This window comes from Carassius gibelio, chromosome A4, assembly GCF_023724105.1.
Source record: "Carassius gibelio isolate Cgi1373 ecotype wild population from Czech Republic chromosome A4, carGib1.2-hapl.c, whole genome shotgun sequence".
NCBI lineage: Eukaryota > Metazoa > Chordata > Actinopteri > Cypriniformes > Cyprinidae > Carassius > Carassius gibelio.
Window position 1 is genome coordinate 2,498,837 of NC_068374.1, and position 72,089 is coordinate 2,570,925.

A 72,089-nucleotide genomic window follows, 5' to 3' on the forward strand; every position below is an offset into this window, starting at 1 on the left:
AGGCATCTCAGAGTCACATCTCTCTTCTTCACCCCAGAGGTACTTGGATCCTATAGTTGGTAAGTGAATAATGAAAAATTAAATCTTGCAGGTGATATAACTACAAATATACAATGCCATTATCAGTGTGGGTATGTACTGCTACCTGTTCAACAGAGCTTATATTTACTTATATATATATATATATATATATATATATATACAGTACAGACCAAAAGTTTGGACACACCTTCTCATTCAAAGTTTTCTTTATTTTCACGACTATGAAAATTGTAGATTCACACTGAAGGCATCAAAACTATGAATTAACACATGTGGAATTATATATGGAATTATATACATAACAAAAAAGTGTGAAACAACTGAAAATCTGTCATATTGTAGGTTCTTCAAAGTAGCCACCTTTTGCTTTGATTACTGCTTTGCACACTCTTGGCATTCTCTTGATGAGCTTCAAGAGGTAGTCACCTGAAATGGTCTTCCAACACTCTTGAAGGAGTTCCCCGAGAGATGCTTAGCACTTGTTGACCCTTTTGCCTTCTGTCTGCGGTCCAGCTCACCCCTAAACCATCTTTATTGGGTTCAGGTCCGACGACCTTGGAGGCCAGGTCATCTGGCGCAGCACCCCATCAATCTCCTTCTTGGTCAAATAGCCCTTGATGCCTTCAGTGTGACTCTACAATTTTCATAGTCATGAAAATAAAGAAAGCTCTTTGAATGAGAAGGTGTCCAAACTTTTTGTCTGTACTATATATATATATATATATATATATATATATATATATATATATATATATATATATATATATATATATATATATATATATACTATTACAGCTGTCGAGATTAACAAATTGTGGAAGTGTTGATTATATAATAATTTTTTTAATCTTTTCACATCATATGAAAGGCTACAGTGATGAGCATTGAGTAAACAGAGTCTGTTTATCGTGTGCATGCAGTGATATAATGCTCGTCATTATTGCAACACTTTTTCTCTCACAAAATGCTTTCACCACAACTAACAGCAAAAACATGAATAGACCACATGAATACAGTAAGAGCTTTGTTGTGCAGCATAACAGCATCATTTACTGTAACGGCAGTTTACGCAAGTGTTCAGATATACACGCGATGTGTGACAGCTCCGAAAAAATAAAGGGAACGTTTTTTTAATAGCTTCCTGTAGTTAAATCACAATTTAAATAACAGATTTGTTTCATGCTACTAAGAGAAACAATGTGAAGTTGATAGTTTAGTCACTGGCTTGATTCACTGATGCATAAATTGTATTAAACGATTTAGAAAGAAAGCCTGTGTGAACTTGAATAATTAGCTACACATCAAAAATCAGTGATAACAGATCAGGCATTAATGAACACTCTTACTCAATGTTTGTGGCAGTGCTGTCGAATCCATAACATTAAAGTCTGTTTGTAACGCCTGTGCTGACATTGCGACAGAATTATATGTAAATATTTTGGTGGGCAAAGCAGAGAAAGGGGAGGTTTTAGCTTAAATGCTAAAAGTACTTGCGCTGTAAAATCTATTAAGACCGTGTCTGTTCCCTGAATAGTGAGGTCAAAATATAAATATAAATATAATGTAGGATCTAGAAAAAATCTTATCGTAATTAAACCAGAAAAATGTAAAGTAAATAAACAAAAACAATTTTTAAAGTTTGGGCTCATAAATATTAGATCACTCACACCAAAAGCAGTTATTGTAAATGAAATGATCACAGATAATATTTTTGATGTACTCTGCTTGACTGAAACCTGCCTAAAACCCAATGATTATTTTGGTCTAAATGAGTCTACTCCACCAAACTACTGCTATAAGCATGAGCCCCGTCAGACTGGTCGTGGCGGGGGTGTTGCAACAATATATAGTGATATTCTCAATGTTACCCAGAAAACAGGATACAGGTTTAACTCTTTTGAAATACTTCTGCTAAATGTTACTCTGTCAGACATGCAAAAGAAATCTAATGTATCTCTTGCTCTGGCTACTGTGTACAGACCACCAGGGCCGTATACAGAATTCCTAAAAGAATTTGCAGCTTTCCTCTCAGACCTTCTAGTTACAGTTGATAAGGCGATAATCATGGGAGATTTTAATATTCACGTTGATAATGCAAATGATGCATTAGGACTTGTGTTTACTGACCTAATAAACTCTTTTGGAGTCAAGCAAAATGTCACCGGGCCCACTCATCGTTTTAATCATACACTAGATTTAATTTTATCGCATGGAATCGATCTTATTGCTATAGATATTGTACCTCAAAGTGATGATATTACAGACCATTTCCTTGTATCGTGCATGCTGCGTATAACTGATATTAACTATATGTCTCAGCGATACCGTCTGGGCAGAACTATTGTTCCAGCCACCAAAGAAAGATTCGCAAATAACCTGCCTGATCTATCTCAACTGCTATTTGTACCCAAAAAGACACGTGAATTAGACGAAATTACTGACAACATGGGCACTATTTTCTCTAATACATTAGAAGCTGTTGCCCCCATCAAATTGAAAAAGGTTAGAGAAAAACGTACTGTACCATGGTATAACAGTAACACTCACTCTCTCAAGAAAGTAACTCGTAGTCTTGAACGCAAATGGAGAAAAACTAACTTAGAACTTTTTAGAATTGCATGGAAAAACAGTATGTCCAGCTATAGACAGGCTCTAAAAACTGCTAGGGCAGAGCATATACAAAAACTCATTGAAAATAACCAAAACAATCCAAGGTTTTTATTTAGCACAGTGGCTAAGTTAACAAATTACGAGATGCCATCTGATTCAAATATTCCACCAACGTTAAACAGTAATGACTTCATGAATTTCTTCACTGATAAAATAGATAACATTAGAAATACAATAGCGAATGTAGATTCTACAGTGTCTATCACTTCAGTTTCATCCATCGCACCCAAAGATAAACTGCAGTGCTTTACAAATATAGGACAGGAAGAGCTAAATAAACTTATCACTGTATCTAAACCAACAACATGTTTATTAGATCCTGTACCCACTAAATTATTGAAAGAGCTGTTACCTTTAGCCGAGGAACCGCTTTTCAATATCATTAACTCATCGTTATCTTTAGGTCACGTCCCAAAACCATTCAAGCTGGCGGTTATCAAGCCTCTTATTAAGAAACCAAAACTAGATCTTAGTATACTGGCAAATTATAGGCCTATTTCAAATCTTCCATTTATGTCTAAATTTTTTGAAAAAGTTGTGTCTGCTCAATTGAGCACCTTCCTGTATAAAAATGATCTGTATGAAGAATTTCAGTCAGGTTTCAGGCCCCACCATAGCACAGAAACTGCACTTGTTAAAATTACAAATGACCTGCTCCTTGCGTCAGATCAAGGCTGAATCTCATTTCTAGTCTTACTTCATCTTAGTGCTGCGTTCGGCACCATAGATCATGACATACTCATAGATCGATTACAAAACTGTACAGGTATTCAAGGGCAGGCTCTAAGATGGTTTAGATCCTACCTGTCCGATCGCTACCATTTTGTTTACTTAAATGGGGTGTCATCTCATTTATCATCAGTAAAATATGGAGTGCCACAAGGATCCGTCCTAGGTCACCTTCTATTTTCAATACACATGTTGCCCCTTGGTAATATTATTAGAAAATACAGAATTAGCTTCCACTGTTATGCTGATGATACTCAGCTATATATCTCAAAGAGACCAGATGAAACTTCTCAATTGTCTAAGCTAACAGAGTGTGTTAAAAATGTAAAAGATTGGATGACAAATAATTTTCTCCAATTAAATTCGGATAAGACAGAGATATTAATTATTGGACCAAAAAAACAGTACATAGAATCTTGTAGATTACAATCTGCAACTAGACGGATGTACTGTTACTTCCTCTACAGTCAGAAATCTGGGTGTTATATTAGACAGCAATTTGTCTTTTGAAAATCATACTTGCAATGTTACAAAAACTGCATTCTTCCATCTTAGAAACATTGCCAAGCTACGAAACATGTTATCTGTTTCTGATGCAGAAAAGCTAGTTCATGCATTTATGACCTCTAGACTGGACTATTGTAATGCACTTCTAGGTGGTTGTCCTGCTTCGTCAATACACAAGCTCAAGTCTGGATCCAGAACACCTGAGAAGAGATGATGCTGACCCTCAGAGGACCCCAGATGATGCTAACCCTGAATCAACAAACAGAACTAACAATTATTGCTAAATGTGTGACTGCATCATATAATAACTATTAATTACTAATATTGATAATTCATCATCTAGCTGATTACGTCTTGTATTATTATTATTATTTTTGTTTTTTTGTTTTTATAAAATCCTGTCAAACGTGCACAAACTACTAGCTACTACTAAATATTGTAGAAACATAGCATTTCACCCCCCCTTTAAACTGAATGGAAGCCAGAGAGCTCCATGCATGATAGGTCAATTCATTTCATTGAAAATGAGGTTACTAGAAAACTAACGTTAAACGTCTAATGTAGGACAAACTAGAAGAACCAAACAAAGTTGATTGATGAATCTCATAAAAATATTCATTTATATGTTATCCACACATTTGACTATTCAATTCATTTAAAGTTTATTTGTATAGCGCTTTTTACAATACAAATCGTTACAAAGCAACTTTACAGAAAATTATGTTTCTACAATATTTAGTAGTAACTTATGGTGGTGACTGTCAGTTTGTGCACGTTTGACAGGATTTTTAGAAATAATTAATACAAGACGTAGTCAGCTAGACGATGAACATTATTAATATTATTAATGGGTGGTGGTGTTAGCGCAGTGGATAAGATGCATGCCTTTGGTGTGAGAGACCCGGGTTCGAATCCACTGTGAGACACCAATGTGTCCCTGAGCAAGACACTTAACCCCTAGTTGCTCCAGAGGCGTGTGACCTCTGCCATATATAGCAATTGTAAGTCGCTTTGGATAAAAGTGTCAGCTAAATGAATAAATGTAAATGTAAAAATTATTATATGATGCAGTCACACATGTAGCAATAATTGTTTGTTGATTAAGGGTTAGCATTATCTGAGGTCCTTTGAGGGTCAGCATCATCTCTTCTCAGGTGTTCTGGATCCAGACTGGAGCTTGTGTAAATCCCAGTTACATCCCTTGGCAAAACATATAAACAAAATAGAGAAATCATTAGCATAGCTGCTGATCCAACAAAGTAAGATTAGTTTAACCCAAGCTAATTAATAAAAATGCACATTTGATCAGATGCAACTACACTCACAATTTAAAAGATACATTATTCGTATGCTTGGCGAAAGAGATGCGTTTTTAATCTAGATTTAAACAGAGAGAGTATGTCTGAACCCCGAACATTATCAGGAAGGCTATTCCAGAGTTTGGGAGCCAAATGTGAGAAAGCTCTACCTCCTTTAGTGGACTTTGCTATCCTAGGAACTACCAAAAGTCCATTGATTTGTGACCTTAGGGTGCGTGATGGGTTGTAGCGTGGTAGAAGGCTAGTTAGGTACGCAGGAGCTAAACCATTTAGGGCCTTATAGGTAAGTAATGATAATTTGTAACTGATACAGAACTTAATTGGTAGCCAGTGCAGAGACTGTAAAATTGGGCTTATATGATCATATTTTCTTGACCTCGTAAGGACTCTAGCTGCTGCATTTTGGACTACCTGTAGCTTGTTTATTGAAGAAGCAGGACAACCACCTAGAAGTGCATTACAATAGTCCAGTCTAGAGGTCATGAATGCATGAACTAGCTTTTCTGCATCAGAAACAGATAATATGTTTCGTAGCTTGGCAATGTTTCTAAGATGGGAGTTTTTGTAACATTTTAAATATGATTTTCAAAAGACAAATTTTCTGACTGTAGAGGAAATAACAGTACATCCGTCTAGTTGCAGATTGTAATCTACAAGATTCTGTGTAGTGTTTTTTAGTGGTCCGATAATTAATATCTCTGTCTTATCCAAATTTAATTGGAGAAAATTATTTGTCATCCAATCTTTTATATTTTTAACACACTGTAATGATGGTTCAATCAGGGTAGAGGAAGGAGACCAGAGTCGGCGTACGGGGCTCGTGAGAGACTTTATTCTTCTTACACAAAAAGGCAACAAAATAAACAAGCGCGGCAGGTGCGCGTACTCTCTAAATGCACTTCGGCTTCGCTACTGCGTCTGTCTGGCTCGACCGCTCTCCAGTTTCCCACGCTCACGAGTCCCCTTCTCTCTCACACTTCGCCGGCTGTCATGCTCCTTAAATGCTGGTTCCCTACGCCAATCACTAAAACGAGATCCAGTTGTTACTTGTTTCTCACCTGAACTTATCGCTGCTCGTCTCTTCACTCGGTCTCCTGTTACAGACTTCGCTAAACCACGTCTCCCCCGCCACATACCCCCACCGCCCGACTCAGGCCGGGGAGCCATCCGGCCTGCAGCCCCCCCCCCCCCCCATTCCTGGAGAGGAAATCGGCCACAGCCATCTGCACCCCCGGCCTGTGAATCACCTTGAACTTAAATGGCTGTAAAGCTAGATACCAACAGGTGATTCGCGAGTTGGTATCCCTCATGCGGTGGAGCCACTGGAGGGGCACGTGGTCCGAGCAGAGGGTGAATTCCCGTCCCAGGAGGTAGTAACGAAGGGTGAGAACCGCCCACCTGATGGCCAAACACTCCTTCTCTATGGTGCTGTACTTAGTCTCTCACTTGGAGAGCTTCCGACTAATGTACAGCACCGGGCGGTCTTCCCCCCCCACCACCTGGGACAGGACCGCGCCCAGCCCCCTGTCCGACGCGACGGTCTGCAAAAAAAAAGGGAGAGCAAAGTTAGGAAATGCAAAAGCGGCCCGCCACACAGGGCCGCCTTAACTCGGGTAAAGGCCCGTTGGCACAGCTCCGTCCACTGGACCGTATCTGGTACCTCCTTTTTAGTGAGGTCAGTCAACGGGCTGGTGAGGTCCGAATAATGAGGAATAAACCTCCTGTAATATCCCGCCAGCCCCAAGAACTGCCTCACCTCTTTTTTGGTCTTGGGCCTGAGACAGGTTGCAATTGCTGCCGTCTTATCAATTTGGGGACGCACCTGCCCGAGGCCCAAGTGGAAGCACAGATACTTTACCTCCACCCGCCCAACTGCGCACTTCTTACGGACCATGGCCACGGGCAGGTGCGTCCCCAAATTGATAAGACGATGTCAGTGAGCTGCGAGGGCGAGAGGTGGTCCCCTCCTAGAGCCAGTGCGAGGGGTTTTCCTTTAATAATCGCCTCTGGCCCAAGATCCTCCTCCCCACTCACTGCCGTTGCTAGCAACACTGACTCCTCCCCGCTCCATTTTTTAAGGAGGTTGAGGTGGTAGATTTGCCATGAGTCGCCTCTATCTGTCCGTACTACCTCATAATTGAGATCTCCTATCCGCCGTGTGACCTCAAAGGGTCCTTGCCACTTGGCTAACAATTTGGAGCTAGAGGTTGGCAGTAAAACGAGCACTTTATCTCCCGGTGCAAATTCTCGCAGCTTAGTTCCCCGGTTATATAGCTGGCTTTGTCTGCCCTGGGCCTGAAGCAAATTCTCCATAGAGAGCGGCCCCAGTGTATGGAGTTTTGCGCGCAGGTCCAGGACATATTGAATTTCATTTTTGCTATCTGAGTGTCCGTCCTCCCAAGTTTCTCTCAGGACCCCCCTGGGCTGACATCCATAGAGAAGCTCGAAGGGGGAAAACCCCTTGGAGTCTTGGGGGACCTCGCGCACAGCAAATAAGAGGGGTTCTAGCCAAAGGTCCCAATTTTTCGTGTCTTCTTGTACGAATTTACGGATCATGGTTTTTAATGTGCAATTAAACCGTTCGACCAGACCGTCCGTTTGTGGGTGATAGATGCTGGTAGGCACCGCTTTAATGCCCAATAATCCATACAATTCGTTTAACGTGCGCAACATAAACACGGTGCCCTGGTCCGTGAGAATCTCTTTTGGGATTCCCACGTGGGAGATTAAACGAAACAAGGCATCCGCCACACTCTTGGCTGAGATGTTGCTGAGCGCCACTGCTTCAGGATACCGTGTCGTGTAATCCACTAAGACTAACGCGAAACGGTGTCCCCGTGCGGATCGCTCTAACGGCCCAATCAGGTCCATACCAATTCGCTCGAAGGGGACCTGCACTAGAGGAATAGGGCGCAAAGGCGCTTTTGGAACGGCCGGTGGGTTTACCAGCTGACATTCCCGACAAGACGCGCACCACTTGCACACGTTCTCGTGAATGCCCGGCCAAAAGAATCGGGTCGTTAGACGATTTAGTGTTGCTGCTACTCCTAAGTGCCTTGCCATATGATTACAATGCGCCGTCTGGAAAAGCATCGGCTCCGCGGTACTAACAGCTGGGTTGTATCTTCATTTTTCTGAGCGTCGTGGGTCACTCGATACAACCTGTCTTTCATAACGGCAAAATACGGGTGGGATAGCGGACGCTCAGGGTGGAGGACCTGCCCATCAATCGAGCGGACCTGCTCGAAGGCATGCTTCAGTGTCTCGTCCTGGGATTGTTCCAGGGGAAAGTCATCGCGGCCGGCAAGGTTTAGCCTGGCCCGGGTCTCCCAGTTGCCCTAGTGGCGGGAAGTGGCTCAGGGGATTGACGTGGGGAAGCAGCCGGAGGATCTTCACTCCCCCATCGCTGGGGAGCGGCCATCCCTCGTGCGGGAACTTGGGCCCCGGCCACAGGCTCCATCGCCACCCTCCAGTGGGGCGCAGCCCTCGGTGGCCCCACCTAACGGGACCTAGGGAGAGGGAGAGACGCCTGCCAGCTGATCCTCCGCCAGTTGGATGGCCAGATCCAGCAACGCCGGGCGGTGGCACTGGACCCACTGGGCGGTATTCTTTGGAAGGCGGGAGATGAACTGCTCCAGTACCACCGTGTTGATGATGGATTCGGCATCGCTGTCCCCAGCCAACAGCCATTTGCGGCACGAGTCCTGGAGCTGCTGCGCCAATACAAAGGGTCAGCCCGCCTCGGCTATCTCCAGCGACCGGAAGCACTGGCGATGTTGTTCTGGGCTGAGGCCCACCCTCTGGAGGATGGCTCGTCTGAGGTCGGCGTAGACCACTAGGTTCGGGACGGGTAGTTGTTGGGCCACCTTCTGGGCCTTCCCGACAGCAGAGGGATCACCCGTACGGGCCAGCTGTCCACTGGCCACCCACATGCCTCCGCCGTCCGCTCGAACAAGTCGAGGAAAGCCTCCGGGTCGTCAGCGGGACCCATCTTGGTGAGCGGGCGGGGCGCTGGGGGAGGCCGTCCCAGCTCGCGGTCCTCCTGCTGGACCCGAATCATCGCCTGGAACCGGTGGTCTTGGTCGGCCCGCAGGTCCAGCAGGGCCGAGTGGTGTTCTTGGTGCAGGCCCGCGAGCGATGAAATGATGTCCGCAAATGGCGAGGCTGATGTAGCTGACGGAGTCTGCATGGCGAACGCTCTCCTTCCTCCCGGTTTTCGGCACCAGTTTAATGATGGTTCGATCAGGGTAGAGGAAGGAGACCAGAGTCGGCGTACGGGGCTCGTGAGAGACTTTATTCTTCTTACACAAAAAGGCAACAAAATAAACAAGCGCGGCAGGTGCGCGTACTCTCTAAATGCACTTCGGCTTCGCTACTGCGTCTGTCTGGCTTGACCGCTCTCCAGTTTCCCACGCTCACGAGTCCCCGTCTCTCTCACACTTCGCCGGCTGTCGTGCTCCTTAAATGCTGGTTCCCCACGCCAATCACTGAAACGAGATCCAGGTGTTACTTGTTTCTCACCTGAACCACTTATCGCCGCTCGTCTCTTCACTCGCTCTCCCGTTGCAGACTTCGCTAAACCACATCTAGCCCGCCACACACACTCTGTTAGCTTAGATAATTGAGAAGTTTCATCTGGTCTCGTTGAGATATATAGCTGAGTATCATCAGCATAACAGTGGAAGCTAATTCCGTATTTTCTAATAATATTACCAAGGGGCAACATGGGACGGATTCTTGTGGCACTCCATATTTTACTGATGATAAATGAGATGACACCCCATTTAAGTAAACAAAATGGTAGCGATCGGACAGGTAGGATCTAAACCATCATAGAGCCTGCCCTTGAATACCTGTATAGCTTTGTAATCTATCTATGAGTATGTCATGATCTATGGTGTCGAACGCAGCACTAAGATGAAGTAAGACTAGAAATGAGATGCAGCCTTGATCTGACGCAAGGAGCAGGTCATTTGTAAATTTAACAAGTGCAGTTTCTGTGCTATGGTGGGGCCTGAAACCTGACTGAAATTCTTCATACAGATCATTTTTATGCAGGAAGGTGCTCAATTGAGCAGACACAACTTTTTCTAAAATTTTAGACAAAAATGGAAGATTTGAAATAGGCCTATAATTTGCCAGTACACTGGGATATAGTTTTGGTTTCTTAATAAGAGGCTTGATAACCACCAGCTTGAATGGTTTTGGGACGTGACCTAAAGAGAACGACGAGTTAATGATATTGAGAAGCATTCTTCGGCTACAGGTAACAACTCTTTCAGTAGTTTAGTGGGTACAGGATCTAATAAACATGTTGTTGGTTTAGATACAGTGATAAGTTTATTTAGCTCTTCCTGTCTTATAGTTGTAAAGCACTGCAGTTTATCTTTGGGTGCGATGGATGAAACTGAAGTGTTAGACGCTGTAGAATCTACATTCGCTATTGTATTTCTAATGTTATCTATTTTATCAGTGAAGAAATTCATTACTTTTTAATGTTGGTGGAATATTTGAATCAGGTGGCGTCTGGTAATTTGTTAATTTAGCCACTTAATGTGCTAAATAAAAACCTTGGATTGTTTTGGTTATTTTCTATGAGTTTGTGTATATGCTCTGCCCTAGCAGTTTTTAGAGCCTGTCTATAGCTGGACATACTGTTTTTCCATGCAATTCTAAAAACTTCCAAGTTAGTTTTTCTCCATTTGCGTTCAAGACTACGAGTTTCTTTCTTGAGAGAGTGAGTATTACTGTTATACCATGGCACAGTATGTTTTTCTCTAACCTTTTTCAATTTGATCAGGCAGGTTATTTGCAAATCTTTCTTTGGTGGCTGGAACAATAGTTCTGCCCAGACGGTAACACTGAGACATATAGTTAATATCACTTATATGCCCTGGTGGTCTATAAGTCAAAGTCACCTTTATTTATATAGCACTTTAAACAAAATACATCGCGTCAAAGCAACTGAACAACAATCATTTGGAAAACAGTGTGTCAATAATGCAAAATGATAGTTAAAGGCAGTTCATCATTGAATTCAGTTATGTCATCTCTGTTCAGTTTAAATAGTGTCTTTGCATTCATTTGCAATCAAGTCAATGATATCGCTGTAGATGAAGTGATCCCAACTAAGGCGACAGCGGCAAAGAACCGAAACTCCATCGGTGACAGAATGGAGAAAAAAACCTTGGGACCTACTATACACAGTAGCCAGAGCAAGAGACACATTAGATTTCTTTCGCATGTCTGACAGCAGGGCCGTGCACAGACCTTTTGAGGGGCATGTGCTGAAACTGAAAAAGGGCACCCCCCTCCCTTTTTTTATATCAAGATTATTTAGTAAGCCTGCATAACAGGAAGAAATGATCACATCTTCATGACAAATTCATTAACACAAAATAATAGTCTCAAAAGCTTTAGATTTATTCACGATTAATAACAACCATAATAATAATAGTAGATAATTAGATAATATAGATAAACTTCTTTAAACCTAATTACAACAGCTCTTGTGTACTCCCTCTTTTTTTAAATAGCATTTATAGCGAAAAAAAATACTTGACTCATACATAAACATGTTAAACAAATAATACAAATTAGCTTATAACACCAAACAGAAACCAAAATCTTTTTTTATTGAACTTTATGCACTTTTTTATGAACTTTGCAAAGAAAAAAAAAAAAAAAAAAAAAAAAAAAAAAAAAATATATATATATATATATATATATATATATATATATATATATATATATATATATATATATATATATATATATTCTCTTTTTTAGCTATTCTGTTTGGTTTTATAAGCTAATTTGTATTATTTGGTTTACATGATTATGAATGACATTGAGAAGAGGGGAAGGTGAGCAATGAGTCAAGTATTTTTGACAAACTTTTTTGAAATATAATTTAATTATGTCCAACTCAATTCCAGATTATAAGAAACTATAGCCATACCGTAACTATAACATATCCAACATGTATCCGCCTACCATGTTTTACTACATTTTATACATGTGAGGACAAACGGAGAGTATACCAAAACATGATTAGCCTAAATGTTAATAAATTAAGTGTATCAGCAATCATAAATCAAAGAAGAAATTTCTTAGAAATATATTTTATAAATGTTATCTAGGTGACGAGGATCACTCGTCGCTTTGTGTAAGTTCCAGTACGGAACAGCGCGGGGGCGCACCTGTTATGATTTTCCGATGGTAAAAACAAATTATATGTTGTTGTATTACTTATCAATATATAGTTTTTGACCAGCGAATGTGTGCAAATGTGAATTTTTTTTTGTCCGTCATTGAAACGGCGACGGTGCCTGCCGCTGCCGGCATCACATTACACTTTAATCTACAGGTTACAAACTAGTTTTTGTAGCTATATAGACGGAGCGCTCGATTTTTCCTGTGGTAAAATGCATTTGGCCAAAATCGCATTTTATAAAAGATTAAATGCTACTCTATGCACAGGCCATTTAAGTGTTGGCTATGTATTGGCTATGACTAGATGGCAAATGCTAGCCCCCTCTCTCAGGCGACACCCCACATGTCTCAGTCAGTCAGTCAGACATCAAATAAATAAAATATGAGCCTTTATAGACATAGTGTTTAGTAGTACTTATTCAAACAACAAGATATTTATTTACCCTTCGCAAAACTTTGTTCAGCTCAGCTGTTGTCTACAGTGCGGCTGATGTGGAACTTCAGTTGATTCAATGCATATAGAGGGGGCGGAGTTATCAGCTTACTGACAGCTTGAGGATCGAATAAGATTTACACAAGCTCGTTTTAAGAACTTTAATTTGCTAAATATTTGTAAAACAGACAGACAGATGTAAAGGGTGACAAAATAGCATTGATACAATTTTTTTTAAAAACACCACCAAAAAAAGGGCACTTCGGAGTGTAAGGGCAAAAAGGGCATGTGCTCTGCACAGGTTGAGCCCTACCTGTGCACGTGCCTGTCTGACAGTGTAAGATTTAGCAGAAGTATTTCAAAAGAGTTAAACCTGTATCCTGTTTTCTGGGTAACATTGAGAATATCACTATATATTGTTGCAACACCTCCTGACGTGGCTCATGCGTATAGCAGTAGTTTGGTGGAGTCGACTCATTTAGACCAAAATAATCATTTGGTTTTAGCCAGGTTTCAGTCAAGCAGAGTACATCAAAACTATTATCTGTGATCATTTCATTTACAATGACTGCTTTGGGTGTGAGTGATCTAATATTTATGAGCCCAAACTTTAAAATTAGTTTTTGTTCATTTACTTTACATGTTCCTGGTTTAATCACGATTAGATTTTTTCTAGATCCTACATTATATTTATATTTTGACTTCACTATTCAGGGAACAGACACAGTCTTAATAGTTTTTACAGTGCAAGTAGTTTTATCATTTAAGCGGGTGGAACAAAACTCATCATAATAGTTATTTGAGAATTGTCTTACTAGTCACATGGAGCAAAGTGTTCTGTAGATGTTGTCAGAAAGCAGCTCCGCTCCGACTCTGCTGGGGTGCAATCCATCAGCGCGAAAAGGCCTAGGACGCTCCCAGAAAAGATTCCAGTTCTTAACAAATAGCAATTTCTGTTCTTTACACCATGACAACAACCATTAATTTAAAGCAAAAAGTCTACTGAACCTTTCGTGTCCTCGTCGATACGTGTGCAGTGGTCCTGACACGATGATTGTCGCCGCGGGCATCGTGCTGCGAACCGTCTCGATCAGGCTGCTGAAGTCCCTCTTCAGCGTCTCCGTCTGCTGCAGCGTGGTGTCGTTAACCCCGGCGTGAAGCACGACCGCTCTGGGGCTCTCGTCGGCCTTCAGGATCACGGGTATCTGCGCAGAAACATCGAGAACACGAGCACCAGGGAAACAATGAGTGTGCACTTTTACCTTTGGCTAACGTAGCACGGACGTGTCGGACGATGGAGTCTCCGATGATCACAGTGTCGTGTCCTGTCTCGCGGAGGGGAGCGAAGTGGTTCCGGATGGAGATCTCGAAGGCAGGAGGGGGAGAGGTCGTCGCCCAGGGCCCGGCTCGCGTCCTCCGCTGTGGAAGCACCCAGGGTCCGTGGTCTCCCGGCGTCGGAGTGAAGGACATCTGGCAAGATCGCGTCCAGGGTGCACCGGGCCTGTGCAGAGAAACACACGGAGTAGACGTGGTGGGACTGTTAACAGCACAATGTATACGCTGTGTCCCCACCTGCAATCGAAGGTAGACATTCATCCACCATTAAAGCAAGTAACAGTGAGTACAGCAGTGGTAATGTGTATGAATAGAGTATTAGGAATGTAAGCGCAGTTCGCTGCAACCATGCCGCTGATGCTAACGGGCTATAAGCTAATAGCGGACCCGTGAGATCAAAATAAAACTAGTGATAGCGGGACGCTCTGATTGTTTTTGTCGTAGAATACAATAGAGGATATATTCACACGTTATAGAAACAGAAACGATGGTGTATAAAATAGATTTTTTAGTTAAAAAATAGTCGATAAAAATATAGTGACGGAGCTCAAACCCAGTACAGACGCCAACAACAAATAGGAGTTTATCATGTTTATAATCACTTATTGTGTATGCTTGAAACAGTCCTGGCCATCAGTTATTTATCAAATGTATCTTATTCTTGTTATAGGAATCATGTCCAAAATTATATCCTGCAAGAGCGGGAAAATTCGTAAAGTAAAAGAAATTTTGTTCTTTTACTTTAGTTTATTTTATTTTCCGTTGAGAGTTTCGTGTTCTGAGTTCAGTTCTGTAACGCCCGTGTCTCTGAGTCTGACCTCGAATGCCCGTTCAACTTCAACCAGCCTACAACTCTGCATCGTCAGCCAACGCCCAACCACGAGCTTCCCAAGACGTCACTTCAGCGATTACTAAACTTCCAGCCAATCAGCGACATCAGGAAACCCCCTTTCAATGTCAACAAAGGGAACCCGTTTACACAGGAAACTCAAGTAACTCCTCCAAACATTTCTTCTGGTGTATCTAATATAATTTTAACCTCATTGAGGAGCTCAATGCGAGGGCTAATTAAGTGATTAATGGCTGTTCATGTCTATGCAGTTTCACGTATTGCTGTAAACTTGGGATTCCACATTTTTGTTCTCTCAAACTCATTCTTCCCCAACTTTCTATCTTCCTGCAACTTGTATGAAGTTGTTAGTGCATGTACTTGTGTATTAGATTAGTTTATATGTCTTAGATTTATCTAATAAAGCCTTATTCATATTGAAAAGAGAAGTATCTTGTATTTTGTGCTTACAAGTTAATGTCTTAAACTGCCGATCTTGTTACTGTGCTAATTGATAGTGTTTTCACTATAGTTTGGATATTAACATCTAGCGCAGATTTGATGTTAAACGGCTCGTTCAGTGAATCGCAGGGCGTCTCAGTGATCAGCCGTGAAACAGTGATTCTGTTCAAATTCCCTTTAAAATCTTAAATGATTCCCTTTGAGCTAAATTGACCTGTTTCCCTTACAACATTTAGCTTTTTATCCGTGTGTATATATACATATATATATATATATATATATATATATAGGGCCTCATATTTATTTACCATTCAATAACAATAGCATGTATATGATCCTTTGTGTAAAGGTCTTCTTTTAATTTTTGATGAGTAGACTGGAGCCTAAGACTAAACTTCATTTTGAAATTAACTCACTTTTATTTTAAAAAAAAGATGTTACAATGTTATATCATAATGTTATTGATGTTTTACTTCCTCCTTTTATCTAATTTTACAATTACATTAATTTCGCAATCAGTCCATTTGCTGTCACAGTGTCTGGTCTGTGTATCCCTGGGTGTCCACTAGAAGTCTGACTTCCCCTTATCGTCACCCCACTTCAGAACTACTATTCCTACAAGTCTTGTTGGTACTCGTCACTGTTCATTGTATTCAGCTGTTCCCACTTACATCGTTTGCACTATAAATACCTGGTTTGTTTCTGTCTGTTACGGAGTCATTGTTTAATGTTAAGGTTATTTCATGTCAGTCATTCTTGCATTGCCTTGCCTTGCGTTCGTGTCTTGTTTATGTTTTGTTTTGGATCTTCTGGTTTTGACCCGGCCTGGATTGTTTACCCGTTTGGATTACCCTTAATAAACGTCATACGTATGTCTGCCCATGTCTCATCCCCAGCCACAGAGCGGGAGAGAGGCGGTTTTGAGGGAACTCGTCTGGGGGGACCAGGGGAGGTCGCCGAGGAGGGAGTGGTCGAGAGGAGACTCAGCATCGCTCTCAACCATGGCCTCCCTTTGACCCGGGGCTCCTGTGGAATGGGTAAGAGCCACCGTCTCACCATGGCGGACGGAGAGGTGAGAAGAAGCGCACGCCCGCCATGGTGGCGCCACTGCCCATGATGGCCACTAGATCTGCGCCAAGAGGCAGGATGGACACCAGCACAGCGCCACAACACAAGATGGCCGCCAGCCCCGCGCCACAGCACAAGATGGCCGCCAATCAGGCACGTGCACAGGTAGGGCTCAACCTGTGCAGAGCACATGCCCATTTTGCCCTTACACTCCGAAGTGCCCTTTTTTTGGTGGTGTTTTTAAAAAAAATTGTATCAATGCTATTTTGTCACCCTTTACATCTGTCTGTCTGTTTTACAAATATTTAGCAAATTAAAGTTCTTAAAACGAGCTTGTGTAAATCTTATTCGATCCTCAAGCTGTCAGTAAGCTGATAACTCCGCCCCCTCTATATGCATTGAATCAACTGAAGTTCCACATCAGCCGCACTGTAGACAACAGCTGAGCTGAACAAAGTTTTGCGAAGGGTAAATAAATATCTTGTTGTTTGAATAAGTACTACTAAACACTATGTCTATAAAGGCTCATATTTTATTTATTTGATGTCTGACTGACTGACTGAGACATGTGGGGTGTCGCCTGAGAGAGGGGGCTAGCATTTGCCATCTAGTCATAGCCAATACATAGCCAACACTTAAATGGCCTGTGCATAGAGTAGCATTTAATCTTTTATAAAATGCGATTTTGGCCAAATGCATTTTACCACAGGAAAAATCGAGCGCTCCGTCTATATAGCTACAAAAACTAGTTTGTAACCTGTAGATTAAAGTGTAATGTGCTGCCGGCAGCGGCAGGCACCGTCGCCGTTTCAATGACGGACAAAAAAAAATTCACATTTGCACACATTCGCTGGTCAAAAACTATATATTGATAAGTAATACAACAACATATAATTTGTTTTTACCATCGGAAAATCATAACAGGTGCGCCCCCGCGCTGTTTCGTACTGGAACTTACACAAAGCGACGAGTGATCCTCGTCACCTAGATAACATTTATAAAATATATTTCTAAGAAATTTCTTCTTTGATTTATGATTGCTGATACACTTAATTTATTAACATTTAGGCTAATCATGTTTTGGTATACTCTCCGTTTGTCCTCACATGTATAAAATGTAGTAAAACATGGTAGGCGGATACATGTTGGATATGTTATAGTTACGGTATGGCTATAGTTTCTTATAATCTGGAACTGAGTTGGACATAATTAAATTATATTTCAAAAAAGTTTGTCAAAAATACTTGACTCATTGCTCACCTTCCCCTCTTCTCAATGTCATTCATAATCATGTAAACCAAATAATACAAATTAGCTTATAAAACCAAACAGAATAGCTAAAAAAGAGAATATATATATATATATATATATATATATTTTTTTTTTTTTCTTTGCAAAGTTCATAAAAAAGTGCATAAAGTTCAATAAAAAAAGATTTTGGTTTCTGTTTGGTGTTATAAGCTAATTTGTATTATTTGTTTAACATGTTTATGTATGAGTCAAGTATTTTTTTTCGCTATGAATGCTATTTAAAAAAAGAGGGAGTACACAAGAGCTGTTGTAATTAGGTTTAAAGAAGCCCTTAAAACCCTGTTTATCTATATTATCTAATTATCTACTATTATTATTATGGTTGTTATTAATCGTGAATAAATCTAAAGCTTTTGAGACTATTATTTTGTGTTAATGAATTTGTCATGAAGATGTGATCATTTCTTCCTGTTATGCAGGCTTACTAAATAATCTTGATATAAAAAAAGGGAGGGGGGTGCCCTTTTTCAGTTTCAGCACATGCCCCTCAAAAGGTCTGTGCACGGCCCTGCCGCCAATCCAGCGCCGCTGCGGTGCATGGCCACCAACCCCGCACCACGAGGCAAGATGGAAGCCAGCCTCACACCACAGTACCAGATGGCCACCAGCTCAGCGCTGACGCCCAAGATGGCCGCTGACTCATTCTTAGAGTATTTCTCCATGCTGTCACAGATCCCAGAATTTCCCAAGACTGTTCACATCAAAGCTGCTGAGCCAGCGCCACAACCCAAGATGGCCACCAATCCAGCACCACAGCACAAGATAACTGTCAGCCCAGTGCCACAGCACAAGATGGCCGCTAACCCAGCGCCACAGTACAAGATGGCCACCAGTCCAGCGCCACAGTACAAGATTGCTGACAGTCCAGCGCCACAGTACAAGATGGCCGCCAGTCAAGCGCCACAACCCAAGATGGCCGCCAGCCTAGCGCCACAGCCCAAGATGGTCGCCAGCCTAGCACCACAGCACAAGATGGTCGCCAGCTTAGAGCCACAGCACAAGATGGCCGCCAACCCAGTGCCACAGCACAAGATGGCCGACTCAACGCCTGAGTCGCCAGTCAAGGTGCCACCGACTTGCCATCATAGAGGGCGGAGAACGAGGAGACAGGCGTCTACCGTTCCTCAAAGCCTGGAGAACGTTCCCGAGCAGGCCGCTGCCCTCCAGGAGGACGTTCCCGAGTGGGCCGCTGCCGTCCCCGATGCAGTGACCAAGGCGGTGCCCGAGGCTGTTCCGGAGGCCGAGGTGGTGGTGGTGGCCGAGGCGGTGCCCGATGCTGTTCCGGAGGTCGAGGCAGTGCCCGATGCTGTTCTGGAGTCCGAGGCGGTGCCCGAGGCTGTTCCAGAGGCCGAGGTGGTGGCCGAGGCGGTGCCCGATGCTGTTCCGGAGGTTGAGGCGGTGTCGAATGCTGTTCCGGAGGTTGAGGTGGCGCCCGATGCTGTTCCAGAGACCGAGACAGTGCCCGATGCTGTTCCGGAGGCAGAGGCGGTGCCTGAGGCTGTTCCGGAGGCCGAGGCGGTGCCCAAGGCCGTTCCCGATGCAGTGCCCGAGGCTGCTCCTGATGCCGTGACCGAGGCGGTGCCCGAGTCCATTCCAGAGGCAGTGCGCGAAGCCGAGGCGCCTCAGGTCTCCACAGGCAGTCCAGAGTCTAGTCAGGTTCCCGTGAACTCTCCAAGTCTAGTCATGTTCCCTTGAACTCCCCGGAGTCGAGTCAGATTCCTGTGGACTCTCCGGAGTCGAGTCAGGTACCGGTGGACTCCCCGGAGTCGAGTCAGGTACCGGTGGACTCCCCGGAGTCGAGTCAGGTTCCGGTGGACTCTCTGGAGTCGACTCAGGTTCCGGTGGACTCTCCAGAGCCGTCCAGGAGGACATTCCCGAGCGGGCCGCTGCCGTCCCCGAGGCGGTGCCCGAGGCCGTTCCCGATGCAGTGACCAAGGCGGTGCCCGAGGCTGTTCCGGAGGTCGAGGCGGTGCCCGATGCCGTTCCGGAGACCGAGACGGTGCCCGATGCTGTTCCGGAGGCCGAGGCGGTGCCCGAGGCCATTCCCGATGCAGTGCCCGAGGCCGCTCCCGATGCCATGACCGAGGCGGTGCCAGAGGCCATTCCAGAGGCCATTCCAGAGGCAGTGCCCGAAGCCGAGGCGCCTCAGGTCTCCACAGGCAGTCCAGAGTCTAGTCAGGTTCCCGTGAACTCTCCGGAGTCGAGTCAGGTTCCGGTGGACTCTCCGGAGTCAAGTCATGTTCCCATGAACTCTCCGGAGTCGAGTCAGATTCCCGTGGACTCTCCGGAGTCGAGTCAGGTTCCGGTGGACTCCCTGGAGTCGAGTCAGGTTCCAGCGGACCCTCCGAAGTCGAGTCAGGTGCCATGTGTTTGTGGACCCTTCAGAGCCAGGGCCAGTCACCGATGACCCTCCAGAGCCAGGGCCAGTCACCGATGACCCTCCAGAGCCAAGTCAAGTAACTGGGTGGTCTGCTGCTCCGTCCTAGGGGGCTTCGGCCTCAATCACGGGGGCGTGTTGGTCATCTGCTCCGCCCTGGGGGACTCCGACGTCGACCACGAGGACGTGGTGGTCATCCGCTCTGCCCTGGGGGACTCTGGCGGCGACCACGAGGACGTGGTGGTCATCCGCTCCGCCCTGGGGGACTCTGGCGGCGACCACGAGGACGTGGTGGTCTTTAGAAAACAACTAAAGTGTTTCAGGTAAGTGATACATGAGTTAACCTTTCTATGACGTACAGTAAGTGTCTTAAAATTATTAATAAAATAATTAATAGCAAAAATGGTTTGGTATGACATTTCATTAATTTAACTAACGTTGACATTAAATGAGAGAGAGAGAAACAAGAATTAGTTGTTTCCTTTACAGTCCTCTTTGTTGTCTGAGGATGCGCTGCAATGCGCTGTAACTCTACTCTCTCAACTGTCACCCAGAGTTCAGAAAATGCAGCTGAACTAAACAGTGCAAACTTATCATATATTTAAGTAGTTAAAATAAAACTTATATATATATATATATATATATATATATATACATGTAAATATAAGGGAAAGTGTAAAAAAAAAAAAATGGCGGCGACCACGAGGACGTGGTGGTCTTCTGCTCCGCCCTGACCACACAGTTGTGGTGGTCTTCCGCTCCACCCTGGAGGGCTCTGGCTTTGACCACATGGCTGTGGTGGTCTTCTGCTCCGCCCTGGGGGGCTTCCGCCCTGACCACACGGCTGTGGTGGTCCTCTGCTCCGCCCTGGTGGGCGCCTCAACATGCCCATCATGGACTTCTGTTTTGTGTTCTTGGTTTCTGTTTTGTTTCTGTCTGTTCCCCTCAGTTAGTCTGGCCCTCCGTCCCTCCCCCTAAGCCTCCACCTGTCCGCCCCCCTCCTGGTCTCTGTGTTGTGTTTATCGTGGAGCCTCTGGGAGCCGCTCCTTGGGGGGGGGGGGGTAATGTCACAGTGTCTGGGCTGTGTATCCCTGGGTGTCCACTAGAGGTCTCACTTCCCCTTATCGTCACCCCACTTCAGAACTACTATTCCCACAAGTCTTGTTGGTACTCGTCACTGTTCATTGTATTCAGCTGTTCCCACTTAAATCGTTTGCACTTGTCTATAAATACCTGGTTTGTTTCTGTCTTTGTTACGGAGTCCTTGTTTAATGTTAAGGTTATTTCATGTCAGTCATTCTTGCCTTGCCTTGCTTTGCCTTGTGTTCGTGTCTTGTTTATGTTTTGGATCTTCTGGTTTTGACCCGGCTTGGCTTGTTTACCCGTTTGGATTACCCTTAATAAATGTCATACCCGCAATTGGTTCTCTCTCCTCGTTCCTTGCATCACGAGCCGTGACATTTGCACCACCTGGCCGTAGTTTCGCGAATCATTTTAACATGCGACTGACTTGCAGCTAACGGTGCGGCGGTGTGACGGTACTGCTCATTTAGGTTGGCCACCTACTGTGTATACACATGTAATACCTCTATTTAGACTTAGTATGGTATGTGTAATTACTTTCTGATATTTTTATGTCCATATTGGCTGACTTTTTACCTTAAAAGTTCATGGTCAAGGTAATTTTCCTATTCTTAAGACCTTAACCATAACTTGGCCATTATTAGGAATAAAAACAGATGCAATAAGTCTAAGTCTACTAAATGTGACATTTAAAATTAATTGGGAAAAAAAAAATTTACACTCAGGATGGGGGTTTGCAAAAATCTCCACCAACAGACCATCAAAAATCCCTGTTCCAGAAAGAAAGGGGGAAATTGTGCACGTTTTGTTTGTCAATTAAAATTAACACTTTAAAAAAGTATTTTGTATGGTTCCAAATTTAACTCCTCAAAGCGCGGACACAAATGCAGACTCACGGAAACTTTGTGAATCATGCACTGAGCCAGGCCATTTGGCACCCAAGCTTGTGATCGTCATCTGCAGATGAAATGTACAGTAGATCATTATGTTTTAATGATTCATCTCACTGAAAATTAAAACCATCTTGCATGTGTAGAACACCTACCTGAACATTGAGGCTCTGAAAGGATTTTCCATTCACATAATCTGCCTCATGTTCTCCAAGAGCTGTGGAGATTAAAACAAATGTGCAGTCTATTGCTTCTATGACTCTATGTATCTTCGAAGTGAAATCTGCTTTTTGGGAAGAAGAAAAAAATTAATGTATGAAATTAAATCTGTTTATGTAATATCACACCCTATCAATCTAACCAGAAATTTCATAAAAGCCCTCTTTTATGGACATGGTCGATAAATATCCGGGGAACACTATGAAGTTATATAAGTATCCCTTGAAGTGTGAGGACCACGGTACATGCGGTACAGTAAGGGCATGACTTCGATGTGTCACATTTGTTATGTGTGGCTCAAGAAGTTCACAAATATAAGAGATTCCATGGAGAAACTGTATCTTTCACAAAATATCATGAAAAGCAAGGGGATTTTGTCTGTCCCCAAAAACTCGTCCTTTGCGAAGTGCTCGTCTAACTATTTGTGTGGAGATGTCCACAGGATTTGGTAGAAAAGATCTCTAACCCAGAACATAACCTGCCCCGGAGCAGGTCAGCTGTGATGTGTAAGTTACTTTGGCAATGAATGCCGCTAAAAGCCATGCCATTTTCATGGTACCTAAAACCCAGGATTGGTGCAAACTAACCTGAAACTTACCTGGCTAGCCAGCTAATCTAGCTTCATTGTACAGATAAATCTGTTACAGGTCCCAGGCAGTCGGGAAGACTGTAAGCAGTAATCAACTTGACATTAAATGAGAGAGAGAGACAAGAATTTGTTGTTTCCTTAACGGTCCTCTTTGTTGTCTTTTAATACACATACACATTTGTATTTTAGATTCAGTAAGACACTTTTGAATCACAAAATGATTCATAAACCTGTTGGTAAAAAAAAAAATACACATTGGATAGATCAAATAAACAATATATAAATGATATAATTCTGATTCTGAATGTACAGAAATGCCCTAATTCTTACAACTGGCCTGAAATAAGAAAACCACTAAAGTATTTCAGGTAAGTGATACATTAACCTTTCTATGACGTACAGTAAGTGTCTTAAAATTATTAAAAAAATAATTAATAGCAAAAATGGTTTGGTATGACATTTCATTAATTTAACTAACGTTGACATTAAATGAGAGAGAGAGAAACAAGAATTGGTTGTTTCCTTAACGGTCCTCTTTGTTGTCTGAGGATGCGCTGCAATGCGCTGTAACTCTACTCTCTCAACTGTCACCCAGAGTTCAGAAAATGCAGCTGAACTACACAGTGCAAACTCATCATGTATTTAAGTAGTTAAAATAAAACTTATATATATATATACACATGTAAATATAAGGGAAAGTGTAAAAAAAAAAAAATGCCCCTGCTGTGGAGGATGTACTGAAAAAAAATCTTGTTTATAGATTAACAAAAGTTATTTAAAAATATGACTGAAAACTCGTACTCGTATGTGACACTGAGACAGACAGTAAGAGAGACGAGACTGTGTCCCTCTTCTGACTGACTGCAGTAGAGTTCAGCATTGACTAGAGATAAACCTCTGTTCATTCTCAATATAAACTTTTGTAGACATGTAAAAGAAACCGAGTCAAACTGTGTAGGAATACGTGAAGCTGGTAAAGCAGTTTAATCATCATGCAACAGTCTGTTTCGACACTTCTTCAGCAAACTTCCTCTTATCAGTTACTGGAATACATGACACTCTTCATACATCATGTTTCATCATAACTAAACTTACAGCATCTATATACAGTCATTTTAGTGCAGGAGAAAGAGTGAACAGAATAATACTGTTATGTTGAGCTGTAATAATAATATTATTGTGTGTAAATATGTCATTTTGTAACATGTAAAATGCGTATACCGCATGTGCAATATATATATATATATATATATATATATATATATTAGAGGTGCTCCGATCACGATCGGCCGATCGTTATGCGTATCTCGTCAGTAAAGCCGGTTTTCTAATCAGCGGTTAATTCCATCAGGTGCGTGATTTCACATAGAGCAGCTGTTACTACACAGAGCCGTTGTTAACTGAGAAGATGGGCCAATAAACGCTGAAAATTAACGTGATTTGCGCATCTTCTCTATTAACAACGGCTCTGTGTAGTAACAGCTGCTCTATGTGAAATCACGCATCTGATGGAATTAACCGCTGATTAGAAAACCGGCTTTACTGAGGAGATACGCATAACGATCGGCCGATCGTGATCGGAGCACCTCTAATATATATATATATATATATATATATATATATATTTATTTATTTATTTATTATTATTTTTTTTTGATTGCAATAGAAACACCAAACATCAACTTTTTGATTGACTTCTTATTTGACCTCTGATCTCTTGCCCCTAGGGGATCGACTTCCGTGACCTTGAGACCACCTTACATCAGTTCACCTTTCACTCCCACAGAGGAGCAACAATAACATACATTATGTGGAAAATAATGTGTTTTTTAACCCCTTTGCGTGCAAACATCGCTGACGGCCCCAGTTTATTATTGTTTCACTTTCACAGCACATTAAACATCACTGTCTTACTTCATCTGGACAAACTGTGCATCAATGGAAAGTTTAAAGACTCAAGCTTCGATATTTGACCAATATTTTGATAAAACATTGTTGCAGTGACAGATATTTAGTGATTTATGTCAGGAGTGCAAAATAATAAATCCGTATTATGCCACATTTTGAATAGAAATTCACAACTCACTCATATTCAGTCACGTCAAGAGCGGTTTATTTGTGTTCACATAGACTCACTGAACAGCGTCAATAAGGATTTACAGACCAAAGATGCATATCTGCGGAGATATATGGATATATTTACTGATGTTTACTTCATATTTCTTCAGACAGAATCGTCATTTCTATTCATTTTCCACGGATTTACGCGATCAGATGATAAACAGCCTCTCCCAGCGATCTGTGTGTGCGTGCAGTAGTCACAGCTCGTGCGGTGTGTGACTCAGACTCTGATTGGGCCTTCCCAATGTCAATATGAGAGTGTCATATCTGGACACCTCCACATCGTGTCACATGCTTCCTGCACACTTCCTGGTAGTTATCTGGCCAAAACAACACTGAAACACCTCTGTACACACAAAATATCCGAATAATAAACCCGCGATTACGATAGTAAAGCTTGGTATGAGAATTTCTTGAGATCTGGGGCGTTTTTATAAAAAAAATCGAAAATGTACATCGGAAATGCTAACTTGTGCAGCGATGAAAAAGGCAACAAATAACATATTTTTACAACAGTAAACGACCAAATTCCACCCCTGATCGCTAAAGGAAGTTATTATAAACACTCGATCGGGGTTTAAAGTGAGTTTTGAGTAAAAGTGTACTAATAATTTCATAAATTGTCAGATGTAGCTTGATGCTAACGTTAGCACCAATGCTACTAATAGCAGGTGCTTTTCTTCTTCATAATGCATTTTTGTCTCAATAATTCACGTAAGGTCGTAAGAAAATGTTTTGTTGTATTTTTATAGTAAGACTTTTGATAAATAAGGGCTAAATGCAAAGAGAGACTGAAGTGAGATCGCTGCTTTGTTGCTTTGTAAAGCCTGAAAAACCACAATCAAGGCTAATAAAGGTGGAATAAAAACAAAAGAATAATGATAAAAGAATAATGCGGATAATGTGTCGTACTTGGCGGAGGTGTGAAAGAACCGTTTGGTGAGAACAATACAATCATGATTCGGGCAGTTTTCAACAGTGAAACATACACAAAGAGCACAGGAGAGTTTACATGTGAGATCTTACAGAGATGACAAGGGCCATAAATCAATCTGATTAGCCTTCTCTAAAAACACACATGACATGGCCTTAGAAAATATTTCATAAAATTCACAGTTTTACAGATTCGATTATGAAATTTTTTATGAAGTCTTGGAAGACTTGTGGCCTTAGCTACACTGTGTTTTCAAACTCATTTCCTACATCAACATTTTTTTAAATACATTTAAAACATATGTTTTTAATATTTTTATTTTTGTTTTTATGTTTGAGCTTATATATCTCTATTATCATAACAGTCTGAGTGATTCTGATTCCTGAACAGTAAACTTTAAAGTGTCAGCTTTGTGAACATATGTTGAATATGTATCTAGTCAGAAAGAATCATGAGCAGAAACCTTTTTATTTTGGGTATGTAATTTCGGTCTCCATGCCAAAAAAGGGGGGTTACTAGTAAGGGGTTAACCTTAAACCATATAAACACATTGCATTACACTAAATACACAAAATGTTCTTCTTAGCAACGTCATATGAGCCCTTTAATATAACTCTGACTGGATTTGTCTGAAAGAAGGAAGCCATATACCCCTAGGATGGTCTTAGGGTGAGAAAATAATGGGCTAATTAAAATTTTTAATTTAAAGAAGTGCTCACTTCATCTATGAGTGTTGATATATCACTTCCTAAAATTTTACCCACTGCCAATAAAATAGTACTTTGGGACATTCACAGAATAAATGCACTTAGACCCCACCATTCCTCATTCTCTCCTACACACTGATAATGGTGATGTACTGTCAAATTTGGCAACCACTAATGGAGCTCTGAAGAATCACATTTTCATTTTCTAATCAAATTCCTTCCACATTTGACTAAAAATACCCTTATGACAGCCAGCACATATATTTTTTCCACATCTCATCCTCTATTACAGTATTTAACTATAATTCCCAGTTTCTTTTGATATGAAACGTGTCATCAGATTGGTCCTACATTAACTTAATGTAAATATGTGCTATATGTTTTTAGTAGGTAGACCAATAATATTAATAAAATATTTGTTTATAAAATATTTCAACTTAAACCTATAACATAATTGAGTAAAATATATTATGGTCTCCACTTAAAAAAAAAAAAAAAAAAAAAACATTCTCTTTCCATCTACTAAAGACACCATCCAATATTGAAGGAAGAACATCTGGGTTACCTTTAATGGGTATTGCAGTGATAAGACTTTTACTCCTCTAAACTTCTCAAATCTTAACAGTATACTGTATTTTTTATCTTCACTTTTTTCTGGCTGAACTGTCAGAGAAACTCCAGGAAGTGAGTTCTCCATTCTGCCTCATTATCAATACTAAGCCAAGCAGCCATAGCCCTCAGCTGAGCAACCCATTAATAGTATCTAAGATTAGGATGGTTAAACCACCCCACCCCACCACTTCTTTATTTGATATATATATTTTAAGTCTCATTCATGGTCTTTTGTTTTTTCCAAATAAACTTTGAAATAATTGTTTTCTAGTTTATTAAATGCTGAGAGTAGAACCCAAACCGGTAGGGATTGATATACAAAGAAAGTCTTAGTAATATTTTCATTTTAACTGTTTCTGCTCTGCCCAACATGGAGAAAGGTAGTACTTCCCATCCTGCCAAGTCTTTTTTATCATCTCAAAAAGCCAAAAGTCAATTAGAATGTTGTGGAAAAGTTCATTTAATTCAGTTATTCAACTCAAATTGTGAAACTTTGTTTATTACATAAACTACTTCAGTCTGTGTGCCCTGAATTTAAGTCATTAGTTCTTTTAACTGGGATGATTTTGGCTCACATTTAACAAAAACCCAACCATTGACATCTCATCATTCTCATTATCTCAACAAATTCAAATACTTTATATTTGCATGGAGGTGATCAGTTTGTGGCACTGCTGAGGTGGTCTGGAAGCCCAGGTTTCTTTGACAGTGGCCTTCAGCTCATCTGCATTGTTTGGTCTCTTGTTTCTCATCTTCCTCTTGACAATAGCTCATAGATTCTCTCTGGGGTTCAGGTCTGGTGAGTTTGCTGGACAGTCAAGCACACCAACACCATGGTCATTTAACCAACTCTTGGTGCTTTTGGCAGTGTGGGCAGGAGCTAAATCCTGCTGGAAAATGAAATCAGCATCTACAAAAAAATGGGGCCGGATTCATGAAAATCGTCTTAAGAAATAAATTAAGAAATTTCTTAAGATTCCACGAAGTTCGTAAGAATGTTCTTAAGTGCAATTCTTGAAAAATTCTTAATAAGTTCTTTAAATATATTCTTAAGAACATCTTAATTTTTTTCTTAAGAAGAAAAAACAGCCGTTATTTGAATGAATACATGACAAACTGCTAAACTCACACTCTTGTCTCCTTGCGCTTCCTGTAGATTATCCAAATAATCATAAACAGGCACCATACACTGTATATTTTTGTCACGACTTTTGACTGGAGCTCAGCTTCACGTTTTTAATGCGGCCTGTTTTTGAAAAGTTACTTTTAAAACAGTCTGTCTCAAGCTGCAGCGATAAGTTTCATTCATTTGGTGCTGTTTTTGCGCTCTCATCTGAAATTAACACTTCTGGTATTTGAGTTCGCACTTCTACAGCAAATGCGTCCTGCGCATTGATATGAGCTAAATACTGCCAAAGAACATGTATTTATAAACTCAAATTAACGGGTTCATTTAAAGCTCCCTATCTGACTCGTTTTAGAGTTGCTAATGAGTATTAAAGTCAGCACAAAGCGTCACATACAGGCTAATCATGAGCGATCATGTTTACATTAACAGTCATCTGTGTCCCTTCAGAAAACTCAAGCACATCCCTAGTCCTCCTGTGTATTATATGTAGCTGTTGTTGTAATGCTTAAATATAACAATTAATTTGAAATAACCCAATAAATTCATTAAATAATTATTATTGTTAGGGATTTCTGGGGCTGTCCTAAATTTAAGATGTTATGAGTGTATTGAAGAGGGACAGGTGCGGGTGATTAAAACTCTGCTGACTGAGATCATTGTGAGGGACTGACAGTGGAGACTGAGGACTGGGACACTTTCAGTATGTAAGCAGTTTTTAAACACTGTAACTTACAGTAAATGTGATGTCCTGACAGTTAACCATAGCAACAGAAGGCTGCTCAAACTATTTTAACAATTATATTACAAAAACTGTTTTATTAAAAAATTATATTGATGGTAAGCTAACTGCACTAGGGATCACTAAATATATTTTAGTTTAATAAACATCAACAGAATTAGCCCAAAATTTACACACGCAGGATCTTTAAAAAATCCACATGAACCCTGCAAAAGCCGTAAATGTTCCCAAACACCAGTCAGCATCAAAATGAACAAACCTCTGAAGAATTTATACAGACACTGTGTGAATGATAATAAATGTATTTGAACATCATTTAAATAAACACAAGCAACAATCTTAAGATATTTCTGATGATGTTCTGCGGTGATTTGAAGTTCCTTTATGAATAAACACTTGAAACATTTCTAAAAAAAAACAGTTCCTCTCTGCATAAATAGTGGCTTCACAAACACAGAAGAGGAACACAACACAGATTACTGTTAGATTACTGACACTGAAACTGTCAGAAAATTGACAAAAATATAGTTAATAAAGGGAAAATGAAGAGAGAACATGGGAAAAGTATCAATGATATCTGTGAAAATGACATTGTTACAAAAGGAACATCTGGAAAAAGGACCACAGACAGTCACACAACGAGAATCCAGTCATCTGAACTCACAGGTACTGAGATTAATTAAACATATTTCATCACACATAATAGTGGATAAATAAAGGTAATAAAGTAATGTTTGTTGATGGTCAGGAAGTGATGGTGTGATGATCAGAAGGTCCAGAGCAGCTGCAGTAGTGTTTGTGCTGCTGTGTGTTCTTCTGCTGACTGCACGCATTATACTGTGTGCCACCTTCACTCAAGAGAGACAACAGCTGCTAACTATGATCACCAACCTCACAGAAGAGAGAGACCAGCTACTTACTAAGATCACCAACCTCACAGAGAGACAACAGCTACAAACCAACAATATGAACCTCACAGAAGAAAGACAACAGCTGCTAACTACGATCACCAACCTCACAGAAGAGAGAGACCAGCTACTTACTAAGATCACCAACCTCACAGAAGAGAGAGACCAGCTGAAATCAGAAAGAAAAGATCTTCAGAAGTGTTGGCCAGGTAAGTTTCTTCAGTCTAACTGGTAACTTGCTCTAAAGCAGACTCAGATTTGAAAGTGGACTGTACTGGATCTGTCATGTGGCTAATGCTCGCATTTACTCACAGCTATAAACACAATCTCAAAACTACACACCATCTCGTACAAACTTACACTTCCAGTTCAAAATCAAATATTTTAGTCAAAAACATTCTCTTTTATTCAAAGTTTGGACACAAACCGGTCAAATACACAGAGTACTTCACTGCCAAGAGAACTAGTGAGATCAGTTCAGAAACCTGCTTTTGGGAATGGATCAATGTATATGAGAGAATACAACACAAATCAAGGGTGCAGATGCAGTTCAGCAATAAGCATTAAGAAAAGTTTATTTTCCATGAAATGTGTTATTTTTAATACATTTTTATATTGTGATGCTTTTATATTGTTTATTATTTTATATTGTAATTATATTGTGTTTGTGTTTTCTGAATGAGAACATGTTAAACCTGTTCATAATGAGGACATTTGTTGTAGAGTTTAACAAAAAACATTGATCAAATTGGTACGTGTGTGAAAACATTGTGTTATGTGTTCAGTTTTTTGAGAAACGCATTTTTGTTTCAAGAATGTTTTGGAAATTTGTACCAAATGAATGAGTTATAGTGTTAGCAATCAAGAAAAACTGCAAACTTTCACACTTGAATTGCTCCAATGGTGCAAAATAATCTCGTATTACAGAATTTGCATTTGGGACGGGGAGCATGAATAAATGCATTTAGTTTCTGCATGGCATTATGAATAAAATGATAGTCCTTAACCTGTTAAATGTCACCGTCCCGTATATGGGACGCCTAAATTTACTTCAATATATTACAATTATATCCTAATATAATCATGACAAACTATATATCGTTGGAAAGGTCTAAGACTCCTAAATAGATATTTGACCATGTTTTGTTGTTAAAAATTATATAGGAACAGTAAAAGATTAATTTATAAAAAGAGTGCACCTCAAAACATATACATCATAAGAGGAGTTCTGACCTTTGTCACAAAAAATCTACTCCGCTTCCTTTTTCCCTATCACATGTTTTAGTAATCATCATAAATTATATATCATTTGAAAGCTTATATACTCCAAATTCATCTTATGAAAACCATTTTGAAATCAGACACTGCGTTACCATGGAAATGATACTTTAAAATCTTTTAGCGTGGTCCTCCCCCTCAGTGGGAGGGGTCATATTCCAAATATATTACGGTCTTTTAGAATCAAAACTTTTTATAATCTTGACAAAATACATATCGTTGGAAAGGTCTGAGTCTCAAGATTCCATATTTGGTGGTTATTTTGTCATAGACATAATATTGAGAGAGAAATTGATACATTTGTGACAAACAAATGCATCCAAAAAATTCAATGGAGTTTCAATGGCCCCCGGTGGCTTTTTGTGGTATAACGCCTAAACAAAATTGCATATGAACCTACATTTTTTTTATATCAACTTCAAATTTGGAACACAACTTATTTAGACATATTGCTTTACTTTTATAGCAATTTTGGATTAAAACATTTTATAAAATATTTATTTTATATAAAATATAATAAAAATAAAATAATAAATGTATTTACAGTAAATTTAAACTTCTATAACTTTTTTATGCTTTCATTTTTTTAAATGATTTCACTTCTGCAATAATCTGCAGATTGTCTTCTTTAAAAAGAGACCGACTTTTGGTCTGTATTCAAAAGCGTTTATGAATTATAACAATTTAAGTGTGAATAGTGTACTTTCACGTGTATGTTAAAAAATGGGGGTGACAGTTAAAAGGTTAAATAATTACAGTATCTGATTCATTGACATAAGAAATAAGATTAGCAGTCCACAACAAGATAAATGTAAAAGATATAAACAGCATATTACAAATAACTGAAATAACTTAAAACACCTCTACTAAGACTATCATAACCTTTTTAACTTGGTGTGGATCAGAGTTTAGTTCATGGTGTTTCTGGTTGTGTTTATAGATGGATGGAGGTGCCATCAATCCAGTCTTTACTTCTTTTCCTCTGAGACGAAGAACTGGGATGAGAGCAGAAGATACTGTAGAGAGAGAGGAGCAGATCTGATCATCATCAACAACAGAGAGGAACAAGTGAGTGTGTGTGTGTGTGTGTGTGTGTGTGTGCTCTTGTTTTTTTGTCATATCAGGACACAACTCTGTATAATGATATGGGTAGGACACAGGTATTACAAGGAGAGGGTGACTTATGAGGACATAACCCATGTCCCCATTTTTCAAAACGCTTATAAATCATACAGAATGAGTTTTTTTAATAAAAAATATACAGTTTGTACAGTATAAAAACCATTTCACCTATGGGATGAACACACTTTTCACAAAAACAAACGTGTGTGTGTGTGTGTGTGTGTGTGTGTGTGTGGGTGTGTGTGTGTGAGTGAGTGTGTGTGTTCTTGAATATATGGTTCATGAGGACAAATGTCCTTACTCACCAGCATTACAAGGACATTTGGTTTATAAAGACATTTCGGTGTCCTCGTAATTCTGGAAGCTATTATGTTGTTTTCTGACTCAAAATAATGCTCCCTATTAAGTTTTTAATGAAAAAAAGACCTTATATACCACAATGTGTATGTGTATGAATTTGAAGCATGTCCCCTTTAACCAAGATGTGCCAATTTAAAACTATACAACTATTCGCGGGAAATGAATTTTTTTTTTTTTTTTTTTTACATTTTGATGACTCAATATTAAAAATAGAAATGTATTATTATCTAATAAACTTATAGATTTCGCTGCATAATACAGTGTGTCTGCTTTAGCCTACATGAGGTTCTTTTAATTGGTCAGTTTTGTAAACGCCGTTCGTCGGACTGGACCATTTTCTCCTACACAAGATATTTTCAAATTAAAGAGTCAAATTTGAAAAAAGAATAAAACTATAAATAAAAAGTGATTACAGGTTGCGTGCTTTTTTCCTCATTGTGACTGACAACACTACGGACCAATGAAAATGCGTAGGATTGTAGTTCTGGGATGTCAATAATTTTTTCCCGCGAAGATATTCAGACAGCGTCAGAGACGTACCAAGTAAGTAATCTGTGCCTTTGTTTTTTTACAGCATCGATGCATCACATGATGATGATTCACGGGGTAGTCTAATGCAAAAATGTTGAAAATAGAGGCGAATGGCAATCCAACCTCTGTTTGCAATTTAACATATTTCTGAAAGCCAAGAGATAACCTATGATTACGGAGGAGCTGACCTTCACATTCACATACAAAGGTAATCAGAATAATCAGAATCATTCTGGTCAGTGTTTACATTCCTCCGCAAGCGCATGTTAGCTCAGCTTTACAGAAACTCGCTGATCAGATCACAGACACAGAACAACAACACCCTGACTCTGTTTTAATCATTCTCGGGGACTTTAATAAAGCCAATCTCTCCCGTGAACTGCCAAAATACAGACAGCATGTTACATGTCCCACAAGAGACAGTAATATATTGGATCACTGTTACACCACAATAAAGGATGCATTTGAAAAGAAGATGCTTACGTGAAGGGGGACAATGTCTTGTATAAACAGGCTAAATACACACTGGAAAAAGAGATCAAAGTGGCAAAGAGGAACTATTCTGAAAAAATAAGGACTCAGTTCACTTCCAACGACTCCGCATCAGTGTGGAAAAGTCTAAAGAAGATCACCAATTACAAGACACCACCCCCCAGCACTGTGGAGAATCAACGACTGGCAGATGATCTGAACGAGTTTTACTGCAGGTTTGAAAGAACACCCATCACCTGCCCTGATCGCCTCCCCACAAAACCATTCACACCCTTCACAACTCCTGCAACCAGCCCTGAACGCCTCTCCAAACTACCGTTCACACCATTAACAGCTCCTGCAACCCATCCTGAACACCTCTCCAATCAAGCACTCTCACCATTCTCACCTCCTGCATCCCCCCTCTCCCCCACACCTGCAATTCAGATCAGCGAGGATGCGGTGCGCCAGGTCTTCTGGAAGCAGAAAAGGAAAAAAGCACCGGGCCCAGATTGTGTTACACCAGCCTGTCTGAAAATCCTGTGCTGACCAACTGGCCCCCATCTTCACACAGATCTTCAACAGATCGCTGGAGATGTGCCTAAGAGAAGTCCCTTCATGCTTCAAACGCTCCACCATCATCCCCATCCCTAAGAAACCCAAAATTACAGGACTAAATGACTACAGGCCTGTGGCTCTAACGTCTGTAGTCATGAAGTCATTTGAAAAACTGGTGCTGGCCCACCTGAAGGACATCACTGGGCCCTTGCTGGATCCTCTTCAGTTTGCCTACAGAGCAAACAGGTCTGTGGACGATGCAGTAAACATTGGACTGCATTATGTTTTGCAACACCTAGACAGACCGGGGACTTATGTGAGGATCCTGTTTGTGGACTTCAGCTCGGCCTTCAACACGATCATCCCAAACCTCCTCCTGCCCAAACTAAATCAGCTCTCCGTGCCCACCTCAGTCTGTCAGTGGATCAACAGCTTCCTGACAGACAGGCAGCAGCTAGTGAGGTTCGGAAAATACACATCCAGCACCCGTACAATCAGCACCGGAGCTCCCCAGGGCTGTGTTCTCTCCCCACTTTTCTTGTCCCTGTACACTAATGATTGCACATCTAAGGACCCCTCTGTCAAGCTCCTGAAGTTTGCAGACGACACCACCCTCATCGGCCTCATCCAGGACGGTGACGAGTCTGCTTACAGACAGGAGGTTAAAGAGCTGGCTGTTTGGTGCACTCTCAACAACCTGGAGCTTAACACACTCAAAACAGTGGAGATGATCGTGGACTTCAGGAGAAACCCCCCTGCACTCCCCCCACTCACCATCATGAACAGCACTGTGACTGTAGTAGAGTCATTCAGGTTCCTGGGCACCACTATCTCTCAGGACCTGAAGTGGGACATTCACATTGACTCCATCGTTACAAAGGCCCAGCAGAGGTTGTACTTCCTCCGCCAGCTGAGGAAGTTTAACCTGCCACAGGAGCTGCTGAAACAGTTCTACTCCACCATCATTGAATCCATCCTCTGCACTTCAGTAACTGTCTGGTTCAGCTCAGCTTCTAAATCTGACCTCAGAAGACTACAGAGGGTAGTCCAGACTGCTGAGCGAATCATCGGTACAACCCTCCCTTCTATTCAAGAACTGTACTTATCCAGAGTGAGAAAAAGGGCTGTCAAAATCACTCTGGACCCCTCACATCCAGCACACTCCCTCTTTGAACTGTTGCCATCTGGTCGACGCTACAGAGCACTGAGCACTGTGCAACCAGACACCGGACCAGTTTCTTCCCTCAGGCAATCCATCTTATGAACAGCTGATAATAACGGCGAACACACTACACTTTATATTTATATACACATACACTTTATTTATCTAACACACATACACTTAAATTTTGAACATAATTTACATGTACGTACATAACTGCATTTTGTAATATACCTGCCTACAATTGTCAATTTGTATATTGTCATTCACTATCTACTTATTTGTATTTTTTATCCTTTTATTATGTGTTTTATGTTCTGTCGCTGTCATTCTGTTGTACTGTGGAGCTTCTGTCACGAAAACAAATTCCTCGTATGTGTAAACATACCTGGCAATAAAGCTCATTCTGATTCTGATATGAGATGCATGTTTTAATGATCACAAATATAGTGTAATGCTTCTTAATTAAGAAGACATTATTTTGTTTGATGTGGTAGAATTAAATTAGTATTAATCATATTGTGAGCCACTCACACATTTGTATTGAAAATAATTATGATGAGTTCTGTAAGTCCCAATTAACCCTCTGGAGTCTAAGGGTATTTTTGGGGCCTGGAGAAGTTTTGTCAAGTCCTGATATTTGTGCTTTTCTCAGTTTCTTATAAATATCTAAATGGGTAAAGTCTAATATCACTGTAATCAGCAAAAACTGGGCTATAATAATATGTGAAATGCATGCATGTACATGATTGTATTTTTGAGAAAAGAAATGTTATGCATGGTTAGTGAAAAACTAAAAATGTTAAATCACTTGAATAAGGCCATAAAACGCATACATAACTTTGGTTCCCGGGATTGTTGAGAACTGGAGCTTGTAGCCTAGAATTTTTCTTTCTAAATTATGTGAAAATCTTCTTGTTTACTCATTCACAGAAAAAAATATATTGATTTAAATTTTCTAAGACACTTTTTGTTGGTAAAAGTTATATGCGAGTAGGCGTCAACTATCATGAATATCATTGTGATTTACACCTGAGAAGACAAAGGCCTGCATAATGAGCTGCATAATGAGCCTCTCATTCAGCTGTGTCACTGAGAGTGAGGAGTTACAAGAAATAATGTGAGAATAAAATAAATCTATATAATTTTATGTTTGTAGTTTATTAAGAATATATTTCATTATCCCACAACATAATTTAATATCCACTTGGGGGAGCAGTTAAACAGTTTATTAGGAACAATCAAAGCTGACTTTCAAACAAATTTTTTGGCATCCTTACTCCAGTCACACAATCCTTCAGAAATCCTTTTAACGATCTTATTTTCTACCAAATAAACCCCATTTATTATCATCATCATTATTATTATTATTATTAATGTTGAAAAGAGCTGATAATATTTTTCAAGTTTTTTTAGGGGGAATAAATTGAAAGAACTGCATTGTTTTTACATTTGTTAGAGTTATCTCTATTTGTCACATTTATATTATTTACATCAAGCTTTTGAATGGTATAGTATTGTTTATTGTTATAGAAACTTCAGAATGTTTCACTTGATTATACATTTAGTCAGGAATTATAGTTTGGAAAAAGTATTTGGAAAAAGTCTAACAAGTAAAATGTTTACACGATATGTGAAAACTAGTACAAATAAATAAAAATAGACTTACTCATGTTTATGATCTCTGCTGAATAAAGTGCTTCATTCTTTTTTCTGAGGAAATTCATTTCTCAAATCCTCAACCACATCACATCTTTTTGGAGTGATTTATGTCTTATTCCTCTCATCGCAAAGCAAACAGTAAAATAAAATAAAAACTTGAAGAACAGTCTCTGCTTTTTCTTCTGTGTGGGCGTATTCAAGCCTTGCGCTTCAGTTTGAATCTGAATAGCGCGTTAAGCGCGGGGGCGTGGTCACATTAGATATAATGAAGGGAGACATGAAAAACAGACATTGCGTTGTTTTCATATGGATTACTTTATCTCAGAATATTTGTTTTCGCCAGCACTTGTTTAGTTTAAAAGTAGACATTTCAGGCTTTCTATAGAAAAAAACATTTCAGGCTTTTTCTATAGTTTGTTATCTTTATTTTATAAGTGCACAAAGGTGTTTTGTTATTATGTCTGTATCCAAAAAAAAGTAGACCCTTTACAGATTCGATTGATGTATTGCTCTTATCTGAACGATTAAAACTGAGAGTGTAATTTAAGTTCTTTTCGGGGTTATCAGGAGAAAATGACTCAAAACGCATATATGCGTTAATCGACTTCAAAGGGTTAAAGTCATTTAGGGGAAAAATTTATTAAATGTAAATGTATTGTGTCTAAAAAGAAAGCACCCTTTCAACCCAAAAATGTAAAAGACCATGAATAGGTATTAAGTGCACTTCACAGACCATGTTTTTGAATATGCAAGCTGATTATTATTTTTGTTGTGCACAGTATAAAACTAATGGCATAACTGACAACATTTTTTTCACCAAATATACTTTAAACAATAAAAAAAATCTCTTTAAATTCTAAAAGGGAAATTTAGCATTACCATATATTTGTTACAAAAGGAATTTTGTATGTTTTCTCAAAGCTACTTCATTACTCTGCATCATATTTGTGTAAATTCAGTCATGGTTTACAAGGACGTGGTTTGGTATAGCAGGACTCGTTATGTAGACTCACAGCTACTAGTTCATAACTCTGCATCATATTTGTGTAAATTCAATCATGGTTTACAAGGACGTGGTTTGGTATAGCAGGACTCGTTTATGTAGACTCATAGCTACTAGCTCAGATAGCAAAATACACTTGGGCTAGATTCTCACCTGCAGGAGACTTATCACTCGACCCGACTGATCTGCTGCACTCTGGCCAGATGCCTGTAAGGCAACCAGATGTCCCATTTTTCCCAGAAGTCACAAATTTTCAATTAACTTAAAGGATTGATGGAATTGTGCTTTTACAAGTGCTCTCACTGTCACGCACACTCCACTTCTTCAGTTTTCATATACAGTGTGCAATCATTTCTCAGACCTCATATATAAACTACATATAAAATAGCTACCAAAATAAATGTTTGTAACTGCAATTTGACTAAAATAAGGACTAAAAGTAATGACTAAAAGTTGACTTTTCGTCAACTAAAACTGGACTAAACCTATGAAAGACTCAAATAACTGTGTTATTAAAATAAGTGACTAAGTGGTGACCAGTAAGCATTTTTATCTCAAGATAAAAGATTTTTGCTTTATTGATATATGAAAAATTAATTGACAAAGCACTACAGCAATACATTTGGCATCGAACAATGTCTACAATTTTCCCTTTAACTTATAAAGGAAAACAACTAACAAATCCTAAAATTGTGTCTACATCAGATTTAGGCCTGACGCAATAGTCGATAAATCAATTAATTGCACAAAAAAATTAGCTCTATAATTTTTCGGCCGCAATAATTAATTTTTTCAATTTTTATAAACATTTTTTTACCTGTCATGATGTGGGGTTAGTCTGGAGCACCGCCTGTAGACAGCCCACAGTAGAAAACACCACTCCAATGGCACAGATGTCCCGGGAATAAAGAGATAACATCTCGCTAGAGTGGCCAGCTTTGGGAAGCGCCTTTCATTTGTTTGTGGATGTTTGGGTCACAAAAATGGTAAAATGGACTGCATTTATATAGCGCTTTCAACAGACCACATGGCTATCCAAAGCACTTTACAATTTGCCTCACATTCACCCATTCACTCACACATTCACACACCGACTGCAATGTCTGCCATTCGCCATCCAGCTCGTCGGAAGCAGCTGGGGTTAGGTGTCTTGCTCAAGGACACCTCGACACTTGGTCAGGTGGAGCGGGGGATTGAACCACCAACCTTCCAGTTTGTAGACAACCTACATGAACCACTGAGCCACTGCCGCCCGCAAGTGATACAGCATTGTACTTGCACTACTGTTTATTTTAATTCCGAGTAGCATATTTTGCAAGTCTGTCGAAATGGGCCTACTTTTCGCTCGCTCAATTTGGCTTGCTCAGCTAAATATGTCTGTAGGCGTGTCGTTGTTTCAGGGAACGAGGGTTACATAGTTAACCAAAACGTTCCCTTTCAGTTGGTCACGTTCGATGTTATGAATGGTGGCCAGCATGAGTGAGGGCCTAAGCTGACACAGAATACACTGGGTAGCATATTCCAGCTGGACGTATGCTAGCAGGCTGCCTGCCCGTGGGAGGACTTACAGAAGACAGGTATCTACGAAGGTGGTGATACATAAGAACTCTGCGGTACCCAGACCGCAGGGTGGAAGTTTCAACGACAGAGCTGGCAAGGGGCTTGCCAAGGGAAAGACACATGCTGCGGAGAGACGTACTGTGGACATACACACATGGGATTACCCAAAAAAGGGGAATTGCAACACACCTAGTCCCACACAGGGCTGACCAAGGGGCATGTACGCAAGTGTTGGACATCAACAGTGCTGGAGGAACCCAGGGTTCTGACTGAGGAACTCACCTGAGGGGAATAGCGCATGCATCCAGTCCGCGGAGTGGAATGGCGCAGCTGCGGCAGGTCCTTACTGGCCCGAAGAGGCGGGGATAACCAGTGGGATAACCTCTGCTTGGAGACAGCCTTTCCCTTCTGCTGGCCTCCGTAACAGACAAAGAGCTGGTCTGAGGTCCTAAGGCACCGAGTTCTGTCCATGTAGGTGCGGCGTGCACGTACTGGACAGAGCAGTGCCAGGGCTAGTCTGCCTCCTTCAGGGGATCAGATCGTGCCTCCCCAGAGACTTACCTTCAACAGGGTCATGGTGAGCCGAAATGGCGGCCACATAGACCTTCAGGGTGGAAGGAGACAGCCTTTGTTCCAACCCCTCCTGAAGAAAGGAAAGCACTGACCCAATCTGACATTTCCAGGAGTACAAGTTCGGGGAACCAGGTCCGGCTGGGCCAAAAAGGTGCAACCATGAGGACCTGCTCCTCGTCCTCCCTGATCTTGCACAACGTCTGTGCAAAAAGGCTCACTGGGGGAAACGCATACTTGCTCAGGCTCAGCGGCCAGCTGTGTGCCAGGGCGTCCGTGCCGAGGGTGCCCTCGGTCAGGGAATAAAACAACTGGCAGTGGGAATTTTCTGGAGAGGCAAACAGGTCTACCTGAGCGTCTCCGAAGTTTTCCCAAATCAGCTGAATTGACTGGGGGTGGAGTCTCCATTCCCCGGGGCGAGACTGCTGCCATGAGAGCTCGTCGGCTGCACAATTGAGCCTGCCCGGAATGTGAATAGCACGAAGTGACCTCAGATGCTTGTGACTCCACAAGAGGAGATGGCAAGCAAGTTGCGACCTGCGGCGGGAGCGTAGACCACCCTGACGGTTGATGTACGCTACGGTTGCAGTGTTGTCCGTACGGACCAGAACGTGCTTGTCCTTCAGCAGGGCCCTGAAGCGGTGCATAGCAAGACGTACTGCTAGCAACTCGAGACAATTGACATGCCACTGAAGGAGCCCTACGCAGCATGCCCGTTGCACATGGCACCCCAGCCCGTGGCAGAGGCATCTGTTGAAACAACAACATGTCTGGACACCGGTTCTAGGGGCACGCCGGCCCATAGAAACGAGGGGTCCAACCATGGCGTGAAGTTTCGGCAGCAGACCGGAGTGATGGTCAGGCCATGGCCATCTTGGGACTCAGTCGTGAAGCCAGTGCTGAAGCGGTCTCATATGCAGTAACCCGAGCGGTATGACAGCTGCTGCAGACGCCATATGCCCCAGGAGCCTCTGAAACAGTTTCAGTGGAACTGCTCTCTTCCCCTCGAATTGTCTCAGGCAATTCAGCAGTGACTGCACGCGCTCGTTCGTAAGCCGTGCGAACATGGCGACCAAGTCTATTTCCATACCGCGAAAAAAGATCCTCTGCACAGGGGAGAGCTTGCTCTTTTCCCAGTTGACCTGAAGACCCTGTCGGGCAAGGTGTCAGAGCACCAGATCCCTGTGCTCGCACAACCGCTCTCGAGAGTAAGCTAGGATCAGCCAGTCGTCGAGGAGACAGGGCCAACCCGAATGGGAGAACCTTGTACTGATATGCCTGCCCCTCGAAAGCAAACTGGTCTGTGTTGAGGAAGCATGGAGACATGAAAGTACGCATCCTTCAGGTTGATCGCCGCAAACCAATCCATCGGACAAATGCATTTGAAAATCGAACCACGGTGGGGCAGCGTGGTGGAGCAGACATCCCCAGCATGGGAGGCACAGCGTTCCTTAGCGGGGGCGGAGTGGGGGTGCTCGTCTGACTCCAAGTAGCAAAGAGGGCATGAGAAGGCAGAGCGTTTACGGGCCGGCTTTGCCTGGAAACTGGCAAGGGGAGAGGAGAACAAGATCGGCGAGGAAGCACGTCGCCAACTGTCGTTCGTGGCCTCTTGGGACCCGGAGGTAGAGGAAACAGCTCTTTTAGTGAAGGTTTGGGTACCACCGGCTGCAGGGCCAGTGGCGAAAAAAAAAGAAAACGAGAACAAAGGATTCTGGTCCTGCTACCATCTCCTGACGAGCTGACGTCTCCAACTCTGGGTCGCCCATCTCAGGAACGCCGCTTGGCCTGGCGTTTGGCAGGCTTAGGGGCAGAGACGGGTTGCCTCCGCCCTTCTGCGGCCATCTCCTCTCTGCGGCTGGGGTGAAGGCTGCTGCTGTGGCCGAGCAGGAGTGGAGGAGGCAGCAGGGGGGCGTCCTCGGTGACGAGCAGGCTGAGGCGGCTGCGCCGGCGGCAGGGTGGAGGCAGCAGAGGGCCGCCAGGGCAGGATCTCTTTGATGGCCTCGGACTGCTTCTGGGTGGCAGAGAACTGCTTGGCAAAGCTCTCTACCGCATCGCCGAAGAGGCCATCCTGGGAGACCAGGGAGTTGAGGAGCTGAGCCCGGTCAGGCTCCCTCATGTATGCCAGGTTCAGCCATAGGTGGCGCTTGAGGACCACCAAAGTGGACATCACCTGACCCAAGGAACGCGCAGTGACCTTCGTCGCCCGTAGAGCGTGGTCGGTAGCAGTGCCTGAGAGGGTCCAGCAAACTTATTTTGAAACTCAACCGGTTGCAGCATATGTGAGGGGGGTGTGGCCCGAGGAGGTTGGCTCGTCGGGGAAGCCCACACGGTAACCCTCAGATCACCCTGGCCACCAGCCGAAGTAGTCCTATTACGAGAAGAAGAGCTAGAACGTGGTGTGGCAGAGGGAACTCTATACCTTTTAAGGTAATCGAATCTCAATCTCAATGCCGAGATGGTCATGTCCCCACAATGAGAACATGAGCCATCCACAAATACAGTCTCAGCATGCTGGAAGCCCAGACACTTGACACAGCGATTGTGACCGTCACGAGGAGCGATGTATCGACCGCACCCAGAAACACACGGGCGAAATGACATCTTTAAAAAGACGCAAATCAGCCCGTACCTCTTTTGTGAAAGGAATTTGCTCTTTCAGAGGTGTTACCTCAGGGGAATGCGGGAGCTGTCACAGGAAACCCAGACGAACCGCTGAATCGTGCCATCACACCAACACCAGCTCTTGCTTGTAACACTCCGGTGATTGCAGCAAGGGATGTGCTCGGCTCCGAAGGGAAAGATTGAATGCGAGTTGCTCGCATTGCTCCTTATATACCCGCTCTGCGGGGCGGAGCTTGCGATGCAAATCCCGCAGACCAAGTTACTTTGTGTACCATTGGCTCGTTTTGTACCACTCAAAGGTGATTGGGCTCTCGGGCAAGATCCCATTCGTAACATTGAACGTGACTGACTGAAAAGGAACTCATTATAATTAGTGATGCGGTCTAGACTGAAAGCATGACAACGCAAATCCCTGACAGTATACTTCTGTGTTCTATTTATGATGTGCTGACACACATTTAAAATGATTTTCAATGGTCGTGTCCAGTGCAGAAGTCTTTAGGTGATACAGCACCACACGGCTACTGTTTGCGTCCAGTGAAGACATGGTGTATGGAGAGATGTCTGAGGACAATGGTGAATGATTTGCAGATTCTCAATACCACTCTGACAAACATATCTTGTAAAATGTGTGGTAAGTACTGCCATTTCACAGTATAAATAGAGTTGATCACGAATCTTGAAAGTGTTATTGAAACTAAAAAGCGATCATGCATTCAAAGGGTGGGGGGTCACGATGCCGGTGCAACACCGTGTTGTCTATCAGCCATCCGCATCAGACGATCTATCGCCCCAACCCTAATTTGGACATTGAGGTTGATGAACTGATGCAGGTTACGGTTTACATTTGAAATTACCCATTTAGCAAATGCTTTTGTGCAACCCAACTTAAAAACAGAACATCGGATACAATATATCATAAGATTCAACAGTAGTCATAGTACTGTTTGTTTTTGTATTTTAGCAGTCATTAGGTGGCTGATCAGCAACATCAGCTTTTTGGCTTAACACCATAACGTGAAATACTGTCTGCATGACTTATTGATTGTAGTTAACCAAACTGTTTCTGGTCCCCATATAAAAAAAATATATATATATATCTCCTGGTCAGTAAATGATGGAATCATTTTCATTTTTGGTTGAACTATCCCTTTACTGAATGTGTCTTGACCACTGATCTATATATGACTGGACCACTCATCACGTTCTAAACTTCCAGCAGACAGTGAAGCCACCGGAAGTGTTCGATCCGCCATCTTACTAAACCCTACCAGCAGAGGGCACCATTGAGACACTTTCAATCCGCTGTACTAAAATCACTCTATTTGAAGCAAATCAGTCAAACGGGACTCATTTTTATGTTATGTGTATGCAAATTAATGTTTACATCAGGTGTTATCTGCAGTGTTTTCGGTCTTTTGGGGCAGTATAAGCAATATATTTAAATCGTTTAGGTGCTGCACACTGATGAAACAAATAACTGATCCAAAACAAAATATACCTTATTTTTTTATGAACATTATGTCACGTTCGGTGATACAGGAAACATGGAGAGAGAACCAATTGCAGGTATGGTATTTATTCAGGGGTAATCCAAAAGGGGTAAACAGTCCAGGCAGGGTCAAAACCAGAATATCCAATAAACATGAACAGACAAAACACAAGGCAGGATCAAGACTACAGATTAGCATCACACATAAGACAAGGACTCTGTGACACAGACTCAGACAGACCGGGTATAAATACACAGAAGGATGATGAGGGAACTGCAGACAGGTGGGGAACAATCAATTAACTCAAACAAGGAGGAAGGTGACCAAATAAGACAACAGGAAATGATAAGGTGACAGACACCGTGTAAAAGGAGGACACCTAGTGGAAACCCAGGGAACACAACCCAGACACTGTGACAGATTATTGTTCAGGAATTATTAAACATGAACCTATTAGTATCAGAAATGGATTTGATTATTTATGATTTGATATGTTTATTACCGTTTCCATGTAAACTGTTGTATGCTAAATAAATTGTTAATTTAATCACCGTTTAAACATTACCTGCTTCAAAATTAATGCTTTTAATGAAATCATTGTAAGCTACTGTAGGAATAAAAACACTATAACTAAGTTATATAAACAATGAATAACTGTACAAGGGATAAAAACATAAATCTTTTTTCAGATTCCAGAATGAGCACTTTGTCATTTGTTTTATATGTTGAGGTCGTGTCCGTCTGATGTTTATCATGCTCATGATGCTCACTATGAACCAAGCAAACAGCTGCTTACCAAGCAAACAGGTCCGTGGATGATGCAATCAACATGGGATTGCACTTCATCCTGCAACATCTGGACAAAACAGGGACTTATGTGAGGATCCTATTTGTGGACTTTAGTTCGGCATTCAACACCATCATCCCAACAGCCCTTCAGACCAAACTGACCCAGCTCTCTGTTCCTAGCTCTATCTGTCAGTGGATCACCAGCTTTCTGACAGATAGGCAACAGTGAGACTGGGGAAATTCACATCAAACAGCTTCTCCACCAACACTGGTGCCCCTCAGAGATGTGTTCTCTCCCCTCTGCTTTTCTCCCTGTACACCAACGACTGCCCCTCTAAAGACCCCTCTGTCAAGCTCCGAAAGTTTGCAGACGACACTACAGTCATCGGCCTCATCCAGGACGGTGATGAGTCTGCTTACAGACAAGAGGTTGAGCAGCTGGCTGTCTGGTGCAGTCTTAACAACCTGGAGCTGAACACGCTCAAAACAGTGGAGATGATCGTGGACTTCAGGAGAAACCCACCTGCACTTTCCCCACTCACCATCATGAACAGCCCTGTGACTGCAGTGGAGTCATTCAGATTCCTGGGAACCACCATCTCTCAGGACCTGAAGTGGGACAATCACATTGACTCCATTGTTAAAAAGGCCCAGCAAAAGTTGTATTTCCTTCACCAGCTGAGGAAGTTTAACCCCGCACAGGAGCTGCTGAAACAGTTCTACTCGGCCGTCATTGAGTCTGTCCTCTGTACTTCAATAACTGTCTGGTTTGGTTCAGCAACAAAATCAGACATCAGAAGACTACAAAGAACTGTTCGGACTGCTGAAAGGATTATTGGTGCTCCCCTGCCCACCCTTCAAGAACTGTATACATCCAGAGTGAGGAAAAGGGCTCAGAAAATCACTCTGGATCCCTCACATCCAAGTCACCCCATCTTTGAACTTTTGCCATCTGGCCGGCGCCTCAGAGCCGCAAACACCAGAACAGCAAGGCACAAGCACAGTTTCTTCCCCCAGGCAATCTACCTCATGAACAGTTAAATGTTCCCCAATTATGCTTATAAACGTGCAAAATCCTTATATTTATTTGTTAACCCTCCATCCTAGAACATTCCTGCATCTCACTCAATCCTATTCCATTACCATTTATAGCACAATAGTTTATACACTTATTTATTTGCCAATTTGTAAATCTCTTTTTTTTTTTTTTTTGTCTGTGTGTTGTTGTCTCTGTGTACTGGAAGCTTATGTCACTAAAACAAATTCCTTGTATGCGTAAGCATACATGGCAATAAAGCTCTTTCTGATTCTGATTCTGAACGTAGCTTTTTAATAAGTAGGGGAAATTAACTATTATTTTCTAATCCAGTCAACTAAATCATGTTGTGTTAACAGGGATTTTTTTTTTAACTTTGATCGATAATCGGAAACAAATGTTACCCTATGGAGCTAGACGAGTCTCAAAAAAGATAAATGCACACACTACATTCACATATGCACACACAGGATTCATACATGCACACACAGGATACACAAATGCACAAAAAAATCATAAATACACACAAGTCAGAAATGCAAACAACATTTACAAATGCACTCAAGATTCAGAAATGCACAGGACAAGATTCAGAAATGTATTTCTGATGCACACACAAATATACCTTGATTTACAAACTGCTTGCGGTCTGTGAACTTTACTGCATTTGTGTGTGAATTTTGAGACTCCCCTGACTTGGCTCGACACACACATGCATTTTTTTTTTACGGGGAATGATCAGCAACCAATCAGATATATCCCTTGTTTTAGCCAATCACAAGGACACACCCCACGCGGGGGATTGTTTACTTCTAAACCAATCACATGAACGTGTTCACACAGCGCGATATGCCTGTGTCGCGAGAGCGAGCTAGCGTGGTGGAGTTCTGTCTTTCAGTTGGTTGAGACCTCAACATGGCTTCTGGCAACGACAGGGGAGCGGTATAACTTAAAGTGTTTAGTTAGTTATCTCCTTGTTATGAGATGTTGTTTAATTGTTAATGTTAGCCGGTTTAATTGTGTAACTATCAACATAAGCTAACGAGCTGGCTAGGGTCAGGCTAGTATCTTTCCATAAAGTTGACATTCTTGTGAATTAAGTGACTGTTTGACAGGGTCTGTCGCCCCAATCCGAGGTAGCAGCTCGGGCTTTTGTGCAGTTATTGGCCCTAATTTTGTGTTGTAATGTTAACTTATGTGAAACAGCAGTTTTAAAAAACAGCAGTGGACTAAGATTTATTCATTTAAATGTGCGCAGCAGGGCAAATGTGACTCATTGCGACATAATGGTTTTGTCTGAAATGTGGCTGAAGTCAACGATTACAAATTATATGATTAACATTGACAGATACAACATTTATAGGACAGATCGTACCAGTAAATGAGGGGGAGTTGCGATCTAAGTCAAAACGGCATTGAACTGCACTTGGATTGATTCGATCAGTAAACCAAAGTGTTTTGAATTGTCTGTAATTAAGTTACATCTTCCTAATGGTGTGGATTTTACAGTAATGGGATGCTATCGTCCACCATCGGCATCTCACGAAGCTTTAACACTGCTGTCGGACTATCTGAAAATGTCTTCAGACAATGACTTTGTATTATTGGGAGACTTAAACTGGGACTGGTTATCGAAAACTTCAAAAGCTTTTAAGGACTTCTGTGATGGCCTAAGTATTTAGCAATTAATCAACTATCCAACTCAGTTGAATTTAAAACATATGGAAAAGTCTACTCTGCTTGATGTTATCCTTACAAATTCTCCACAAAAGTATTCTTCAGTTGGAATATTTAGTAATGATGTTAGTTACCATCGTACAGTAGCCTGTGTTAGAAATTGTAAACTTCCTAAATCTAAACCCAAGTTCATTTTTAGAAGAAACTATAAGCATTTTAGTGAGTAAGCCTTTTCACATGATTTTTACAATAGTGAAGTGTTCCATGTCTGTGATATGGCATATGTTGATCTGGCATGGAAGTATTTTCAAACAAACTTTTTAACCTTGATAAAAAAGCATGCACCTGTAAGAAGATTAAGAGTCCGCGATAAAGATAATCCATGGTTTAATAACTCAATATCCTCCTCCATTGGAGCAAGAAACATTGCCTGGACTAAGGCAAAAATAAACTAATAATGCTAGTGACTGGGAACAATATAGGGCATTAAGGAATATTTGTACAAAAACTATAAAAAATGCAAAAAGTGAGTATTACCTTAACATGATAAATACATTTTTTAATGATCCTAGTAAATTTTGGAAGTTGGTCAAATCATCAACGGGGTCTATTCCCCCTCCAGCAGTTCCTGATTTACTAAAGGTCAGAGACGGAAGAAATTAAGGATAAATGTGACATAGCAGAAGCTTTTAATTTTCACTGTAATAATGTAGGCTCAAGTTCAACAACTTATTCAAGTATTCTTGTAGACGATAAAGATAATATGGCCATCCCTTTAAGTAGTAAAATAAACCATTTTAATTTTCTTCCTATTTCTCCATCCCAGGTTTTACAAACTCTCGATTGTAAAAAATCTGCTGGCTCTGATCAAATAGAGCCTTATTTTCCAAAATTATCCGCGGACTTGATAGCAAGACCGATTGCTTCTATTTTTAATTTAAGTCTAAGTAGTGTTTTGATACCAAGTTCATGGAAGTCAGCAGAAATTCATCCATTACTGAAAGGTGGAGATGGCACTTTGCTGTATAATTATCGCCCTATTTCCATACTATCTGTTATAACCAAAGTGTTTGAATCCCTGGTAAATGAACAGTCAAAGCACTATTTATCGTATAATAATATTTTAAGTCAAACTCAGTCATGTTTTAGACATGGACATAGTACTATTACTGCTGCAATGTCAGTCACAAATGACATTATTACTGGATTGGATTAAAAAAAAACATCTGTTGCACTTTTTATTGATTTATCCAAAGCGTTTGATTCTGTGAATCATGATCTTCTTTTGCAAAGGCTTAAATGTGTAGGTTTTAGTAGTACAGTTTTAAAGTGGTTTTCAAATTATTTGACTGAAAGAGCTCAATCTGTGTCTGTAGATAATTATACTTCTAATCCATTATTAGTGAAGACGGGTGTCCTTCAAGGTTCAATTTTGGGACCAATTTTATTTTCTATTTACATAAATGAACTTGGTGTAGGATTAGAGACCGTAAAAGTACACTTTTATGCAGATGATACTATCATTTATACAATGGCTTCATCCATCAAAATGGCAATGGATTCCTTACAGAATGCTTTTAATTTTATTTCTGACTTCACTTGATAATCTAAAATTGGTGATGAATAAAAAAAAAAAATACATGATCTTCACACGCTCCAGATTATCACTAAATGATTTTATGATTCAATCATTTGATGGTATTCTGATTGAGAGAGTCGCATCCTATAAATATCTTGGAATTTGGCTGGATGATAAATGTACTTTTAGTTCAAATATTGATATACTTTTAAAGAAATTGAGACCAAGATTGGGTTTTTATTTTCGTTTGAAATTTTTTTTTTCCTTTGTTGCTCGCAAACGATTAGTGCAAAGTACCTTTTTGCCAGTATTGGACTATGGTGATATAATATATATGCATGCGCCCCTAAATACTTTGAAAAAATTGGATGCTGTTTTTGTTTTTAGTTTTTGACTGATTCAAGTGTGCGTACACATCACTGTAATTTGTTGACTGTAAGTTGACAAATTGGACTTCACTGTGCTTGAGGAGGAAACATCATATGTTGATCTTTATTTTAAAAGCTTTACTGGGTAAATTACCACAGTGAAACAGGTGTTTCTAATTCTGACTCCCTTCGCAAACAGACAGTCGTAAGTAATACATTGCAATTTGTGAATTGGGGTTTGATCAGGTTGAGGATGAGATGTGTCTCAAGAATGAGTTTATTTATGAATTTGGCAGTTGACAAATGTCAAATAATGTATGTCATGTAATTTATATTGTTATGCTGTATGAAGCACACGTGCATACAACCATGTACATTATATCTGTGTATTTTATTTTACTGTACTGTAATTGGTTCAGTGTACTGCTGTTGTTGTATCTGTGTACTTGAAAGCTCTTTCTGTTACAAGAAATTATTTAATTATCTTTACAAACATATTTGGCAATACAGGTCTTTCTGCTACCTCTAACTAGTGTTTTTATTTACAGTTTACACAGTTTTACAATCAAATAGAAATTACAATTAACAAACATAATAAAATAAAATAAAACTATAAAAGAAATAAAACTTATTACATTACATTAAAAAAAATGATCACAATAAATCAACATGAGAGTGTGCACATCAAGGTTCACAAATGGGGCAGATCAGGGACGGACTGGGACTAAAAATCGGCCCTGGACTTTGACTAGGCCCGGTCCAAAGCAATTGGCGCACGGAAACTTGACAACAACAACAATGACGCCTGGCATGAGTGTCACAAGACTTTAACTGTGGCTCATGATACTATACCATCCAAATTATAGCAATAGCACTGATGTTGACTAGATGTTGTGTTAAAATAATAAAAAAAAAAACTCTAGGCTGTGACTTGGGTGTCACGTAACGTGTTTTGGGAAACACAGGAGAAGGAACCAATTTGCAGGTACGTCGTTTATTAGGGATAATCCAAAAGGGTAAACAGTCCAGGCAGGGTCAAAACCAGAAGATCAAAGCAGACATAAACAAGACACTAACGCAAGACAAGACAAGGATGACGGGCATGAAATAACATAAACATTAAACAAGGACTCCGTAACACAGACTAAGACAGACTGGGTATTTATACACAGAAGGATAATGGGGAAACAGGAGACAGGTGGGGGGAACAATCAATTACGCAACAAGGAGGAAGGTGACCATATAAGGGAACAGGAAGTGATCTGGGACAGACACCGTGAGAAGGAGGACATCTAGTGGAACCCCGGGGAACAACAACCCAGACACTGTGACATTGGGGCGCTTAAAGTAATTTAAAGTTGAGCTGGTCTTTCTCTGCTCTTGGTCTAAGCTCAACCAGAATAAACAAATGATGGAATGGATTTAAAGAAAAAAAACAGGATTTATTCCAAGATAGCATGGAATAGATTATAAAATATGTTATAACAGCATATTATACAATCTATTCCATGCTGTCTTAAAATTAATTTATTACTTAATAATCTTAATTAATTTATGCAGTAATTAATCTTAGTGCACAGATAATAATGTCACATCTAAATGAAAACACACCATTACAAATGTAACTTCTGTATTCAAATCTTAAAAGTATGTAAGCATTAACTGTAACGTTACCAACATTTTTAAAAGTAAAAGCACAACTTATTTCTTAATATTAGCTACTGCATGTGGCATTTTATAGCTAAAATGTTGAAGTTTATCTGTTTTAACTACTGTAATCATTAAAAATGTAGCAACCTGAATATCACTTCCTAACATCATCACTAGCAAGTAACTCTCTTTCTCCTCTCATGTTCCATACTTGGATCTGGATCTGCCTGTGGAACCAGCTCATCTTTCTGTCTTTCTGCTGCTAATATTTAACTGCGAGGTGCTGCTGCTGTCTATGCTGCAATATTTCAGAATCTAATCTTCTCTCGCGATCGCCTTCTCAGCCCCACCCTTTTCTTTCCGTTTTTTACCCGCGGCCGCGTTATGCATATTGATTGTTTATTTCTATGCTTCTTCAATCGAACGTCTTTGCTGATGGTTTCTTCCTACTCTTCCACTTCTTCTTCTCCTTATTTAGCGGCCACGGCCTGTGCAGCCATAGACCGTAAAAGAAATAGTGCAGCTGGCATCCAACTTAAAGGTGCATTGCTGCCACCTACAGTACTGGAGTGTAAAACAGATTAGTGGGGGAAAAAAACCAACAGGTGATGACTGCGTGCGTGGTGGGCCGGCCCGCCGGCCGTCCTGGAGTACCGGCCGTTCTGTGATTCTCCAGATCACACAGATGGCCAGTCCGCCCCTGGGACAGATTAACTTCGGTCTTTCCTTGAGTGTTGGACACAGTTGCAGTGAAACCAATGTGGGCACACATCACAGGCAATTTAAACATCTTGACGAACAAATATTGAAGTTAAGCATCACGTTTACTGGGTCAGGGGCCAAATAAACTCATTCTGGAGACACATCTCATCCTGTAGAATATCTGCAAAAAAGTTTAGATTCGATAATCATTTAATAAAGGGAAGTATGAATTCGCTGAATTCAGATGACATTCTATTGATATGCTCGATGTATAAGCACAAGGTCTTCACAGCTTTTCAATGTTATCAACATAAGGACAGAGTAAATAAGGCAGATTTAACAAAACTCCTGAAATTGTTCTGCTCTCTAACAAAAACATTTTGTTTCATGAAAAGGAATATTGCAATAGAGAAAACGAGCAGTTTTTTTTATTGTTTTACTGCAGTAAAACACACAAACGACAAAAGCACAACTAGACAGTCCAAGCTGTAAATCAGATACGTTTAGTTAAATACACAATCAAACACCGATACAGAAATTGCAATGTATTCACAAGAATGTCAACTTTATGGAAAGATACTAGCCTGACCCTAGCCAGCTCGCTAGCTTATGTTGATAGTTGCACAATTAAACCGGTTAACATTAACAATTAAACAACGTCTCATAACAAGGAGATAACTAACTAAACACTTTAAGTTATACCGCTCCCCTGTCGTTGCCAGAAGCCATGTTGAGGTCTCAACCAACTGAAAGACAGAACTCCACCGCGCTAGCTCGCGCTCGCGACACAGGCATATCGCGCCGTGTGAACGGGTTCATGTGATTGGCTTAGAAGTAAACAATCCCCCACGGGAGATATCTGATTGGTTGCTGATCATTCCCCGTTTAAAAAAAATGCAGTGAAGTTCACAGACCTCAAGCAGTTTGTAAATCAAGGTATATTTGTGTGTGCATCAGAAATATATTTCTGAATCTTGTCCTGTGCATTTGTGAATCTTGAGTGCATTTTTAAATGTTGTTTGCATTTCTGAATTGTGTGTGTATTTATGAATTTTGTGTGCATTTGTGAATTTTGTATGCATTTGGTGATAATACTGTTGTGATGTATTTTTAGAAAACGTGTTACTGTTGTGAAACTCAGCTTCACCAATAGAGGGCACCCTAAGCTGTACACTCGGCTGAGGATTAGCAGAGACAGTTTATAAGAGACATCTCACTTCCTCAATCCTCAATACATATATTTAAGGAAAACCCGTAACGGCAAAGATGGCGGTTGTGTGCACATGTCCCGCCCCCTCCGGCTGGAAAGCCAATCATATGCTTTTAACAGTCAAGCCGAGAAACATTTAAGCCTATCGTCTGGTTCCACTGACATATGCGCACAGTTGAGGAACCCTTGCGCATGCGTAGTAAAGGTATAATCTGTGGGGAAAAAGGCATTTTAAACCTTATTTTTGGGCAAAGTCATCAAATTATTTCAGCGATTTTTATCATATTTCACTGCTGTTTCTATACATGCTGTTTTTATGTCCCGGTGACCAGTGAAAGTGCAGTTCTGACTCTCTGCACATTCATTTAGATAGGAGCTGGTCTTGTTATTCTGAAATAGCTGCCCGGAGGCGTTACCAAGATGGCGGCCGAGTGGCACGACTTGCCTGAAAGGACTTTGGGATTGGTCACTGACGCTAGTAGAGTGAAAGAGCGATCAGTATGTAATGAGTGAGTTTGCACACGCTACAGAGAGTGTTGCCGATCTAAACTGTCTTTCTCATACTTTCATACAGAAATAACTGTGTTGCACAAAAGAAGAGCACTGCCTCATCTTTGAAAACTGTAACAGAGGCAACAAATCAAGTACATTGCTTTGTGTTGCTTTTCATGCTACATGAACTAAAGCAGAAAATATGACAGGCTCCAAACCTTAAAATTGAAAACCTACTGTTCCTAAAGATGGATTACTCATATCAAAAATACTATCAGTTTTTTTTTATGAAGTTCTTAGTAAACTATGTTAGACCTTGTAAACCACAATGCTTGTGTGTGTGTTTAGTCCCAGCAAACCATAAATCACTGGACCCTGCAAGCCTGTGAAAAATCAGCTGATACATTTCCATGATTTAATGGTAAAAACAACAATTTTAAGTGAGATGTATCCTAAAGAGGCCATATAACATTGTTTAATATATTGGTTTCTTTAAATATTGATATTTTAATAGATTGGTTATTGGATGTTAGGAAAGGGATGTCCCTTTGTGTGTGTGTGTGTGTGTGTGTGTGTGTGTCTGTTTGTGAGAGCGAGTTAGTGCATGTGTGTGTGTCTGTATGTGAGAGTGAGTGTGTGTGGTTGTGTGAGTGGGCATGTTTTTGTGACATATCAGGACACAACTCTGTATAATGACATGGGTATGACACAGGTATTACAAGGAGAGGGTGACTTATGAGGACATAACACATGTCCCCATTTATCAAAACACTTATAAATCATACAGAATGAGTTTTTTTGAGAAAGTAAAAATGCACAAAGTTTCCTGTGAGGGTTAGGGTTAGGGGTAGGGTTGGTGAAGGGCGAAAGAATATACAGTTTTTACATTATAAAAACCATTACAGCTATGGGATGAACACACTTTACACAAAAACAAACACATGTGAGTGTGTGTGTGTGTGTGTGAGAGTGAGAGTGTGTGTGTGTGTGTCTGTGTGTGTCTGTGTGTGAGAGTGAGTGTGTGTGTGTGTGTTTAATAAATCATGTTATTGTTTGACTTCTCAGGATTTTGTGAAGATCATTACTGGTAGTTTTGGTTATTTCTGGATTGGTTTGACTGATGTTGAAGTGGAGGGCAGATGGAAATGGGTTGATGGCAGCACACCGACCTCTTGGTGAGAAATCACTGAACTGAACTGGTTATTACAGTATATAATAAATGATTTTCAGTCAGTATCATATCACACAGAAAGCAGCTCTGATATAACTCTGATCTGTTGATGCAGGTTCTGGGCACCTGGACAGCCAAACAGCTTTCTGGGAACAGATGAAGACTGTGCTACTACTTATTCATTAGCATGGTTTGATTTTCCATGTAATAGTAGTGTTAAATGGATCTGTGAGAAGAGTATCCTTAAATGATACATTATAATAAAAATTTACATATATGCATTATGAACATATAAATGTCAGTCATTTTACCTGGGTTTTTTTTTTTTTTTTTTTTTTTTAATGGCACATTAATTAGTTTATTCTGTTAAAACAAATAAAAAATAAATAGAAAAAAAACATTGCAGCTTTTTGTAACAACTACAGTATGACAATAAACCTAACTGATGATGATTTACTCGTCTTCAATAATTAGCATACATTACATATTTCCTGAACCATGCGATGAATATAAATGGAAAGTTGTATAAGCATATCACATAAAAAACTCCTCTAATATTTCACTCAGAATATGAACAATATTCTGTTTGTGGAAATCAGGATATAATTTATGGATGAGTGACAATTTTGTGTATATATTTTTTTATTAATAAACAACATCATGTAGCTCAAGTACATTCTAGCATAAGTAAATATGAATCATTAACTAAGACTATATGAAACCATTACATGCGTCAAGTATAAATTGTTGTTTTTAAATATTTTTATGACTGTTGATTGTCAGCTATATGCTTGTGATATCAAAGTTTGCTCACACCAAACAAGTCCAGATTTTACACCCAAATGACTGACAGTTCCTTTAAAGTCCAGCCTCGTTAAAGTGAGTGAATAATGGACTGAAGGAAGAGCATCAGATGCAGTCGCTGCTAAAACCATCAACTGTTCAGCCGTCTGACCTCCTGATGTAACAACCTGAAGCTCATCATGGTAATCCTGCTTCATGTGTCTGTTCATCGTCAAAGTCCCGGTTTTTTGGCAACATTATATGTCATATGCGAGCAGCGTGCCGCATTTAATGCACGAGACAAAGCCAACACATGTCACTCCCTACGACTTGTTTTATGGTGTCTCCTTTATCTGTACACCTTTTACCTGTTTCTTTATTATTCTCAGGTAGGTAAGGAAAGTCGACTCTGGACAAAACCATAAGTATTCTGAAAGTACTTACATCTTGCTCAGTAGACTTCCCTGTGGTCAGTTCTTGCTTACGGATCTTAAATTACTCCTCTTGCAGACCATAACTTGTCAATAATAAAATACAAGTTTTATTAAAGTTAACAAAAGTTATATTAAAGTACAATAGTAAAGTTACAAAATCAAGATATAATCAGCTGGTATCAGGCGTCGAGGGATACTGTGCTTTTTCAGTATCCGTCCGTCGAGTCTCTCTCTCTGTCTTTTATACACAGACGTCGAACGCTGGTTCTTCTGATGTCATCACCTGGAGTGCTGCCACCTCCTCTGCCGAGGCTTTCAGTTGTTTACTTCACATTGCTTTAGTTCTTTTCCTCTTCTTTTTCCTCTTAACCATCTGTGAAATGCACCTTAACTACTATATTGTCCATTTATCATAAAAACTATTTCTAATATATGTGTTTCTACTCTAAATCAGTCACTATATACATTTCATGCAAGTAAGCAGTTTTCCTAATGTTAGTGAAGTTACACAATACATTTTCCATATAGCATTAATCACAGGGTACATCTTTGTACTTAAGAAAAAGCATTATGACTACTTAGGTTACAGTTTATCTGTTTGTAGCAAATTAAGCATTAATCAAGACAGTACAATTGCAAAATCATCATCTCCATTAACACCCACTGCTTTGCAATTTTGCTGCCTGATTTCATCCTAACATCTTCAAGCTGAAGTACTGTTCAACATGTTTTTAATTTTTTATATTTTGCAAGCATCACATACACAGTGCCATCATGCATCAGTAAGCTGGTATGAACACATCCATATAGTTTTCAACCCAAACTCGAGCATTCTTTCTTTCACATTGCACTCTTTTTTTTCTTATTTCCAGATACAGTAGTATCAGGTGGCCAAATCTTTGTGCTCCGCTTGACAATGCTAAGATAGTGTTCAAATCTTGCTCTCAACAATCGTCCGTTCGTAATTTCATGTACACAGGCCCCAATCAGACTCCCCCAGGGGTCCTCACTCAGAAACGTGCGGCTCTTCCCCTCTCTCCGACATCCTCTTCAGAAGCCAAGAGAGGGGATCTGGCATTCCAGGCATACCTTCTGGTGTTCGAGCCGCTTGTTTGATTCTTAGCACCTTGGGGCGTGAAGGCGGGCTGAGTCGGAGTTAAATCCTCCTTCTCCAGGAATTCCATAAATTTCTCTGCCTATAACAAAAAGCAGTTCATCAAGTTTGACCACTTTTACAACTTCAGCTGTAAATTTATAATGCAAGCAGTGCACAAGAATCTAATCCCCCGATCTACAATCTGTACCAGTCTTTACGTTTAAAAAGATTGTACGTTTTCTTTTCTTTTTTTTCCAAATATCTACATGCACTCCAGTCATCAATTCATAAGATTCAACATTATATTCTGCCTCATCATAGTCATTAATCCACATAATAAATGTATTCTTGAAGAAACATTCCTAGCATAAATCCCCCATTACAAAGTTCACTCTTAAATCAGTCAGAAATTGACAGCATCTCATACAATTATCTTGTCCAATAACAATCCAGTAATTAATTACATTTTCTTGTCAATAATTCTCCACCTGGGGCTCTCCTTAATTCCTATACAAGAATTAAAAGATATATTTTTTTTTAATCAAATTGTGGTCCTTTGTATTTGTTCTTAATTTACTCAAAGTTACCTATCATATGAGGTTTCCATAATAAAATGCATACATTTTCAGAACCAATAACCCACTTAAATTAAGTTCAAAAATAGAAAAATAAAAACTTAAAAACATATGTATGTAACCCCCCTTTTTCATTTTAATTTATATTATTATTTTATATAATATCCTATTCACTGTAATAAAAAGACAATTGTTTACCAGAATTTCCAAAAGGTTGTCAGTTTCCTGACAAAGCAGCATTGCTGGTAGAATCATTCTTAAAGTTATCCATTGTATATCACTCAACTGTTCACCCTTCGTGGCACTCTGTTGAAATGCCATGTATTTCAGAAGAAAAGTCTCGTACCTTATGCACCGAAGGAGTGCTACGCTCGGTCAAGGTTTTTCGATGAATCCCTCTTTCAATGAGCACTTGTTTGTTCTCTTTATCTGTACTCCTACTAAGACCAACCATAAGCTTCTGTCAATGGTGCCTCCCACCACAGGTATTCTCCGAAACTACCACAAATAGCACACATACATATATGCTATATCACATGTCAGTTTAACAGGTTTATGCAATCTACCTGTCTGTCTGGCATTTTCATGCTCAATATCCTTCGCTATATAATTAACGTTGCATCTTGTCATTAGATTAGTTTCAATTCTAATCACACCTCTCTGGTTATTAATCTCAACCAATTTAACAAGCTCATCCTTATCTCGTTGATAATCTTCCTGTTTGAATTAAATTTTCTCGTCCTTGGTTTTTAACCAAGACCAAATTCCTCTTACTCCAGAGGCCATTATCTGCTAATTCCACATTGTTTATCAACTATTTCAATTATTTTATAATTCTTAGTAATTAAATCTTTAAACGGTTTATTTTTATGTTTATTGTCTAACCTGATCCAGACGTGGTCTCCTACTCGGCAAGAATCTTCTGGCTGGTCTTTTGACATTTAATCTCTGTAAGATTAACATAAAACATTAAATCTTCCATATATTCATCCCATCTATCATGATTACAATTGGCCCATTTTCAGCTTTTTAGAATCCCTATAGATCTATCAGCTATTGCGTTTGACTCTCGGCAATATCTTATAGATTTATTTAAACCTATATGTTTTTCAGTTACAAAGTCTTCAAACCTTTTAGTGAGGTTTACCTGCACAGCACTACTCGCTGGCCTCCGTTACACTTGCGCTACTCCCTCTTTTGAAGCTATGACCTTGTTGCTCTGTTTCGGAATGAAAGCCCAGTGAGCTTCCTCGTCTGCTGCCGTTTTTGAGCCATCTGTGAAAACAACTGTATTTTTATAAAGCTCTAATTTCTTTTTCTGGCATTTTTTAAGTTCCTTTTTGTCTGATTTTCAGATCTGGATCTAGAAGCATACTTTTCCATCTCTGCCATCGACTATTAAGCGCACGGGCATCCTTCACATTGATTTTGGAGAGAAGAGCTAATACTGCTGTTTTCGTGTTAATAAATATTTTCTGGCCCCGCGCCAGGCCTTTCTGCTCAGAATATTGTTTGCTAAGTGCTGCCAGCTGCTTCTCCACACCAGTAAATTTAAGTTCTTGGATCTCCCATCTTCCAGTCATAATTCTAACAGGTATGTTACTTTTTTCCATTTCGTACTATTAATTGGTAACCTATTTCGTCTGTTTCCAAGTCAGCTTCTAAATTTTTCTCATCATTTCTTCCTTCTAGCTGTCCTGAGTTTAATATAGCTGTTTTAATTTCTATCAACGCTTGTTTAACTTTTTCGGTCCGTTTCAAGTGTCCACCTTTGATAGTCTCATAAATAAGTTAAGACATCTGGCTAAAGCGAGGGATTAAGTCTCTAAAATAACCCAGTAACCCCATTGCTTGCTGGCTCTGTCTAACTGTTTTTGGGGTCTCAAGTTGATTTACTCTGACTTTCATGGACTAAGTAACCCCTCTGTTACCTGCTGAAATCCAAAATCCCAAAAATTCAACCATGTCAGTCATTAATTGGCTTTTTTATATCTATTTTCAAACCTGCCTCCGCAAGTCGTTTCAACAATTCTGTTCCAAGGTTGGAAGGCCGTCTCACACTCGGAGTCCCATGCAATCGACGGGGACCCACGACCTCGAGGTCGCCCCGTTCCTGCCAACAGATGATTCAGTGGCCTCGCGATCTTTGAGAAGTCTTTAATAAAGCGCCGGTAGTACCCCACAAAGCCCAGGAAAGATCTGACCTGTCTCACCGTCTTCGGGGCCTTCCATTCTCGCACGGCCGACACCTTCTCTGGGTCCACAGCGACCCCGGCAGAACTGACACAATGGCCCAGGAACTTAACTTCCCTCCTCAACAGATGGCATTTGTCCGGTTGTAATTTCAACCCATACTTCTCCATGGCTTGGAATACCTTCTCAAGATGTTGCAAGTGAGACTCAAAGTCGGGGGAGTAGACTATGACATCGTTAAGTTAGACCAGCTTCGATTCCATCAGTTGACCTCCCAAACACCGCTGCATGAGTTGAACAGAGGGGTCGATGGGTCCCTAAGCAATGATCCTGGACAATGACAATCCCCTTCTGTGGTACGACGATCCCATGGATCTCTAAATCAGTGACTAAATACAAGGGAAGGGAAAAGGGAATCTAAAATCCACTCTCGGGGCCAGAGAGTATAGGTCCTAGTCGCTTCTGACTCTGTCACGGGGACTCTCAGGTAAGCCTGTAGGTAATTTGTGTCCTTTCCTTCACGTGACTCAACAGGGTTTTTCTCAGTAGTGCCTTTGTGTTTCTCCTGCAGGAGAACCATCGGTGGGGCCCTTCCAGTCCCTGCACGCAGAGTAAAGAAGGTAAGTAATTCTGATGAATTGGGTGGGGTGCGTACCTGACGCCGTTCGCCACGAGATTCTGGGTCCGCGGTTGGAAACGCCAAAAAGGTCCACAGGTAAGTATGCAGGTGAATATATTGGGGTCTTGGCCTTTGGTGTATAGGTAAGTATGCAAGAAAGATACACAATCCTTAACTTCGATTTTCGTCCAGGTAAACCCTACGGATGGAGTTTGCAGGTGAGTATGCAAGGGCGATGCACTGGTATTTCGCTCGGCGTACAGGTAAGTATGCAGAAGGACAACTGGGTCTTTTTGCTTTGGATGTACAGGTGAGTATACAAGGGCAACTAGAGCTTGACTCTGGGCATACAAGTAAGTATACAAGGACAATACGCTGGCTCTTAGCTTTGGGCGTACAGATGAGTATAGAAGGGCAATATGCTGTCTCTTAGCTGTGGGTGTACAGAAGGGCATACAAAGAGCAACTGGAGTTGGACTTCGGGCATACAGGTAAGTTTACAAGGGCTATACACTGGCTCTTAGCGGTGGGCGTACAGAAGGGCATACAAAGGGCGACTGGAGTTTGACTTCGGGCAGACAGGTAAGCTTACAAGGCTATACGCTGGCTCTTAGCTGTGGGTGTACAGAAGAGTATACAAAGGGCAACTGGAGTTTGACTTTGGGCATACAGGTAAGTATACAAGGGCAATACACTGGCTCTTAGCTTGAGGCGTACAGATGGGCATACAGGTGCAACTGGAGCTTTGCTCTGGGCATGCAGTTGGGTATACAATGACAATACTGAATGGATACAACTCACAGACCCTCGAAGAGGTGGACGTCAGGCTTTAGCCCTTTTCAGCTCGGGAGTCTAGAGAAGGTGTATATGTCACGACAACTGTGGTCTTCTTCACCGGGGCAGACTTCCCAGACCAACACTCAACACGGTCACCTCCAACCGTGGAAACCCTCCCACGACGACTCAGAGCCTCAAGCTCAGACCTGTAGGACTCTCGAATTTGACCAAGAGTAGATAGAAGTACAGATTGAAGTAGCTGCACGTTGGGCCTTCCACAGCCTCAGCTGGTGCCACCACGCTGGGTGACTTCAGGTAGGTTTGTGCCACCGGGTATGTACCTCAGGAATGACTCGAACGCTTCCCTCTCCTCTCTTCCAGACAACGGACCAGAGATCTAGACAGGGGCGAACCTTTGCTATTGTTGACACGTCACCACTCTGCGGAGTAGGGGTCCAAAGCCACGAGCGGGCATGTATATAAAAGACGGTCGTCTCACAACACCGGTGCACGTTCTTCTCCACAGGGTTTTCTCTCCCAGCCCACTGCACTCCACACACTCACAGTGAATTAGGGTCAAAACCACATAGGACCGGGGATTAGTTCCTGGACGTTGGGGGCACCGATGCAGCTGACGGCCAGAGGAAACGTCACAGCCGCGACAAGGCACCAGACTCCTTTTTCACTGGTTCCGGCTCACCCACCAATCCTATTACGGTGGGGCCGCTCACACTGGTCACAACTCACAAGAGGTATATGGATATTCCACACTTGCAAAATAACTGTTGACACGATGAATATTTCTCACATTTTCACACGTACTCACACTTTCATTAACACTGGATCTTTCCACTTCTCTTCCAGATAACCGACATCCGACACAACTGGCAGCACGATCTCCTTCCTGCAATCCTAGCAGATCTTCAATGTGTGTTAACTTCACATCACACAATGCATCTGAAACACAATGCTCCAATAAAGATATTCTTATACTCAGCCCTGTGTGTGTATCTCTCTTTGCCCAAGCTCCACTGTACACCATACACTCTCTCTCCAACTCTCTCCTCTGCTCCGTTGCACCCACAATAACTACTGAGAATCACCAACCACTTCCTGTGTTTCTGATGCTCTATTTATGTGTCTCCTCTTCACCGAACTGCCCAATCAGTGATCGCCACGCTCAACAAGACACCTGTTGTGTTGGCGATATATGGTCCGGGCGGAACTAATCTTCCTCATTTTTGGTTCCGCCCCGTCACAGTCACTCCGTCACATAAGAAATCGATATGTCCCGTCCGGTTTCACAGCTAACTAGATCGGCGAGTTAGTAATAGCTCCTTTAACTTGTTTTATAACTCCCTGTTCTTCAAGCTCTTGTATGGTTAAAGTTAGTTCTGCCATTCCGTTTTTATTCATTGGATATTGCCTTTGTGGTTTATGAATTCCACCCTCAATAACGTGCAAACCTATCATCTACTTTGCCGCAGTTATTTTTGCTCCGTACATATGAAGTTTTACTTAGCTCTGACATTAACTGGTCCTTAGCCCATTGTGAACCTTTAATTTCATTTCAGATTCTTCTTAATTCTTGCTCATAATTAACCGGCTTTAATCTTAAAACCTTTTTCAGATCTTTTGCTGCTAATACATTTTCAGAACTTCTAATCATAGTAATTCCATATCGTTCGCCTGTTTTTTCCATTTGAACTTGTCCGTCATATGTTTGTACCTGTATTGTACTATTTATCTCTAAAGGCTCAGTTGAGACAGACATTCCTGCATGTGTCAATCAAATACTTTGTTCCATGAATATTAATATATACATTTTCATTTTCTTCTTTAACTTTTGGGTCACACAGTCTCTGTTTCAACTGGCCAGCTAACCTTCATTCTGTATAAGAGTTGACTGGCTCCTTCTTAGTTTTGCATGTTTCCTCGTCGTTTAATTTAGAGCGTTTTTCCATCTTTTCATTTACCTTAGCACTCCTAATCTTTTTTTGTGTTTAGATTTTTGTTCTTAAGGTCTTCAATTATTTTAGTTCGTTCTGCGGGGGTCATATTTTCCCATTTTTCACTTTTGTGGAAGTTTTCTCCCTCCCTGTGCATCCAGGTTTACTTTTTGTTCTGTCTGAGACGTCTGTCTATTTACAGTGAACTGGTTAACCTTCCTTGTTTCACCGTAATATCCTGCTTCATATTTATTTATTTTTTTATTTTTTTTTTAATCTTTCTGGCCTTTGGAATTTATTTTTATTATAATTATTTTTAAACTGTAGCCCTTGAGCTTGTTTATTTTGCGGTGTAAATTTCCTCATGGTCTTAACATGTTTTGTACCAAGATCATACTCAGCTAGTTTTCTTCTATTTTTCTCCAGTCGCAATATTCAGCAGGGTAACTAAATTATGCCTACATGCCTCAGCAATGGAACTTTGTCCGCATTAGGGATCTCCTGTTCTATAGAAAGCCAAATTTCTAATAAAGTTATATGCTCTTTTCCGGGCTCTTTTTGTCCGTTCTTAAATTTTATCGTCTATACCTTTCAAATTCCTCAACTTATCCAAACCCTCCGAGGATATGGGGTGACCTGTACAGGTCTGCACTAACCTCGTAACGGCATCTCGCCTCAACTGCACATTCTCAGCCGCTTTCATTATCCGTTCTGCATATGAACTCTGGTCTTCGTGCGACTTCTTATTTCCTACCTGTTTTCTAACGGCTTCTGTTAATTGTAATTCCAGCAATTTCGCATGTACACTATTCTGGTTTTCTTCAGTTTCTTGTGGAGTTACAACTTCAATTGTCTGTAAGAAATTGTAAATCCAGGAGTTGCTGTCCGATCCTGACTATTTGTCTTTGCTTTCCGACCTGACCATCACAACCCTACTTAATTCTGTCCTCCAGTCCTAATACTTCCGTATGTTTTAATATTTCTATTTCTTTTTCCAGATTTTTAATTTCTGATTTTAGTGAATGAACTACTTTTTCCAGTTCTTTAACTATTTTTCTATTATATTCGCATCCTTCTTGAAACAATGTCGGTTTTCCCGTTTGACCATCCTTCTGTCCGAGCGACTCTCTGGGCAGATGGGGAGCAGCTTGCTGATCTCATCTGTCCGTAAGTGAAACTTCTATCATTAACAATCTTCTGGTCCCAGTGTCGTGTTAATGTTCTACCTCGTTTCCCACTGGTAGAATTTTAGAATAAAATCCCTTTTACCTGAACTTCTGGCCAATCATTCTCTATTTGGTTTGTCACTCTTTGTTATTCCATCTGGCCTCTTCTTTTATTCCGCAGTCTAGATTCTCTCATACTTTCAATCTCCTGTAATGCCTGTTTACCTAATTTATTGAAAATTGACCCAGCTATTCCAGAGCCAGTTATTATTTATTTCCATTTAGTATTACACCGCCTCCTTCAATTCTTTCGATTTAACTGTCTCTAATAAGCAGTTTTATTCTGCCTATTTGTAGCTCATATTATTCTGGTATAAGGGTGTTTTTTTGATGAGCAATGGTAATAACACTATATCGTTCCTCATCTTCAATTATTGGTATCGTCAATCGTATTTCTTCCACTTGTTCGAAATCGTTAATACCAATTTGGCATCTTTTAACTCTTTCCATATCTGGCAAGTATCCTTTTTCTCTTTTTAACGCATATGTCATAAATCTCTATTTTGCCTTCATCTTTTTTGCTAATTTTTTAAATTATATTTTCTGCCTCTGGAGTTTTGCACTGCAATGGTATTGTACAGCTTTCATTTTTTGCTAGTTCTTGCGTCCATCGCAATACTGCTAGCCCCACTTGCACTTCCCAATTGCAGCCCCTCCTTGGTGGGAAGCCAAAGTAGTAATTCTCCTGGGTCCGTCGCCTGGACGGATCTCTCTGCCTGTAAGGCTAGTTTCTGCCATCCTAATACACAAGAATCGCCTCATGTATATGCTTGAATAAAAATATTGCTGGATTTTTCTTTAGCTTTTGCTGCCATAGCTTAGCCTCTTTAATATAGTGGTTTCTTTCACCTTGTTATAGGCCCGTAACTGTTATCTTCACTCTTTATTTCTTATTTGCACATTTAACCCTTTCTGGGCTGTATTTAACAGTAACCTTTTGCCCTTTCTGGGCTATATTCATAACATTAAGCTTCTACCCTTTCTGGGCTGTATTCATAACAGTAAGTGTAACGGGTCTTTGGGACCTGCTGCTAGCCAATATTATGTAATTAATATTAGCTATAATAAATTGAATAGGTAGCTATGGAAATAAACAATATAGGCTAGTTAAATCACAGAAGTCTAAATTCGGCTATAGGAGCTGGTGGTCAGTAACACAGAAACACGATTTTAAATTTGGTGTAGGTACCATGTATTAAAGTGATTAAACAATATTTACAACCAAAAATAATGAAAGAAAAAACATAGGAAAAACACAATATTTACAGACTGCAGTTCAACCGATTATAAATCAAGTGCACTTTGAGGTTATTGTTCAAGTAAGATATAACAACAGAAATTACAGCAAATACCACACACAAGAGCAAAAAGAAAAAGAGGAAAAAACTGTCCCAGCGATGTTTGATTTCTTGAAGACTACCACGACAAACCCACAAGAGTTTTATGAGAAAGTATATTAATAAGTCCATTGGTTATTGTCCAGGGAAAGGATGTGCATGTGGGACTGAAGCGCTAGTCTATGGAGACGTGTGTTGGGGACAGGCTGCAGACAACCTGTATTAGTAGATGCTGCTCAGATGTTAGGCTCCTAGCCATAGTAATTCAGCTCGCCATCATTCATCTCTAGACAGAGAGAGAGAGAGAGAGAGAGAGAACCTGGCCTGTGGTGCAACAACAGGACCAGTAAATAAGGCTAATTTGGAACTAAGTTTGCATTAAACTTTAGCTAATTCCAAACTCAAATATAATTTCCATGTGTACACAATTCTAAATCATTACAAAATCATTAAATGTACAAGCTACAAATAATAAACATTAAGTGCCTGACAACATAGTCAAAAGTGCAATATTAAAGTTGTATTGCCTGCACAAAGTTCAAATAATTAATCCAACAGTACTGTAATCTAATTTTCATAACACATGTAAACACACTTAGTGCAAACAAATATATTTATAAAGCAAAAACAGTGGCATACTTCACAACAGAATAAAAGGAATCAACTAGAGCAGCCAATGTTAAAGCTAACACTAATGCTAATGTTCAGCTCTGCTAACTTAAAATATGTTAGCCTCTAGCATGTAGGTCATTCATTCAGCTTACTCACCAGTTCCTCTATGTAAACATAACCTGATAGCGGTGACGAATTCCCTGCAGCCAGTTAAGTTGTTCTAAAAGTTACAATGATATACTTAACTTAAAAGCATGAATTGAGCACCAGAGTGAGTAGTTTGTATGACACAAACCTGTCCACAACTGTCGATCGGCTTCCCCACACCTCTGAATGAGGAAGACGCCACAGTCTGATTAAACACCTGTGCTCAATTGCATGATTGGCTCCTGACAGTCAATTGACTGGGGTTACGTGAAGTCGCAGGGCACGTACTCCACATAGGCAATTTAAAGGGACGGGGAGAGCAGAACAAATATACAAACATTTAATATATATTTTGAAAGATTTTAACCTGGGTTACATAAGTTTCCATCCTTTCTGGGCTGTCTTAATAACAGTAAGTTTTCACCCCCAGCTCTTAATGCATCTTGTTTCCTTCTGGAGCATCAGAGAATGTTTGAATCTTTTTAAATAGTTGTGTTTGAGTCCCTCAAATGTCCTCAGTGTAGTGATGGGATTTATGGCTCTTTGAGTGGATCCGGATCTTCGCGATCCGTTCCTTTCAAAGAGCCGTTCAAAAGAATGGCTCTTTTGGCTCTTTTTAAATATTTAGTCAGTTTTAAGAAGCCAGCTTGGGAGCATCTCAGTTTATCCTGGAAATAATCACTGGGAGGTATTATGAGGTGAGATTTGTAGTCAAATAATTAAAGCTCAGATATCACACACCAATATCTGAGTTTGAATTATTCTGAAATATTGATTATTACCTCATTTCTCATGTGTCGACTATATTCCATAGGGTTGCACAAATCCCTCTGCTTAGACAGTGACATCATTATTTTGATTTACCTTTAGTACAAAGTGTGTGTGTGTGTGTGTGTGTAAAACTACGTTGACTTATGTTATTCATACAATACCTACTCACAAATAAACATAAAAAACAAAGCCGGCTGCAATGAATTTCTGTGCAAAACAGCTTTTACTACAAGCACTTCCACACAAGAACATTGTTATCACACAAGAACATTTTGATAGAAAACTAATTTTTTTTTAAGTAGATAAAATTAGAATAAATAAAATGGAAATGTCTACATACTACATACTATTACTACTGTAAACTTTGCAAATAGGACATCAGCCCCTTCAAGTCAATGAACAATAACAAAGTGGGCTGCAATGAATGTCTGTGGAAAACAGCTTTTAGTGAAACATTTCTATACAAGTACAGTATCACAAAAGAACATTTTTAATGATTTTAAAATAAGTTTTAAATGAACACAAAATGCAATGTAAATGCATGCACAACTAATAACTAATATCATCACGCTATAAAGGGTTGGCCTGCGCTGGGTGCGCCCCTCCCCCTATAACTGTTCTGTCTCCTGGCGGAGCTCATTTGTATGAACACGCATAGGAAAAAAGAACGATAGAAAGAACGGCTCCTCTCCAGTCGCGACTCGGCTCCCATCGTTCATGTTTATGAGCCGTTCAAAAGAATCGGTTCGTTCGCGAACGTCACAACTCTACCTCAGTGTGATAAGGTGTATCTCAAAATCATAAAGTCGCTGCTGGAAAGGGTTCAAACATGAAAAGATACTGGAAAACTGAAGAATCTGCAGGACCTTAAAGATTTTTCTGAAGAACGCTGCTCAGTTTAACTGTTCAGAACAAACCATCACAAAACAGAAAGACAGTCGATGATCATCAGGTAACAGAACACAGTACTAAGAACCAAGGGTTCCCAAACTTTTGAGTAGAGTTATTTTAATAATTTCAGCATTTTTTTTGTCTTGTGGAATAAATGTTAATATCTTTTATGCACAATATCTTACTCAGGACAGTACTAAATAAAAAATAACATGCATTTAGTATGATCTCTCTTATTTTTTGAAAATTACTCATATTTTCACAGATTCTACAAAGGGGTGCCCAAACGTTCGATCCCCACTGTATTTGCTCTACATTGTAAAAAAAAAATTTGAGTCAACTAAAAATATTATGTTACCCCGCTGCCTAAAGATTTTTTGCTATCTTGACAAAAAATATTTTTGAAACAGCTTCATATTAGAGTGGAATTAGTCCAGGTAACCCATTTCTTTAAGTTGACTATTATTTTCTAGTCCAGTCAACTAAACATGTTGTGTCAACAGGGATTTTTGTTTTTTTCCTTCAATCAATAATCGTAAACAATGTTAACCCACTGCTTTAAGATTTTTTGCTATCTTGACAAAAAATATTTTTGAAACAGCTTCATATTAGAGTGGAATTAGTCCAGGTAACCCATTTCTTTAAGTTGACAATTATTTTCTAGTCCAGTCAACTAAACATGTTGTGTCAACAGGGATTTTTGTTTTTTTCCTTCAATCAATAATCGTAAACAATGTTAACCCACTGCTTTACTTTTTTAAAGATGACAAAACACTTTTTTAATGTAATTTATTTAATGATGGAGACAACACTTTCATTCACATTTAAACTGAACAAGCAATTTGCTGTCAACGCAACTGATAATTGATAAAAAAAAAAAATAGCTAAATACAAACACGCGTCTAAAGATCTGAACCGACACTTGAAAGTGTGATGTATAATATAGATATATGGAATGCACATGGAAGCACAAAGATCTAAACAGTCAGAATCTATGTTTCATAGAACAACATGATCAGACAGAAGTGTTAACATCAGAAGGATCTTGAAAGCTTCCAAACTCTCCCCCATCATAATGCTACATACTGAAAATGTGTACATCAGCCCCAGTAATTATGCGATCGCCTGATTTAATGCATAATCAGCCAAAAGCTGCATATTTGTGACCAATCACGGAAAGTAGGGACACAAGTCGGTTCGGGGGAAATCTGATAATAGTTGGAGAAGTTGTGGCCATTTTAAGTTAGGCGCTCAAAAAAGCAGAAATAGCCTCTGAAGATTTGCAGTTCTCACCTGTTCTCACTGCTGCCAGTGACAATGGGGCTCATTTACATCTCATTTAAATAAGCCAAACCCCCTGTAAAGCTCCCCCTGTAAAGCTGCTTGGTTGCATAGCAACGACAGACACAACGGGAAAAATTGGACCGCATACTATTAATAATAAAGGAGAATGTGCATTGTAAATGTCAGTAATTTATCTTTTTTGACTTTTATAAAAATGATTTAGAGGCTGAAATATGTGAGTTTTATCTTTTTATAAAAAAATCTTTAATCTTTAAAATGTGGCCAGTAGTTATTATGTGCCAGCAAACGTCATGGATAATGATTGATGAGACCTTTGACCTATGAATTATGTCCAGATGCGACCTTCCGGCATGCGTGAAATTGATCCGTCATGCTTTGAGTTCCGGGAGGTGATATTTGTCACACACCTGGACTCATTTAATGTGTCTTTGCCCGTGACCCAGTTTCTGTCTTTCCGTGTTTGATTAGTTCCCAGGTGTGTCCATTATCTTCCTCATGTGTTCCATGTCCCTGTTAATTTAATGATTCCATCCACCTGTGTTTCCCCAATTATCTGTTGTTCATAAGCCGTGTCCCTTCAGTTCTGTTTGGTCGGGTCTTCTCACTTGTGCTCACTTGTGACCACTTGCTACTTACGTGTGTCTACCTCTGTGCTCCATGTTGGATATCCCGTGTTGGATATATTAAAAACCTTATTCTGTTTATCCTCGACTCCGTATTCCTTCAGGCAGCGTAAGACCGTGACAGAAGACCCGACCTCAAAAGAGAAAATAGAAAACTGCGTGTTCTTCCCTCCGTTTTGCTTTTGTTTTTTCACAGTCTTTTCTTTTCTTAGTGTCTATGGATCCCCTCTATCGTCCCGAATTCCTCCTCCTCCTGCTGAAGCAGGAAGGACGTTCTCTCGAGGACCATACCAGACAGTTTTTCCTATTAGCTAATGCCACCAGCTACCCGGACGGCGCGCTCTGCACCTTCTACAACACCAGCCTGAACTCCAAATGCAGAGCGTTGTCGTCCGAAGATGGTCCTCGAGAGGATTTCGCCGCATACGTGGAGTGGACTCTGGCGAGAAATGGGTCACCTCTCACCGTCTGCCCCATAGAGGACCTCGCCAGCCCCACTCCCGACCCAGAGACCAGCCAGCCACCATCACGCCGCACGGAGCCAGAGCCCACCGCAGCCGCAGAGCCCGAGCCATCCACTGACAGGGAGCCGGATCTCGAGAGCGCGACTGACCAGGTGTGTGAGCCGGCAACACCGTGCATCGTGGGAGTCCTCGTGGAGATCGAGGGCGTGGAGGAAAGCCCTGCCCACACTCCTACGACTGAGGGTGAGCTGTATACAGTCTCTGAAGGTCATATGGAGCAAGCTCTGGATCTGATGGACTGGTCTATGGAGGTAATCCCTAATTTTCCTGTTTCCCCGCTGGTTCCGTCCAGCCCTGATTCCCCTGTATACCCTCTCAGTCTCCCACTCCTACCTCCTCCAGTCATTTCCTCTGCTCCATTTCCGCTGGTTCCGCCCAGCCCTGAGTTTTCTGTTTCTCCGCTGGTTACGCCCAGCCCTGAGTTTTCTGTTTCTCCGCTGGTTACGCCCAGCCCTGAGTTTTCTGTTTCTCCGCTGGTTCCGCCCAGCCCTGAGTTTTCTGTTTCTCCGCTGGTTACGCCCAGCCCTGAGTTTTCTGTTTCTCCGCTGGTTACGCCCAGCCCTGAGTTTTCTGTTTCTCCGCTGGTTACGCCCAGCCCTGAGTTTTCTGTTTCTCCGCTGGTTCCGCCCAGCCCTGAGTTTCCTGTATCTCCGCTGGCTCCGCCCAGCTCTGAATCTTCTGTGTCTCCGCTGGTTCCGCCCAGCCCTGAATTTTCTGTGTCTCCGCTGGTTCCGCCCAGCTCTGAATCTTCTGTGTCTCCGCTGGTTCCGCCCAGCTCTGAATCTTCTGTGTCTCCGCTGGTTCCGCCCAGCTCTGAATCTTCTGTGTCTCCGCTGGTTCCGCCCAGCTCTGAATCTTCTGTGTCTCCGCTGGTTCCGCCCAGCCCTGAATTTTCTGTGTCTCCGCTGGTTCCGCCCAGCTCTGAATCTTCTG

The 72,089-nt window shown here is 40.8% G+C and overlaps 1 protein-coding gene across 2 annotated transcripts; it reads left to right on the plus strand.

Annotated features, from left to right (window-relative positions):
* The first annotated feature begins 29,691 nt into the window (after positions 1–29,691).
* On the plus strand, positions 29,692–55,626 carry LOC127968212 (CD209 antigen-like protein C). Of its 2 annotated transcripts, none has more exons than XM_052569247.1 (5): positions 29,692–29,986; positions 30,069–30,437; positions 32,447–32,574; positions 55,189–55,298; positions 55,410–55,626. In XM_052569247.1, exons 1-5 carry the CDS (start codon positions 29,863–29,865, stop codon positions 55,543–55,545), a joined length of 867 nt encoding a protein of 288 aa, XP_052425207.1. In that variant the 5' UTR covers positions 29,692–29,862; the 3' UTR covers positions 55,546–55,626. The 2 variants fall into 2 exon arrangements, with proteins under 2 accessions (XP_052425207.1, XP_052425216.1); XM_052569256.1 differs by having other exon boundaries at positions 55,189–55,322; positions 55,410–55,540.
* The last annotated feature ends 16,463 nt before the right edge of the window (positions 55,627–72,089 follow it).

Coding starts and splice junctions, on each gene's coding strand:
- LOC127968212 (XM_052569247.1), top strand. CDS start 29,863: ATGAAGAGAGAACATGGGAAAAGTATCAATGATATCTGTGAAAATGAC. Junction 29,987..30,068: donor CCAGTCATCTGAACTCACAG/GTACTGAGATTA, acceptor GTTGATGGTCAG/GAAGTGATGGTGTGATGATC. Junction 30,438..32,446: donor TCTTCAGAAGTGTTGGCCAG/GTAAGTTTCTTC, acceptor TTGTGTTTATAG/ATGGATGGAGGTGCCATCAA.